Source organism: Bactrocera neohumeralis, chromosome 6 (assembly GCF_024586455.1).
Source record: "Bactrocera neohumeralis isolate Rockhampton chromosome 6, APGP_CSIRO_Bneo_wtdbg2-racon-allhic-juicebox.fasta_v2, whole genome shotgun sequence".
NCBI lineage: Eukaryota > Metazoa > Arthropoda > Insecta > Diptera > Tephritidae > Bactrocera > Bactrocera neohumeralis.
The window spans coordinates 48,640,163-48,712,251 of NC_065923.1; positions in this window are offsets into that span (position 1 = coordinate 48,640,163).

Below are 72,089 nucleotides of genomic sequence, written 5' to 3' on the forward strand. Positions count from 1 at the left end.
CAGCACTTCCACCTTCATTTCAATAATCACTTATTCCCGTTTCGCTGCTTTAGTTGTACGTTAACGGTTTTTTTTTTATTTGGTTCACAATAAGAATCGCACTGCCAGCATTTCATTTCACTGACTTTGGATGCACATAAGCTGCACAACTGTATTCAGACAATGTCATATCTGCATATCTATGTATGTATGTATGTATGTATACATATGTATTATATATATATATATTTGTAAATATATACCTTATATAGATGGTAAGCAAATGAACACCGCTGTCATGCTGTCATGGCTTATTGAATTGTCATTTACCCGCTTATCCATCACTCCGCTAGCAAACCGCCAAACAACCATCGGCACATCCAATCCTTCGGCCTTCTCAGCAATCCCAGCGCGGACCATCGTTGCCGCGCTTCATCAATTTGTCGCAGTCTACTGTTTGTTGGCTGACTAATTGTGCGTTGAAGTGCTGTGACTATATTGATTGTGTTGACTGTCGCTTTAATTGACTCATCTCATTGGAAGACAGAGCTTTTATTAAATCTATGGACAATGCTTCATCGGTTTTTTCGACTTCAAATTGTTTATTAAATTTCATTTATGCGAAAATGAGACGTGTGTCACAAATTTGTAAATATTGTTACAAAAATTGATACATACATATGTATGTACATATGTATATATGCATATGAACCACTTCGATGCAATCGCTTTCTATTCGAGACTTTTTCCACTAACAAACTTATCAAGTCGTATTCAATTCAAGATGGAATGTGGAATCCTCACTGAAGTACAATAATCGCGTGCTATTGTAGCTATATTTGATTATGGGAATGTATAGCATTTCTAACAGTTATTTAATTGAAGATTACTAACTCTCGAAACACGGAAAAAGCTAATTTATATGATCGTTCTAACAACGGACCCTATAAATTTCGAATCACTCTCGAATGGCTTACGAATTTTTATGAGAAAAAAATTAGTGTTCTCTATCGCCAGCCGAAGCTGTTAAAAATATGTCACATGCTAATTTTCATCTTTACTAGGTGTCCAATCTACATATGTATATGCTTCTTAAAAAAGATTTTGTCCTTAGATTAGGTTAGGTAATAGCCTTGACGGCAGCGTTAATCCGGATTAACTGCGCACTTAATCAGATCCAAATTTGTAGGTGACAGACGGCAGCTATGCGAGTTTGAAACTCTCATAAACAGCTCATTGTCCTTTTTATAATATTTTCAATGAAAATTGATAGACCGACCAATTTTTACCAAACCATTTTTTATTACAAAAACATATCAACACATTATTTTTAAAACTGCATCATAACATAGAAGTTTTATTGATATTATATTGAGAATTTGATAAACAGCTGTCAGGGTTACTTGTATTTCATTCACAATAGATGAAAATTGGCCATTTTTAACAATGTTGCCAACGAAAATCTCACAAACTCCCTAAAATTTTGAGAGTTATTTTTGGATTCAGCAACGGAGTTAGCTGTGGTAACTCCTGAATTAATCCCGAAAAATACAATTAATCTGGTTTAACGCTGCCGTCTGTCAATGCTATAAGGTAAACAGACTGGTGTTTGAGTTCATGAATAATCCAACTTGAACAGTTAAGAAGCGCCATACGTTCGTTGTGCTCCCTAGAGCTCTTATGTATATGTAGGTCAAAAAGATCGTCGCATATCGACAAAGGGTCTTAAGTCTGCCACAAATGAGTCGCTGATATCTATTCCAGCCACTTCGCCTGATTTGTAGAAGGCCTGACAATCAAGATGCATTTTCTACTTTTGTCTGGCGAAAGCCTAGATGTTTCTAGTTCATCTTCCTTCATGAGGCTTTAAGAAGTTGCCTCTTCAAAAATATTTAATCTCTCATCGCGACTTCAAGCGAGAACTTCCATCATTGCGGTTAGATTAACCTTGAGAAAGAGCGAATAGTTCGAAACGTACAGGTGCTGGTTGCTGACCAACGCTTGCTGAGCTCGAGCGAGGTCCATAGATCCAACGACAGAACGCAAGAGCAAAAAAATTTAAGCAAGAGTGCTCTTTCTTGCAAGCTCTTCGGCTTGACAGTTTATAGTGATTCCAATGTGAACAGACACCCAGACAAGTCTAATATGGAAGTAGCTTGATGCTTTTATTAATGGGACCAAGCTATTATAGCTCGTCATCAAACTTTTTTAAGGCTTAGCCACTTGTTTCGATTTTTTAACGATTCGGCGATTAATTAATACATATGAACGTCCTTTTTCAATGTCATCCGGCGTGTTGTCCCGATGAGCAGGTAATTCTTATTTATGACAGCAGTGAATTGAAGTTTCTAAAACGTGTCTAACTAACTCGTGTTTAGTTAACTAAATCTTCTGGTAAAAGAGTTATGCAGTTCGTACTTAGCAACATAATAGATGGAGCGTCCTGTAGAGACATACATACATACATACATATGTACCAAATTCGCAGTATTATTGATAATATCCATCACGTTGGCGATTCTTCAAATTAACTAACTGTGAAATCCGTACAAACCTTCGAATTATCTTCACTACAATAAGAGGAAAATCTATGTCCACTATGTTCATCGTAGACCCGAGCGAATTATGTACATAGGGTAAGTGATTACATACACACTTCCTGGGTAAAATCTGAAAATGTTGCAGACAATGTCAAACCAACTGTGTAACTACGGCAAGAATACAAGTTATAGAACATCGAAATGGTTAAAAAATAAGTGCTTGAACAGAGAATCTCAGCATCTCTTGTAGATCGACTGTCAATGCTAGACACCCACCCAAGGACTGAAACGTTTGCAAAAAGGACATCAAGTGAAGATCGCAACAGAGATTTTTACCAACGTGGCTACATTCATCAAATGTATCATTACTGTTGACGAGACAATTCCTCGGGTAAATGATATTTCAAAATCTATTTCGCTAAGTTGGTAGGACTTTCCTTAAATACTATGAAAAAATATGAGCGATCTGTCAGTTTGCTTACAATAGCTGCTTAAGTCAGTACACCACAGTAGTATATTGCGATTTTTACAATGGCTAAAACTATCGATTTATCAAAAACACAAGCCTACGAATGGTACAAAGCCTTCAAAGACGGTCGAGAGATCGTTGAAGACGTGCCTCGTTCTAGACGATCTTCGATCTCTGCAACTTATGAAAATATTAAAAAAGTCAAGGATGTGGCGCTTGAAAATCGTCACGCAAGTGTTAAAGAGATAGCAGAAGAGCTCGACATTTCTCGCGAGTCCGTTCGTATAATTTTGGTAAATATTTTGGGTATGAAACGCGTTCTTGCTCGTTCCGATCAAGCTGAATTTTTTTCAAAAAAAAAGTGATATCCGACTTAAAGAATAATTAAATATTTTGTGTTTTATTTACAATTTCCGGCAGCATATAAGACATTTGACTAATGTTAAGTTAATTGTTAGGCTAGATGGCTGATCCAAGGAACGGTATTGGACTGCAGATGTAGTCCTTTATGATGCTATAGAAAAGTAGAACTCCATTGTTCTATCTTACTAGTTACTGACTATTGTGGAAACTGTGAATATTCGCGACTAGGACGAGAACACGCCGAAGAAAAATATAGTCGAGGCCATCCATTCGTAAATCGAAGATAAAATTATTTTCTTTGTGAACTCGTTGAAAACCATAAAAAGCCATATAGAGGTATTCAAAAGGCAAATATTGGTGTTCCCTATTTTCCTGCACTCATTATACTAGTATGCCAATAAAACCAAAGCTTTCCATAAATGATAGGTTGCCATGTGAATTTTTACCTCACTGTTTACTATGGGAAAAATTACCCAAAAGCCACTTAAAATAACATTATTTTGGCATTTTTTATATTAAAAAATAAAAATGATTTTCATTTTAAGGGGGTACTCTCATGTAAACCCATACATTTTACCACTTTTTAGGAAAATTTTTTTATGCGACAACAAAATTCAATCATTTTAATTTTTTTATATATTTTTATTTGTATTTTGAAATGTACAAAAAAAAAATTTTTTTTTTCGTTTTTTACATTTTTAATATATTTTTTTTTAAATCAAAGTAGTCCCCAACAAAAAAAGTAGTTCACTGGTCATGGTGATAGCGGCTGTTCATGTTGTCTGAAATAAAAAAATCGAATGGATTATTTTTCGGTAGTTCTGCGGCTATCGTCCCTACCAAATATAATCGATTTCATAAAAAAAAATGTCGCACTTCAAAAAAAAAAAAATGACGAAAATCCTGTTTTTTTCGTTAAAAATCGTTTAAAAAATATGAAAATATTTTCGAAAATAAACAATTCTGGAAGGGACGATAACTATAAGTGAGTAGAAGAACATATGTATGTAAATCGGTTGAATACTTTTTTTTAGGACTATGACGGTTTCAGAAAATGATGATTTGAGAAAAATGCGTTTAGAAACGTAGCAGCTGCAGACTTGTCATGGCGCCTGGTAGACAGTCGCTTACGACACGTCGGCGACTATGAGCTGTAACTTATCAAATACTATGAATTTCGGTTTGAATTTTTCAAAGTATGTTTTCAATAGGTTTAACTGTCAAAATATAAAAAAAAACTGATTTTTCGAAGTGATTACATGAGAATACCCCCTTAATGAGATATAAAAAAATTATGTAAAATATTATTCCAACTCAATTTTTTGATTTAAATCAAATTCATTTTAATTACTCTAATAAAATTAAAATTATCAATTTTCGTTTTTGTGCAATTCTCATAAGTACATTGATTGGCAACATTTCGCTATTTTTTGCTGACATATTAGAAATCAAACAAATGCACTTATTTGTAAATTTATGGTTTTAAAAAGTTAATTAAATGTTTATGCTAGAAATCTCTGGCAAAAATAACATTAAATTTAAAATCACAAAATAACACCAAATCTGTCGACACACAAACAAACATATCTACATACAAACATACATATAAGTATGTAAGTGTGTACATTTGTATGTGCGCACACACACTAACTCATAGCGCAAATTGCAGTGCGCTCTACTTAATTTCGCATTTTATTACATCCGCCAAATAAATCTCATAATCTTTAAAATAATATTTATGCAATTAAAATTCCAAATAAATTTTAGCAACACAATAAAGCGGCAAAAAACCAAAGCAACCAATATGCAACAAAAAAGAGCAAACAACAACAATACAAATTCTAAAATGCGTTAAAAGACAAAAGCAACGTTGTTGTTGGGCGCAAAAAAAATTGTAATTGCCAATAAAAAATTAAAAATCACAAAAGCAAAACAAAATCGCAAATGTTTGTTGTGTTGTTGTATGTGCGCAGATACATACATATGTGTGTATGCATGTACATATATGTATATAGTAAATATAACATGCTTATGTTCGTATTTGTATGTGTGTTCGGCAGGCGCTTATGCATAAAAAAGGGGCAAAAAACGCCAATGAAAATATAAACACAAAAATTAGCGAAATTATGCAAACGACAGGGATATTACGCTGATATTTACGATTTCTAGTTTTGACTTACGCCAACAAACACACGCACACAAACACACATTCTAACAAATTTATGTACATATGTATGTACATATGTACATACCATCTGGCTATGGACACTATTTTTAGTTTTATTTTTTTCAAAGGTTGCAGAATAGCTTTGAGTCGAAATATACATACTATGTGTATGTACATTGTATATACATATATGAGTGTGTAAGTACATGGAGGAAGGGCTTAAAAGATGCAAAAAGGCACATATATCAACCAAAAAGATCTAAAAAAAATTCTAATTTGTCTGTTCAACGGCAGTCAAGCCACAAAATAGCTGTTCCAAGCGCACTGCACGTCTTCGCGGGACGAGAGAGGCGACGATAAAATACTTTCGCCGTTCCACTGACTGTGGGTCCTCATAACTAGCATAGACTTCGATTTTTTTTCGACGAAACACTATCAACTCGGAAATATACAACAAAAATTATAGACGTTTTTTGATGTCGCTACAACAACAACAACAAATACACCCACAAGTTGTTGTGCGCTGCAACGCTTGTTCGCCATTTTGTTAATTCCAATTCGCAAACAATTCAGCGTCTTGTCATTTACCATATATCCATGAACACCCACTAAGAAACCGTAAAGAACAACAACATTTCTCATAATCTGGCGCCACGAGGAAAACTCAATATATTAACCGCCCACCCCCAACGGCGCACAGCATGGCGTTTCAGAAGTACCTGTTTTCGCCAAACCAGCTAACATTTTTCCAACACATTTTCACACCTCAGTGCAGAGTCGCAAAAAATATAACAACAACAAAAAGTTTAATAAATTTACATAAAATATGCACACTCCAAATGCAGCAACAAAGCAACTGCTGTGCATATACATACATATCTGTATGTATGCGTATATACATATGTACATATGTATCTCTGTTTGTGTGTCTGTATGACAGTGTGTAGCAAGCGCTTGCTGTGGTGGATACAATGTCTACGAAAATATTTTTGTATCTAACTGGGGCGTGCCAAACTCGCCACAGCAAAGCTCACACACATGCACACACAAACCAGCGCACAGCGGCAAAGTAACGATAACAACAACAATCGCAAAGGTGATACAGCGGGGTGAGCTGCGCAGCATTGAAATGAGCGTAGCGCAACGTTTTCGTAGTGAAAATTATTTAGGCTCCGCCTTCGGGCCAACAAAAGCGTCGTCAACAACACAACGCAACGGCAAAACATCATCAACGGCGGCATCATCAGTATCATCATCATCATCATTATCATCATAAAAACCAACAGCACTGACAGCGTAATACACACACACACACACACACACTCTCGCAAACGTACATCTCACCAATACACATGCAAATATTTTTTGTTAACTCACACATACAAGCAGACACAGTTAACTACAACAACAGCGCTAAAATCACCACCGCAGTCAAACTTGTTTGGCACACCAGGCTGTTGGCTGCGTCAGTAGCGCCCGTGTCGCCTTCGTGCCTTGGCGTGGCAGCAGTGCGTGTAGCTGCTTCCTTGTGCCCTATTGTACCTGTGTATGTATGTGTGCGTGAATGGCTTTAACGCCGAAAAGTAACTACTGCAGCAGTAGGAACGAAGCCAGTAAACACCACCACCACCACCATTCAAAAGGCATCGTCATCAGCACTTTGCCAGTACATATGTATGTACATACTTACATACAAATTTCCAATTGTTGTTGTTGAGTGGTTGCATTGTTGTATTGTGAATTGGCATGGCAATGGCGTCGATGATGGCATTGTTGTTGCATGACAGCTGTTACCACCATTATTATCTCGCTTATTAAAGGTAGTATACAACAACAACAACAGCAAGGCGCGTTGAGAGGCAAGTGCTTGCATATACAAGTAGCTACATGTATGTGGAGGTATACATTAGGTTGGCTCGATGTTTTACGTTGTGAATTGTATCACTTGCGCAGCAATTAATTATTACCGAAATAAAGGCTCGGTTCGTGCGACGCAAATTCGCGAATTTTGTTCACCATGAAGCTCACTTTCGGTTGAATTGATACGTTCGTTGAGGATCCGGCACTCGAAGTGTAATTAAAAAGCCATAAATTCGGTTTGGAAAATAATTTTTATTTATTTTAAAGTACAAAATGTGTGAAAATAATCATAAATTCAGGACCAATTCACTTTTGCTCGATATGACCACCTTTTGCCTCAACTATGGCCTTGAGACGGTCAAAAAACGAATCGCAAGCTGCCCGAATGTGACTTGCCGGTATTTTGGCGCACTCACGGACAATGGCTTTCTTCAGCATCTCGAGACTGGTGTATTTTTTACTTTGGACCTTGCTCTCCAAAATGCCCAGAGAGAATAATCCATTGGATTCGCATCTGGTGAATTCGAGAGCCATTGTGTGGTCGTAATGAAGTTCGGAACGTTGTTTTTCAGCCATTCTTGGTTCACTCGCGCTTTGTGAGACTGTGCTGAGTATTGTTGAAACGTCCATGGTTTGCGACCAAAATGTTTGTTTGTCCACGGCTTCAAAGCAGCCTCCAGAACACTTTCCCGATAATATGTCGCATTTACTTTGACGCCAGGCTCGATGAAAACAATTGGAGAGCGCCCATCTGCGGTGACAGCGGCCCAAACCCTTATTTGTGGCGGAAGCTGCCTCCTGGTGGCCAACCGATGATTTAGATTCTCGTATGAATGGTCAGTCAAGTAAACCCTATCGTTTTGAGGGTTTACGAATTGCTCAATTGGAAAAATTTTTTCGTCAAAAAACACACAAAGCAACTGCTTCGCTCTCTCAAGTCTTACTTGTTGCTGCTTCGGTGTGAGATCATGGGCCTTTTGGAACTTGTAAGGCTTGACCTTGAGCTCATTTTTCAATATACGTCGGATGCTGCGGTCGGATGTTTTCAGTTTTTTAGCCATTTGATTGGCACTTCGTCGTGGATTTCGCTCAAGTCGCTTCTTCACTTTCCGAACCATCTCACGTGACGTTGCAGTCTTTTGATGACCACCTCCATGGCGTTTTGCGATGCTACCAGTATCATTGTAACGAGTGATGGTGCGATAAACAAAAACTTTATTCACATTAAGGTGTTTGAGCTCACGAACAATTGCTGGCTGTGATTCTCCAGCTAAATATAAAGCAATCACAATATTACGTTTGAATTCCATCGCTGATCACTTTTTTTCGTTCACTTTTGTCAAAACGCTTTTGTACACTTGTGAACAATACTCCGAACTGTCATTCAGCAAATTTATAAACAGCTGATTCCAGTGCGACAGCTGCGTGAACGGTCTGAAGTGCCGGACCCTGTAAAATGATCGCATTTGAAGTAATGTTAGACGTTAAGCCATTGTGGGAATGACCTCCGCGGTCGTGCAAATTAACACAATTTTGTGTGTGAGTTTTATTTCTTCTTGAAACCCAATTGTCCAAAAATATACCGTTTATATAAATGATCATTCTATTAAGTTGAGTCCATTTTTTTTATTATAGGGGAATGCATCGAATGCCGGAACGCGGAACTTTAATTCGCTGAACCTAACCTTCGCTTACCACTGCTCAATCGACTGACTGTCGTTAAATTATCGACCGTAAAACTACCGCCGAGTGTGGTTTTTAGTTCTTCCCTTCTATTTGAAAACCGAGGGCAATAATATAATAACTGTTCAGAGTCTTCTTTAAACTCTATACACGTCGAACAGTTCGGACTAATGTCATTGTGGAATCTATCAAGGTAGCTTCTAAAGCATCCCTGTCCACTAAGCATTTGGGTCCGAAGGAAATCCAGGTTCCCATGTCCTCTGTCTATTCACAGGTGGATGTCCGGTTTAAGTCTGTGGTTCCAGCGCCCTTTAGATGAGGATTGCCACTGCTGCTGCTACATTTTGGTGCTTCTGTTCCTCTCCTCTGTCTTTTTCGATAGTATTTTAGGCGCTGATAGCTGATAAAATCGCTAGAGTTCATCCACCTGGATGTCAATGGGCGGCATACTCTTTTCTATCCAGTGCCTATAACCATTTTGGTGCTGCATACAATATTATGGAACTCATTCCCTTGAGTTTTATATAAGATCTTTTTTGCTTAGAAAGTAACCTTAATTAGAGCGTGACAAGGAGACCGAATTTGTCTCGGGAGAGGTTGATCATATCTCCAAACCTTGCTAGGTTGTAACCTCCCAATAATAATTTGGCGTGGCAAGTTGCCTGCTGGCCAGTGCCAGAATGTTCTCCGTGCGGAGCAACTCCTTTATGGTGTGGCACTCTACCGTAATGCTTGGTTCTGGCCACATTATACTGGAAGCTTTCGCAGAGCGGGATAGTTCGTCGGCCAGCTCATTACCTGCTACCCCTTTATGCTATATTAACATAATCAAGCGAATTCCACTATTTTAAGGGAGAGCCTAAATACTTTGATTTAATTTTTGGGCAAATTTAAATCCATAATTATAAGACATTAAAACCTTCTGCAGTAATGAGATGATGTATTGGTTGTGCTGGTGTCGGTAAAAACTAATTGTCCCAATTACTTTTATAAGAGCTAAGAAATTACCAACATTTTTCTGACTGGACTGGAGCGGAAAAAGATTCAAGGTCAGGATGTGCGATAAGTTTTGTATTTTTACATCTACGCCTTTTACTCGGATTCAGAATGCAAAGTAGCAGTCGTTAATGTGGTCTTTTGGTTCTTGCCAGGGATTCTTGGTATTGCCAATTTCATAACTTTTTCTCATATGTAATTCGTGTTTAATGCTTGTATTGATTTTGAACCGGACTTTAAAATATGCGTCGTAGGCCTGGATCAAAGCGGAATTGCCTGCACTTAAGAGTTTACATGTTCCCACGGGAAAAAATCGAATGATGTGATATCACACGACCTTCGTGGCCAATCGACAAACCCAAAACGTGAAATCTCTGCTCACCGAAGTGTTCTTTTAATAAATTGATTGATTGATGTGATGTGTGGGAAGTGGCCTCGTCTTGTTCAAACCAAATGTCGCCGAGATCCCGAGCTTCAATTTCAGGCATCAAATAGTCAAATAGTCGGTTATCATGGCATTTACGTTCTCACCGGCATTATTTTTTGTAGAAATATGGACCGATGATTCCACCAACCACATCAAACCATTTTTTTTTTCTGGATGAAGTGGTAGCTGTTGAATCTCTTCAGGTTGCTCTTGTCCAAAATGCCGCGATTTTGCTTGTTCACATACCAATTGAAATGAGTGTCCTCGCTTAACAAAATTTTGCTCGAAAACGTCGAATCTTTTTGGAACTTTTCAAGAGCCCACAGACCGAAGCGATGTCGCTTGCGATTTCAACTCTTGCATAAGCTATATTTTGTACACTTTCACTTTAAGATCACGACGTAAAATGTGCCAAGTCGTTCCATACGTCAGTCCAAGGTGTTGCGAACGGCGCCGACTCGACTCTCCATGACCTTCGTGTACATTCTCAACTACAGCTACTATATTTTCTTCACTGCGTGCTAGACATAATTCGGTCGAATACAAGTATTATCCAATAATGAATGCTGGGTCTCAAGATGGGTGATGGTGTTGCGATAAGGGTGCTCAGTAGGCCGATTATGTTGACCATAAGTTCAGCGAAACACGTAAAACACATTCTTTACAGAACGTGAATTTTCGTAATAAAGTCGAACGATTTCAAAATGTTGTTCAGGCGTAAGTCTTTCGGTGATGAAATGCCAGGCAATACTGAACGAAAATAACATGATAGCTGAACATGACTCACGTGTGATCTGTCAAAAAAAGATTATTTAAAAAAATGCCTCTACTTGGATCACTCTTTACAAAACATCTATTCGTTGTTTACGACTCGAGTGCCATCTAGGTGTCATCTAGTTTAAACTATTAAAACTCTGGTCGCGCGGTATTTTTGATTGTATTTAAAATGATTATAATTTAGAAAAATTTAAAAATTAGCATTTTTACCATAACTATTACAAAAGCAAACTTTATACTGCAAAAAGATATTATTTTCCGTTTTTGTTCATAATCAACCAGAAAGTCATAAAATAAACTTTAGGTCGAGGAATAAGATTTTTCATTATACAAACTGAACAACCTTAATAGATTACAAATACCATATCTATCTTTACGAATTCTTGCAAATTTGTCAACTGTTGTAAATTGGGTAACAGTTGCAAGTAAGAAAATCATTCACACGGTTCATACCGAAGTAATAGCATTGACAGACCGCAGCGTTAAACCAGATTAATTGCATTTTTCGGGATTAATTCAGGAGTTACCACAGCTAACTCCGTTGCTGAATCCAAAAATAACTCTCAAAATTGTAGGGAGTTTGTGAGATTTTCGTTGGCAACATTGTTAAAAATGGCCAATTTTCATCTATTGTGAATGAAATACAAGCAACCCTGACAGCTGTTTATCAAATTCTCAATATAATATCAATAAAACTTCTATGTTATGATGCAGTTTTAAAAATAATGTGTAGATATGTTTTTGTAATAAAAAATGGTTTGGTAAAAATTGGTCGGCTAACAACTGTAATGTTTATCTTCTATCAATTTTCATTGAAAAAATATTATAAAAAGGACAATGAGCTGTTTATGAGAGTTTCAAACTCGCATAGCTGCCGTCTGTCACCTACAAATTTGGATCTGATTAAGTGCGCAGTTAATCCGGATTAACGCTGCCGTCTGTCAAGGCTATAAGTGAGTATGAACCAATGCTTGAAGCCACCAAATGTAGAATTATATAAGTATATGTATATCTATAATGATAACATACTTACATACATGCCCACTTTAGTATAGGGTAGTCGTTTTGGTTCTGCCAACCGAGTATTCTTGGATTGAGAACGAACATGTATCTTAATGGCAAATGGAAAGGTGCATTATCTTTTAGAGGAAAGGGAATTACAGAGTTCTGGCTGTATAGCAGTAAAACTCGGTTAAGCATACAGTAAACAACTATGCTTTGAACTTCGCCTTGTTAAGTTAATAAGTAATTGCGTTAACACAAGAATAATTTTGGAAAATTATTTCAATATAAACGAAGATTCATATGAGGAGGTCAAACTGTTTCCATTATTTGCATTCCTCAACCTTAAGTTCATAGAACTTTTTCCGAAACTCAAGCATCCGATTGGTTCAGAATGCGTTATGAGTCACTCAGCACAATCCTCGACAGAACTAAATGGAGAAGCTGCCAAAAAATCTGCCATAACTATAAATAACTTCATTTCCGTAGCCTTTCTCATTCGTAAACAAAGCAAATCGAATACTAACGACGAATTGAGAGCTCAACACTAAAACTAACTTTTTGAGAACATAGAAACGTGAGGAGAGTTTAAATATGGGACTAAGTAATTAAGCCGAGAACTAAAATGTGAAGTGCTCAAAAACGCATTGACTTATCGGGTTCCATTTATATAAGGCTTATGTTTCACTAATGGTTTCTGAAAGTTGTAAGATTCCAACGATTAACTCTGCCAGTTCACTATCAGGAACGGTATCTGCAAGTCTTACTTTTTTGAAGGATTTGCATAACTTATACATACATACATACATGCTAAACAACTTTTTAATATTGTATATGAAAAGTATATAAGATATACATAAACAACTTTAGTACTTAGCATCTGTGCTCGATCATGAGCTTTCGAACGGCATCGAATTATCGCCGATGAGTCAGTTGCACTTCTTACGCAACTCTATGCAGATTTTATTCGATTTAAACGCAACTACAACTACAACTATCAGAATCCGATTACACTTCCAATGAAAAGCTGACAAATTGTATATGTAACTGTATATGTATTGTTAATAAGATTGGCGTCGGCGAGCATAAACTTTGTGCGAAGTCAAATGTGTTTTGGGGTTGGACTGTGGGGTGTAGTGTGCATGCGAAGGAAGAAAGGCAAAAGTAAATATTTTGTTTACCAGATGAAATGCCGACACAGCAATGGCGGGCCAAGCGAATCATTGGCGACAGTCGCTAAGACAATGGAGTGATTCGGCGTAGTATTGAAGGGTTGAGCTAAGGAAAAGGATTAAATTACCGCTGTGAGCGTAAACGGGACGATATATGAATACACATACATACATATGTAGATATTTATAAATATAGTAGAAGGTAATCCGAGTGTTGGGAGCGAAGCGTTTGGATATTGTGTGGGGAATACGTCAAAATGTTCATCACCGAGTACATACATACATATATACATACATATGTACATATGTACAAATATCTTTGCATGTGTGCGAAAACGTTGCGTATAATGTTGGGAAATAACAAAAATTAGCATTGAATTCCATAAATATACACAATAAATAAACAATGAGCTAAAATAGAATAAGCTCATCTTACTAACCCAATTCCCATAATTTATTTTTAGCAAAAATAGTAATTCTTTTGGGTTTTGCGTTATTTTTAGATATTTCTCTTTGGTTCTCACGCATTCTCGGATAATATTATTATAAAGGACTTTTGTTTTTATGCCTAAAAACATTCTTGGTCAATATTACAGTTGCTTTTGATATAATTTACGGTTCAATGGGGTATTATTATCAGCCTAACATCAGCCTTTCTTTGTTCACCTTCAACAAGTAACAACGAACTGTCCACCTTTCTCCTCTGCTCTGTCATCTACAGCAAAATCCCTTATACTGTTAAAGCTCATTGAAAAACTCTCACATCCGAGGGTATCATTATCTTGAAAACCTCTACTTTCAAGTATTTCACTATATGACAAGAAAAAACTTTAACTTCGGAAGCTAATATACCCTTCACAGGTGCATTTCTTTTAGTAACTGTGTGTCCAGTTTGTATGGAAGCTATATGTAATCCGATCTGCACTTTTTTTTCGGAAATTATGTTATTACCTTAAGCAGTAATCCATGTCAAATTTCGTCAAGATACAACGTCAAATGCAAAAGTTTTCCATACAAGCCTTTGATTCATATATTACGATATTATCTTAGAAAGTAACCTGTGGCAACTTCTGTGAAAATACCTTGTCAAATGTGAAAGTTTTACATACAATAACTTGATTCCGATCGTTCAGTTTGTATGGCAGCTATATGTTATAGTGGTCCGATATCGGCAGTTCCAAAATTTGCAAAATTTCAAAAGGATATCTTAAAAACTGAGGGACTTTTTCATACATATACATACAGACGGATATGGCTAAATCGACTCAGCTCAACATACTGATCATTTATATATACACGTTATAGGGTCTCCGACACTTCCTTCTGGGTGTTACAAACTTCATGACAAACTTAATATACCCTGTTCAGCGTATAAAAATTGGATATCCAAATTGATATCCTATAAACGAGTACGGAAGGCCTAAGTTCGGATATTGCCGAACATTTCATACTCTTACAACTTGAAAGAATTAAAGCCTGGGTATTACCTTCCGGTATATAAGGCCTGCTAGTTATATATGGTCTAAGGCGAATTTTCACCCGATTTTATTCATTCTAGGTATAAATATGCACCGCTATAAGAAAAGCAGAATCTATTATTTTATTAAAATAACTCACCTATTGGCCGAGAAATCATTATAATAGGTATATGGGGGCTCAGGGAAATATTGACCCGATTGAACCCATTTTTGACATACAGACATACTACTATAAGGAAAGGATTCTCTCCAAATTTCAATTATATGTTACATGTATCTCACACACTGACCGATATTTTCGGTAAAAGGTCAACTATAGGCTCTGGGTTCCACATATTCAGCGCCTAGGAGCTTGAACAGTTTTTGGTGACAAGGTGACATACTTCAAAGGCAAAGTTTTATCTCGTTACATTTATTGCTTCTTGATTTTGAAATAATCAAATGAAATTTAAAATTATGTTATATGGATAGTAGGCGTGGTTATAGCCTGGTTTCGCGCGAATTTGGTATAAATCAGTAAAACTGGCCCCGAGATATGTTATTTTACCCAAAAATGGGTGATTGTCCGATTTTGTTACTGTCTCCTTTAAAGCCCTCCCATCTCGGAAGTAATATTTAATGTCTCCGACGTGATTAGTTATTGATTTATAGCGTTTTTAGTAATTATTATTCGATTTCAACAATTTTAACACTTTCGGTAGGAGTTCTTATAACATTTGTTCTAGGCGAATTCAGTTGTTGTAGCTTTAGTGGTTTAAGAGGTACTTATGTACATTAAACCTATTAGAGAACGAAGCCGCGACCACTTTTTCAAATTTTTTATCCCACAGGCGTCCCATGCTACTGGCGTTTTGTAGGCGTGACAGTGGTCCGATTACGCCTATTTACGAGCTCGTCTTCACTTTTTTGCCAAGAAATACTAATACCAAGATTCAGCAAGATACCTAAACAAGTTGTCGCTTGCACAGACGGATGGAAGGACGGCCAGACAGACAATCAATCGTCTCTTCACCTTGATTATTTATACATACGAGTATAAGGTTATATAAACTTATATCAAAATCGATCATTTTGTGATACAAACAACCGTTAGGTGAACAAAACTATTATACTTTGTAGCAATATATTGCAACAGTATAAAAATAAATAATATATAATGGGTTGTCAAAAAAGTCTTGGGGTATTTTTATTGAATTTTTTTTTTATTGAAATTTAAATGAATTTTTGATGACTCATGCCCAGCTCTTGACCGATGCTACGACTGCTACTATGCCGGTCTCTTTCGACCAATTCAGCGATTTTATCGCAATTTTCGACGACAGGCCTTCCGGAGCGTGGCGCATCTTCGATCACCTCTACACCAGAACGAAAACGTTGAAACCATCGTTGTGCGGTGGAAATGGAAACTGTATCGGGTCCATAAACTGCACAAATTTTATTGGCGGCTTGAAATGCATTTTTGCCTTTATCGTAGTACTCGTAGTACCGTAAAATATGCCGTATTTACTCTTTATTTTGCTCCATGTTTGCGACGCTATAACTCACGAACGACTTAAAAGAAACGACAATCAATCAAACACGTGTTAGCGCGTGAAATGAGCTTTCCAAATAGGTATAGCATGACCCGATGCGACGAATAACATTAGAACTACGCGCTTTCAGCGCCAACTAGCGAAAATACCGCAAGACTTTTTTGACAACAATTATACATAATATATAAATAGCTACATATGTAGATCTCCTGATTGGCGAAGCGCTGTGCAACCATTAGTATTTGTGCTGTCGCAAGACTGTTCTAGAAGAAATTAAATGGCAAGAGTTATAGTGATTCTTGCAATTGCAAACTCCAGAAGCAGTTTGGAAGATATTCTCTAGATACCTCACAGCTTGGCCAATGTATAAATGGGAACTAGGGAAGGTATGTATTGTCCTGATTTCATAAATTTTAGGCAAAAGGATACACTGTTATCAGAAAAGGATTATTTCTGAATTTCATTAAGACATATTACATATTCATCGATAGATGCCGTATAAAGTCAACTGGAAATTCGAAAAAAAAAATTATCAGATATATTAGCACAAGGACATGCTGTCTTCATAATAATATTGCCCTTCCATTTTTGCAAAATATTATTCAGACAACCTCATTAACGTTTGAATTATATACCGGAAAGTGAAAGAATCAGATGAAATTTAAAATTTGGTTATATGGGAAGTAAGGGTGGTCATCCGTTTTCTCCCAATTTCACAGTATATGATAGGAATGCCTGGGTAATCTGAATTTTGATAATTGAATTTTGCCAAGTGGTTCCTGAGATATAGAATTTCACCTACAGGTGGGCGGTGCCACGCCCCTTCCCCAAATTTTATATCTGCATCTATGACGCCTTTCCCTACCAACTTGATTGTGAAATTCAATGCCTGTGGCACATTTTTTCGGAGAGTTATCGCACTTTTTGCAGTTCTATTTGCAATATTGACCTCCTCATTTTGCCAGCGAGAATACCTATAAAAAGTTTCATTACGATATTTCAATTTTTACTCAAGTTACGGCATGCACAGATAGACGAACGGATGGACGAATAGACTATCACCCGGATTTCATCTCGTCTTGTCATTCTGATCATTTATACATGTATAAATATAACTCTTTATCTATCTCGATTAATTTTAGATATTACAAATAAACCTTATGTGAACAGAACCATATAATACTCTGTAGCAACATGTTGTGAGAGTATAAAAACAATTTGCAGCAAAAAGTTCTTATGAAATCCATAATCCTTGGAAATATTTAAATTACCATCCGATTATGTGAATTTATTGTCAACCATTTATACTGCCTCCAAAAAATGTCCAGAAGTTTATTCCTTATATTTAAGTGTGAACACAAGGCAAACCCGTTTTCTCTGCTGCAACCCTACCCGTCTGCCCATACTGTTTGACTACGTCACTGTCATCATAACTTTAATGAGATCTGTATATACCAGTTTAACCCACCATCTTCAGGTGGTTTGCCTTCCAACAGGTGCTACTTCTTAGCAGTTTATTCTGGAGATAGCACTCCACCTTGTGGAGTACCTCTTGATCATTTTGGCGTCGTTCCATATTCTCTTATCTGTTGTACACAGCGTTATATTGCATGATCAACACCTATTGACTGGATACTATTCAGAATAGATTCCGTAGAGACGTTGTTGAATCCTCCAAAAATGTCCAGAAATGCTCCAAGAGCGTATTCCTTATATTCAAGAGCTCTGTTGTTAACTCGGCTATAATCGCGTAAGCGGTGTCTACGCCAATTAAGAAGAAGAGAAGTATGGAGTGCAATCTCTACTGATATGACCTTCGTATATATGTGTGCTGCGCCTTGGATAAGCTTTGCGGCCCTAATATCTGCGTCCAAGAAGGAAGTAAGTTAAGCTTATAGGCCTGGGTTGTTTGTACCTGCTAAAACTAGCATAGCCTCTCTTCATGAGCGTGGCACATAGCTGAGCTTCATGCATTCCCCAAAAATCGCATTTAGCCATGACACGGTTAGACAGAGCGCATTCTGTAGCATTGCGCATTGCCCATTCCATTTTATTTTCCGTAAAGATGTGTTCGTGAACGCTTGCCGCCCTACTCACTTCGTAGCTAGGACTTATCGCGTCCTTGCAGCCTGGAAAGTGCACACTGACTAGATCTTCCAAGTCTTGACAGTTGTTCTTCCACTTTCCGCTACCTTTGCGAATTAGGGTATTTTCAAATCCACTACAAACGTTTCACCAGAAGATTTGCTTTGTCCTGCGCACCAACACCTTGTAGTCAATTAGATGATTACATTTGTCGAGTCAATTAACGTTGCAGAATAAAGGTTTTCACGGCTTGCCGCTTCCAAAACCTAATCCTTTCCGCCAAGACCTTTGGAAGTTGTGTTTGCAATGAGAATATATTTAAAATTTTTCCAGCCAGGCTTATTATATACATATAAGATTTGCACTTTCTACCCCGAAATTGGAACTTTACGGGCTGGGGCTTAGCTCGGAAAGAGCCCTAATAGTGCCAGAGCACTACCTCAAAAAGTAAAATGTTTCATTCTTAAATTTTAGCCATCTTGAAAGAACATCTTGAAACTTCTATGCCTAAAACATTGAACTTCCACCGAAAGGAACCTGGAAATTGAGCTTCCTAAAACTTGCAAATGCCTTTTCCCACTTAATAGGATCTGTCAAAATACATACTTATGAAAATATGTTTCCTTAGGAAACACTTTTACTAGTTTTTTATTGGTTAGAAAGCATGTAAATTTGTTTGAGCAATGCTGCAAGTCTAAAGAATCAATATTTAATTTGCAATTAACTTTACAGCGTACAACAAACACACATATCGAACAAATCGTCATTGAGACTGCTATACGAGTATAGATCTTTGTAGATATAGACATGTATTCCACTGTTTGTTCAACCACCAAAACCTCGACGGCAGCTACAATTTGCCTTAAACAAAAAAAGTTGAATGGCGCAACGCAAGAAAAGTACAAGCAAATCAGCAGAAGGGCAATCCCCTTGGCTCGCAAATGTACCTTCTTCTAAATGTAAGTGTGTTTGTACTAAAATAGGCGGACAGACAACAGTGCGCCAGGCGCTTCAAAGCACACAAGCGTCTACGCGCCCGCTCTTGTCATGCGGGGATTTACGAGAGGCTTTAAACATTCACCACTATGGGCAATTAACAGCGGCGTATGCAAACACAACGTTGATCCTTTACACAAACAAAACCAACGGCAACGACAGCGGCAAACTTGAGCGCGCAGAAGCCAACAATCGGCCCAAACCAAGCAACTGATAAACGCTCACTCGTACGTATACATATGTATGTATGTACTATATATACAAGTATTGAAATGTTTATGAAAATAGAAAGAATAGAAGAATCAAAGTCTCAATCTATGCAAACCCAGTGAACTCCACTTTCAAAGGTGACCTCAGAGACGTGTACAACAAATTTGCCAACAAGTCAAGAAAATGAATTACGAGGAGCACATTTGCCCACACATCTAACCAGTAGCATTCAGCATTAAATATTGCTAGATCTGCTGTCAACGTCATTCTGTCAACTGGAGTATTGGCACTGAGTCTGCATAAGTTATATCAGCACCGTCTTTGTTTGGCTAACAATTTTCGATGCTTTTAGCACGAAACACCTTCGCCATGATTGTTGCATGACAAGACAATGGGCAAATTGCTGCGCCTGGCTGTCTCGAGGAGCGGTAAGCTTATTGTTTGCTCGTGGCTGGAAGCCGAGGTGTTTTTTAAGTTGCTTCTTCAATTGCCAACTTCAATATTTACCTATCGTAGTGACTGCCTGCAGCTTTTATGGTAATGGCCTTGTAAAGTTTTCTTTTTATTCAGCCATTTTGTTAAGCGAATCGGTGTGTGAGGGCGAGCTAGGGAAGCAGCAAAGATCGAAGTTGGCCTGAGTGCGGCAGACGAATTTGTTGTGCTGCTGAGACAATTTGATGATTTCTTTTAATTTGTCGAAAGCCTGCTATTGTCAACGTTGTTCCAAATTAATAATTCGCTAGTTACCGTTCACGCATATTAAGTATTTTGCTGCTCAGTGTTGTGGTATGAATGGAGTTGTCATGTTGTTATAACAACCACCATTTTCTATGTAAGTCATAAACAAGCAGTTAATTGGTTCTTGAGTTTTTGGTAGCAATTACTACGTGTTCAATCAAATGGTTCAAGCCCTAGGTAAATTATCAGTATCAAGAGTCGCATCCCGGGTCTAGTAAACACTATAAGGTTCTAAAAACATCTAGATAAAGACCCCGCTTTTATTCTGTTTCAGGTAGCACAAGCTCCTGAAAACACTCAAAATTATCTCGCGTCGATTCCATCTTGAAAAAAATGATTCCGAAGGTTTACCCAGTAGTCACAATTTTTTTATAATTGCCAATACATATAAGAAATCTTCAAATACACCTTTAAAGGCTTGATCCTTTGTAAAAGCTACTTTTCCTTAATTCGCCGTCCCTAACCTACCTTCTTCTCTCGCTACGAATAATCAATTGAAAATTAATCTCAAACTTGTATTTTAAAAGTACATATATGAGGCAATGGCGGATTTAGAGTGGGGAAATGGGGAAATTTCCCTCCCCAAGGGCTAAATGCTGAAAAAATATAAAGTAACAAAAATTTTAACCAGAAATTTTCCATTTTATTTCAGAAACAAAATTAAAGACTGTCTCCATTTTTGAATATAATAAATAATGCCAGGATATCACTGAAGTTACAAATAGTAGCAACGTATGCAGATTAAATTGTTAATAAATCCAATCAGATCCGTAACTGAAAGCGCTAAATTTGCAGCGACGCGGCTTGATAGAGAACCTGAAATAGATGCTGCATTCAGCTCCATCAGTGATATTGTCGATTGATGCATTCTCCGCGTTTTATCCTCCAAGCTTTCAAACATGGAAAAATTAGTAACTAGAAAAATACAGCGTGATTTTGCGGAAAGAATCGATCGATCTGGCAAGGGCATCAAATGTAATAGATACGTTGCTGGTAACGTTCCGAAATCGAAAACCAAAAGCTGAGGAAGATTTTCGATCCATTTATGCAGACACGAAAAAAATGGCGACAGAACTGAAAGAAATTTTTTGCGCGAGAACTTGCGAAGGATTATAAAGGGTCTCAGTGTACATTCCTCTGTTGGATACAATCGGCGAAGATTTGAAGACGCGCTTTTCTAGAGGCGTATTGGATGGATTTCAACTAATTTTGCTGATTCCAGAAAAAGTATGTGCTTTGAAAACTAAATGAAATGGAAAATCTTATTGACTGTTTGATAGATAGATTCAAAAGCCTTTTGGATAATGATATCTTCATGCGACGTTTGAAGCTCAAGAGTGAACTCGATCAGTGGCAGTTGGGGGCAGAAGCAAAAGTCAAAAGACAACAAGTTACAGATTGGAAACGTTGGAAAACTGCGATGTAGACCTACACCCCATAATCCATTGTTTTTTTTTGGCATATTCTGCACACATCCTGTGAAGAATGCGAGCTCTGAGCAGTCTTTTTCGACACTTCGCCGCATGAAAACGTGGCTGAGGACGAACATGCTTCAAGATAGATTGATCGGCTTGGCGTTGCTGCACACGGATTTAAGCCACTGCAGAAAAAGTTCTCAAAAGATTCTCAAAACTTGGCCCACATCGTTTTGTTTTGTGAAATTTTTCCATTCAATACACGAACTGACTGTAGTATTATACATTGCAATAAAATATGTCACCCGCACGTCTACGATTTATACAAACACTTGTAATGTGCTTTTTTTTTGTTCAATTTAGTAGAATTTGATATTAGAAGGTAGATTTGAAATTTTTATACCATGATATTAAACTGCATAATATGTACTATATTTAATATAATATTCTTAATTTTTGAAGTAAATGTTTATTTTCCATCGTTGCTCGGATTGGCCAAAGCTGGCAATTTCTAGACGATTGCTTACTTCAGAGGACCCATTGTTTACAGTATAGATCCGAATTAAAAGTTTGACCGTAGCTCAAAGTAAACTCACAATCCCACCAAACTCACAACAAACCCTTCCTGACGGTCAAGCCCGACAGTCAAACTTGGCTTGGCCACCGCTTGCCCCGGCTCAACCGTAATACGAATATGTTCGTTTTTACTTGACACTGTCGTAAGTGATCAACTTTTTATCTCCAGAGAAAGAACACGTGTCCGAGCACTTGGACATCTTTACTCACTTCATTTCGGATCACATGGATCATGGAGCAAATTTGTATTGGCTACTAAGCTTTTTACTAATTTATAAGTTTGAACACAGGAATTCTTCTTCTTTTCTTTGGCTTCACAAAGGACTACATTTAGCAGTTCACGTGCGATTTTTGATCAGCCATCTAAACTAACCTAACAATTCGCTTCAGAAATGAATCGACGCCGTTGCTATCAAGCGGCGATTCGCAGATGGAAATCCAGTCTGGGAGGTTTTTTGTGTTAACTCGTGTCGGCACCCATATATCGAGCTTATTTTTATATCCCGCCTTATTCAAATATTACCAAACGATTTTTAATGCCATGTGCAGCTCCTTGGCAATACTCGACGATTTCATGGCACATCTTTGTCATCAAAATTCCCGGAACGGAATCTATGAAACCCAAATGCGCAATTTAGACTCCTACAGTATCCGGAAATAAGCACTAATCATATTTCAGCCGCTTGGCTTTCGCTTTTATCGATGAAAATATGTAGTGTGGCATATTTTCTTTTTGGTGGAGTCCATATTTGATGCATATTCCAACAATACTGAGAAAGGCAATTACTGAATTGTTTGAGAATATTTTTTAGTACTTAATAATATATTTCTAACGCCATATTACTAAATCTAATCGCAACTACAACCCGAGATACAGATTTCTAAAGCCATGTATTGGAAGAAATTACTTTCTTTTTACTTGATCTAATATTTCTAAATTTGAATTTGATTAAATAATGTGGAAATATGGTTCCCGAAAAAGTGATGTTTTCGTAGAGATAACACTGTACTATCCCAACTTCGGTTTTTGACTTAGGCTTGATAAGTCACCGAGTGAGCTCAAACAAACAGGAAAATCAACTCACTATATTTCGGTTCTAATATTAATCGAAATTTGTTTGAAATTTGGAAAGTCAAAATCGTTTTTCGAAATATCAAAGTATAAAAAATACATACATATGTACGTACTTTCATTCACCTTTTCGCGTGATTAAGGCACCAACGACTTTTCAAGAAACCATTTCAATTTTACAACACTTCCTCCGGCAACAGAAGTAGGCGATCATAAAAATCTACAGAACAAACAAGAAATTTGTAAATTCAACAAATCAACTCAAATAAAATGCAATCACTCAAAAATTCTGTGGAAAGAGCATAAAACCCCAAAATGGTTTGTGTACACAAATTTTTATGTAATTAAACAATTTGACTGAATGTGATCTCTAATTTCTACTTACAGCAAGCTACATGCACACACACATAACTCTTGAATGTGTGCGTGTGGGTGTCGAACAACGAAGTCAGCAAATAAAAAAATGGGAATGGCTTGAAAAAATAACGGAACTGAGCGCCATGCATTTGGCTTAGAAAAACAAAACGATGTACATATGTATGTATGGATTTGAGTTGCCAGACTCTTTGAATGTGTGATCATCAGCGAAGCAACCAGCCAGCCGGCCAGACAAGTAGAAGACACGTGAGCAGACAGAGAGACAGACGCTGCAAATGGTCGATGAATAAATGCACCTCAGTTGAAGTTGAAGAATATAGCGCAATTTAATAGTTCTTAGAAAAAATTGTCGACATAACGTCTGCAACGTCTATCTGTGTACGAGAGACGGTGGCAAATAGAGAAATAGAGCGATGTGTTGCCTATGAATGAAGATACAAATTAATCAAGCTTATTGCAGATATGGGCATATACTTACAGTTGCGGTAAAAATAAAGGCATATAACAGCTTTTTGGCACAGTATGTGATCTGAAAGTAATACAATATTAAGAAAATAATGTTAGATGACTGTTTTGTACATTTGTTGTTTTTTATTCTGAAATTCATTATGGCTGGAATTCACTTACTAACAGATTCTCCCATGTTGAGTAGAAAGAGGAAAATTTAGAGGTTATATAAAGGCTGATCCATTTCCAGGTACTTTCTTTTAAAGAAAAAGAAAAGAATTTTAAATTTAAGGGTGAATGTTTATTATCATTCGAAAGAACATTCTTTGGCATTTACTTTTTTAAAATTATCTCTTTCAAATGTGGACGCGGCTACGTCTTAGATGGCCCAACCGTTGAGTCTAATTTTCGATGGCTCGTTCGAGTATTTCGACTGGCAACTGGCAAATGACACGCATGATGTTTTACTTCAAGGCCTGAATCGAAGCGAGATTGTCCGCGTAGACTTAATACTTTACATATTCCCACAGGAAAAAGTCTAACAGTGTGATATTACACGATCTTGGTGGGCAATCAACCGTCCCAACATGTAAAATTATCCGCTTATCGAAGCGTTTTCTCAATAAATCCATTGATTGTTACGATGTGTGGGAAGTGGTGCCGTCTTGTTGAAACCAAATGTCGTCGAGATCAGCTGCTTCAATTTCAGGCTTGAAATAGTCGGTTCTGAAGACGCATAACGGTCACCATTGACGTTTACGTTTTCACCGGCATCATTTTTGAAGAAATATGGACAGATGATTCCACCGGCCCACAAACCACACCGAACCGTTTGTTTTCTCTCTATGAAATGGTGTCTCGTCTATCTCTTGTTTCTTGCTTACATACCTATTTAGCCAGAAATGAGCCTCGTCGCTGAACAAACTTTGTCTCGAAAATACGGATCTTCTTGGAACTTACCAAGAGCCCATAGAGCGAACCGATGTCGCTTGGGAAGGTCGCGCGGCTTCAGTTCCTGCACAAGCTGCGTTTTGTACGCTTTCAATTTAAGATCTCGATGTAAAATGCGCCAAGTCGTTCCACACGTCAGTCCGATTTGCTGCGAACGGCGCCGAATCGACTCTCCACGGTCTTCATATACACTCTCAGCAACGGCTGCTTTATTTTCTTTTCTGCGTGCTAGACGTGTTCTATTCGGTCGAATATTATCCAATAATGAATGCCGGGTCTCAAGATGGGTGATGATGTTGCGAATAGCATGCTCAGTAGGCCGGTGTTGACCAAAAGATTAGCGAAGCGAGCGAAACACATTCTTTACAGAACGTGAATTTTCGTAAAAAAGTTGAGCGTTTTGTAAACGTTGGTGAGACGTAAGCCTTTCCACGATGAAATTGTTTATCGTATAGTTGGACATTTTTGATGTTATACACACTCAGAACGTTTGACATCCGAGCGCTATTTGTGTCGTTTAAATTAATTTGAAATATTCATCTCCGCCCGAAAATGGAATTAAATCACAAACATAGCAGCATAGAAAAGGAGGACATGTCGCAACCATACCACTAGAACAAGGGTAGAGTGGTATAGAACCATTTGTTTACCAGTTGTCTTTCAAGATATCAGGAAAATCTACCGCTGTAGACGGTTCACTCTTTACGAATGCAAGCTCTCACAAATCGACTAAAACAACTGCATTTTTGAACACTTAAAACACCGATTTGATTAGTAATCCACCGTAAAGTCTTGACTTGGCACCGAATGACTTCTTTTTATTCCCGTACGTAAAAAATAAACTAAGAGGTCAACGTTTTTCGACACCTGAAGAGGCGGTTGATGCGTTTAGAACTCATGTTTTTGGGGTACCTCAATCAGAGAATTTGAATATAGCAGATCTTTATGAAGAATATTTGGAAAAAAATATATGTACAGGGTCCGGCACTCGAAGTGAACGCAAAAAAAGTGATCAGCGATGGAATTCAAACATAATAGTGTGATTGCTTTATATTTAGCTGAAAAATCACAGCCAGCAATTGTTCGTGAGCTCAAACACCTTAATGTGAATAAAGTTTTTGTTTATCGCACCATCACTCGTTACAATGATACTGGTAGCATCGCAAAATGCCATGGAGGTGGTCATCAAAAGACTGCAACGTCACGTGAGATGGTTCGGAAAGTGAAGAAGCGACTTGAGCGAAATCCACGACGAAGTGCCAATCAAATAGCTAAAGAACTGAAAATATCCGACCGCAGCATCCGACGCATATTGAAAAATGAGCTCAAGGTCAAGCCTTACAAGTTCCAAAAGGCCCATGATCTCACACCGAAGCAGCAACAAGTAAGACTTGAGAGAGCGAAGCAGTTGCTTCGCTTGGACGAAAGCGGTCAAATTCCGAACATTGTGTTCCCTGACGAAAAAATTTTTCCAATTGAGCAATTTGTAAACTCTCAAAACGATTGGGTTTACTTGACCAACCGTTCATACGAGAATCTAAGTCATCGGTTGGCCACCAGGAGGCAGCACCCGCCACAAATAATGGTTTGGGCCGCTGTCACCGCAGATGGGCGCTCTCCAATTGTTTTCATCGAGCCTGGCGTCAAAGTAAATGCGACATATTATCGAGAAAGTATTCTGGAGGCTGCTTTGAAGCCGTGGGCAAACAAACACTGCGGTCGCAAACCATGGACGTTTCAACAATACTCAGCACCGTCTCACAAAGCGCGAATGAACCAAGAATGGCTGAAAAACAACGTTCCGAACTTCATTACGACCACACAATGGCTCTCGAATTCACCAGATGCGAATTCAATGGATTATTCTCTCTGGGTCATTTTGGAGAGCAAGGTCCGAAGAAAAAAATACACCAGTCTCGAGATGCTGAAGAAAGCCATTGTCCGTGAGTGCGCCAAAATACCGGCAAGTCACATTCGGGCAGCTTGCGATTCGTTTTTGACCGTCTCAAGGCCATTGTTAAGGCAAAAGGTGGTCATATCGAGCAAAAGTGAATTAGTCCTGAATTTATGATTATTTTCACACATTTTGTACTTTAAAATAAATAAAAATAATTTTTCAAACCGAATTTATGGCTTTTTTAATTGGTTTTTTTATTGGTTCGAGTGCCGGACCCTGTACATACATATATACATATGTATATTTTATAGAGCCTCCGACTTTTCCTTCTTAATTACCATATTCAGGGTATAAAAAGTTCGATGAAGACTTTGGAATCGTCCTAACTTATTTTTAAGATTCTTAAAAAAATTTGTGAAATTTTTATTTTTCAAATAAGGATGAGTATAACAGAGGTTACTTCAAAATACTATTGCACCAAGTTTCTGCCTGGCAACCGCCCACACCTTACACTGCAATTATTTTCACCAACACTTCACATTTCCCTATGCAAACGAATGACTGGAGCAAAAGGAATATCATTGCTACTATAAAAATCATTCATGCAAATGCAAACGATCATCAAATGCACACTTTATGGTCAAATATCAACAATGCCATTAACATTTTATATATCCAACAATAACAAGTACAATACAACAGAGCGAACGGTACTCCGCGAACATCGTTAATTTCCTGGGAAAAATAAGTTTCTGCCAAGATTTGAGCAACTTTTCAGACAACATTTGTTGGTCGCAGCCGCCAGGAACGTGTCAAAGACACAAAATGAAACAAAAAGTGTACGGAAGGAGCATCGGTGGATCGCGTAGTTACAGTACAGCCATAAAATGATCAGCACGCACACACACGCTCCAACGAATTTCATTTCACTTTACACTTGATTTGATAATTTACTTCATCACAGTCGGCGTCGTAAGGTAATAAGCGCGCCGAGATTGCATCGACGTCGTTAGCGTCTTCATCAGCGACGCTTCCTGTTTACGCGCTTGATTTATGAGTTATCAGCGCATTGATGAGTCGAACGTTTACGGCAACACTTGTGCGTGTGCTGTGATGCGCTTGTGACGCTTCAAAATGGTCGAAAGAATAAAAAAGCAGAAAATTAAGAAAAAGAAAACACCACTTGAGGTTCCACTACAACTTCAACTCTGCTGCTGTCTAAACCAACTACTTTGTTGTTATTGTACTGTTGAACTGCTTGGGAACTTCTGCACGTACTCGCCTGCTGTTGCTTGGTACAAATGGACGGACATCCAGCCATACATACATACATACTTACATACATGTACATCGATGCAAGGCATGACATATACGGGCACATATTCGTTGCACTCGTTGGATAAATAAACAATTAATTAATTAATTGGAATATGACAGCTGGTGATTGGTGTGTTGATGGCTCTTCTTAATTTTCTCTTGCGTTACATTTTCGTATATGAAGGCATTTACTTTGGTAAAATGCATTTAATGTACATATGTAGGTGTATGTGTAAACTATATGAGTTTGTAATTATGTATTCAATATAAATATGTATTAGTGGTATTCATTTCAATTTGTTCGCTACTGAAGTTGAATTTCTAAAGTAAAAGTATATTAAATATTTATTCATATTCCAAGAAATCGAGAAATCTGTATTGCAAATTTTTAGAGCAAGTTTTGCAGGTAACAATAAAAATTATGGATGTTCGATGTTCTGCAAATATAAACCTGTAATATATGTATGTATTTATACTAAATTTTGTGAAAATATTTCGTCAAATGTAAGAGTTTTCCGTACAAGAGAATGCCATAGCGGTCCAATATTGCCTATTTCGACAAATTAGCATATTCTTGACAAGCAAAGGCCGTGGCCGGCATTTTAGAGCGAGATCTCAAAAGCTGAGGAACTAGTTCGTGTGTATACAGATAGGCAGAAGGACACGACTAGATCGACTCAGCTTCTTACGCTTATTTATATTTTTTTTAGGAACTCCAAGGTTTTTTTCTGGATGTTACAAACTTTGTGGTAAACTTAACAGCGTGGATACGTCTTCTAAGCCGCACGGTTATTGTATGAGCTTTAAGTCTAAAGTGGAGTCTGAAGCGGAATCCGACAATGTCTAGGGTCAACTGGCGGCCAAGAGTACATGTTCAATTGTACGTCTAATTAGATCTTGTTTGCTGGTCCGAAGTGAAGTAAAGTTTTAATAATTGATTCAAGCATGAACTTTTGGCACTCGATCTAGGGAAGCGCACACATGAAGGCCGGAGATGCGGAATAGTTTCTATTTATTTGTATTAGATTTAATCCCTCACTTTTGTAACTGCAATCAGTGAGTTCTTAACCGCATCCTAACTTTCTCTTGAGAGAGATAGAAAGAGAGAGCCAGCTTGGATAAGTGCAATTGATGACGCATTAAAGTTGTCAGCTCTAAGCATAGGCTCCCACTTGAAAACTCCTTTGTTATGAAAGAACCAAAGTTCTTCATTAAGAGACTTCTACGAAACCGAGGCGGATTACGGTGGCGTTTATCCCGAAGCAGAAACTACCTGTGCGCACAAGTCCATTCAAGGTGTATTTGAACTAACTATATATTGCAACAAACTACATACATACTTCGTGATTAAACAGACTTGGCTGTCTGGCTATGGTGGAATCGTGGAAAATTGCAAAGCGACTAAGCTTATGAGAAAGGACAATCTTGTTTTCAGTAGTAACACCTTCTGGTCCATAGCGTAGGGCAAATGTGCGTTATACTACTTGGTTTTAGCAAGGTTGCTCTCCCCTCTGTTACCATATAGAAGTTGTAAAACTTGAGAGACAATGAATATCAAAGTTGTCTGGGGAAAGCGAGGTGGAAATATCTACATACACTCGTCACAGAAACGCCAAAAATATTGTTTTCAATATTCAATGCTGCAAAGCCCTGTCAAGACCATAAAGCACTTCAAGGTTTTCTTACTTTGTACATGTAAACGTTACTAAAGAATTTTAATTTAACATAATTTTTGAGGAAAGTTGTTGTTTACTCCATTAAATTCATGAAAGAAATGAAATGTTGCTATATGTTAAATTAGGCTTAAAAAAGATTTATCTATTAAAAAATATTATCGGTTATTGCCAAAGATCGAAGCAATCTCCGAACAAATTGCTCAGATCGGACCACTATAGCACATATCTGCCACACAAACTGGCCGATCAATTCAAGACACCAAACTCCTTGTGGATCCGCCACTCATGCTTTTAACGGGTGATCGAAGTAGAGTTACTTTTTTGACAGATCACGCGTGAGTCGTGTCAAGCTGTCATGTTATTTTTGTTGAGTATTGTAAGACATTTCATTATGGAAAGACTTATGCCTGACCAACGTCTACAAATCGTTCAACTTTATTACGAAAACTCACGCTCTGTAAAGATTGATTTTCGCAAGCTTCGATCAAATTATGGCATTCCCAAGCGACATCGCCTCGCTCTATAGGCTCTTGAAAAGTTCCAAGAAGATCCGACGTTATCGATCCAAATTTTGTTTATCGTGAAGCCCATTTTTGGCTCAATGGGTATGTAAACAAGCAAACGTTCCTCCTATGGGACGAATACCAACCTTAAGAGTTTCAAGAGCTGCCATTTCATCCAGAAAAAACAACGGGTTTTGGTGGTTTGTGTGTGTTTGTTGGTCGGTGGAATCATCGGACCACATTTCTTCAAAAATGATGCCGGTGAGAACGTAAACGTCAATGGTGACCGTTTCGCGCCATGATAACCGACTATTTGATTCTTGAAATTGAAGCTCGTGATCTAGGCGACATATGGTTTCAACAAGACTGCGTCATCTCCCGCATGTCGCATCAATCAATGGATTTATAGAGAGCCAATAGTTTCATGTTTTGGACCAGTCGATCGGCCACCAACACCGTTAGACTTTTTCCTGTGGAGATATGTAAAGTCTAAAGTCCAGACCGTCTTCGTTTCAGGCCGTGGAGCAAAACATCACGTTTGCCATTCGCCTGTTACCAGTTGAAATGCTCGAACAAGTCATCTAAAATTGGACTCCTCTAAGACGTAGCCGTGGTCAACATTTGAAAGAGATATCTTCACAAAATAAAAGCCAAAGAATGTTATTTCGAATGATAAACTTTTCCCATTAAATTTGAAGTTTCTGTGTTTTTTCTTTAAAAAAAAAAGTAGGGAAAGTAGAGAAATGGCTCACACTTTATATACATATGTACATATGTATGTATATAGATATAAAATTTTGTGCAAAAAAAAATTATATATTGGTCGAAAGTACCAAAAACAACCAAGAGACGTTGCTCTTATAAATGACAAAAAGAAAATTCGAGTAAATAAATATTTAAAACTGTAAAAATAAGTCCCCATGTTGAATGGCTATGTAATGAGTTGTTATCTACCAAAAGCAATAAACCAATGATTGACTGACTGAGGCTCCCACAATACGACAACAACAAACAACTCCAATAACAACAAAGCACATGTGCGTCACAATCGATAAAACTAAAGTAAATTGAGAAAGTGCAACCAAAACTGCTTCCGGAATTAGATATTATCCATGACAGGCGCAGCAACACGACGCCCAACCCAACCATTGGCGTAATTAGTGCAGCGCGTCCGTCCGACAAATCAATCAAACAACCAAAAATCGAATGAAATGCTACAAATTCCGTATTGTCAAAACAACGGCCAACAATTAGTTTACCAAATTACATGCAACAACAAGCAAAAGTATTCAAATAACCAGAGTATCGAACAACAATCAAACGATCAACAACAACAACAGAAACAGCAACAGCTAAACAGCGCACATGTGCATGGTGTTAGTTAGTACTCGCGTCTATTTGTTTTCCATTAACATATGATTACGCTTACGCTTTGTGGCATGAAAAAAGCGGCGAGTGAGTTCCGCATACATTCACCTCTGTCCCACAGCCGTAATTGATCCGTATCCGCGTACATGAGGTTACAATAACATGACATCGCATTCCATAACACGCATAACGGTTTAGCGGCCGCATACTGGCGGCGTTGGGGCAAATCTAAACATGCTCCTGCTGTTCGCCTGCACTCGTGTATTAATGGGCCAAATGGATCATCATCTTTGGGATAAAAATCGCGCATTAAATAGCTGCATCATGTCAGCGCAGCCACAGACACACACGCACGCGTTTAAATGATTTTCAGGAAAACTAAACGTCAGTCGTGCTGTCACTTTCGGAAAATTGCTGCGCGGAGTCCATCTGTGGTGTTTTATTTTATGCTTATTTGGCAGAACTAACTCAAACCTGGCAACAAGCACAACACACACATGGAAAAATATGTAGGTACATACATATATTCATACACACCCACCCCAAATCTGTAACGGCATCTGCATTCCAACTCCAACTAGCCGCGCTGTTATTGCCGTTGTTATTGTTGTATGCTCTGGGAACCGTGTGTTTTATTTCAATTCGGTTGAACTGTTAAATCAACACACCATGGGGAGTACATCTCGTAAATTGTCAGTGATTGCCACTTTCGTGCGATTGCCACCGCTCTCGGCTCCCAGTTACGAGTTCCCAACAGTGTAACCAATCTGCACATTCCAAAGCTTCGGGATCCGTGAAATTTCTCAATGTCATTTCAGAAATGCACAGCAAAGCGGTTCGCAGCCATTTGTCAGTCAAGTATTTCAGAACTCGAACTGGAGCATTTTTCAGTGTCACTCAAGTTGTTAGAAGCGGTATTGTGTTGTAGCTTTCCATATACATATGTATGTATATATGTATATATACAAATACTACTATGACCAAAAAGTAGTAAGACCCTGTTCATAATTTTAAAATTCTTAATTTATTCTTCGAAATCTATGTCGCCCCACTAAAAGTAATCCCCGATAACTCGTTGTGCACCACACCTCGATTATCAAACAAAACTGTCAACATAACCTTGATTTTTGACCTGCTTTGACGTGGTTTTTCGGCTTCGGCTCACCTTTGCCACGATATTCGGCATATTGATCGTCTGTTTCCGGGTCGTAAGCATAGATCCAAGACTCATCGCCATTAATAAAACTTTTGATGACATGCTGGTAGCAGGAGCATTGTTTCACAGACGTTAACGCGTTGCTGCTTTTCGAAAAAATTTAGTTATTTAGGAACCAATCATGCTTTCACTTCTCTTAGGCCCAAAAGATCTTTTTAAATGATATTATTGATTCTTCCAACGATGCCAGGTTATTGGTGTTAATGGCTAATGCTCAAGCACCAATTCATTTATATTATTGACGTGTTGGTCATCAGTTGCTGTTGATGGCCGGCCTGGCCTGGTTCGTCGTCAGCACGTTCTCGACCCTCTTTGAATAATTTGTGCCAATCAAAAACACTTGCTCGCGACAAACACTTATCAGCGAAGGGGTTTTCCAACATTCTGACCGTTTCGGCACCTGGAATTTGATTTCGCGCACTAAATTTAATGGAACTTCTTTGTTGAATAATTTCACTCGTCGTAAAAACCGTCGAATGCATTTTATGTATGTACTTCAGAAAGACATCCGTATACTAAGCACTAATGATTATTTTCATGGAACATTTGGCGCAGATGTCACTGACCGTCATACTCACACAGAAAAAAATATTTTGACGAATAGAATTTTGCGCGAAATTTAAATAAAAAAGTCTTATCACTTACTGCTCACAGTAGTACATAAACATACATGTAAGCCAGACTCGTTAATTGGGACAGAGGATCGCAGTGGGCAACCTGTTGGCAAAATTTTTTGAAGAAGTGGGCGTGCCCTCGCCCTCTAACAAGTTTAATGTATTTATCTCCGAAAGCGCTTAAGCTGCAACAACCAAATTTACTGAGTACAAAAGTTATAAAAACTTTTACCGACAGTGTGAAAATGGATGAAATCGGTTTGATAGTCCCGGTCACTCCCGATACAACGGTACTGTTAAAGACTACTAAAAGCGCGATAAATCAATAACTAAATACGCCAGAGACATATAATATTACCTCCGAGATGGTCCGAGGGGGTTTGTGGCAGCCAGTGTAAAAATTAGACGGTGGGCGTGGCTCCACCCACTTTTTGTTGAAATCCCATATCTTGGGACCCGCCCAACCGATTTCGACAAAATTACTAAATTCTTTTTATATTCCTATATCAGAGTGTGAAAAAGGGCGAAATCAGCCTACAACCACGCCTACTTCCCACATAGCACAATTTTAAATTTCACTTGATTCTTTCTCTTTCCAGCACAAATCAAGAAGTAATCAATATAACGCGACAAAACTTTTCACGAATAATATATTTAGTGAGTGCCACCTTATGACCAAAAGCCCTTAGATACCGAATATTTGAACCCCAGTACCAATAGTTGACTTTTGAACGAAAGATATCGGTCTATGTGTGATATATGTATATAACTGAAATTAAGGGACAATCCTTCTCTTTTAATGGTATGTTTGTATGTCAAAAATGGGTTGAATCGGACCAATACTTCCCTTAGCCCCCATATACTTAATAAAAAAATGTTTGCACTTCCGGGTGACGCATACTAGGTGTGTTCAAAAAGTATCGCGACAGTTTGCTGACAGTTTTCTTCGAATGCAAGGGCGTGGTGCATCATGAGTTCTTGCCGCAGGGAAGAACGGTCAATAAGGAATATTACCTGCAAGTTATACGCAATTTGCGCGAAGCAATCCGCCAGAAACGCCCGGATTTGTGGAAGAACAAAAATTGGCTTTTGCACCCCGATAACGCCCCTGCTCACACATCGTTGCTTGTGCGCGACTTTTTGGCCAAAAACAACACACTAATGATGCCGCAGCCACCATATTCCCCAGATCTGGCCCCCTGTTACTTTTTCTTGTTCCCTAAACCGAAGAGGCCCATGAAAGGACGACGTTACGCTTCTCTTGACGAGATAAAGACGGCATCGAAGGAGGAGCTGAAGAAGATAAAAAAAATGATTTTTTGAAGTGCTTCGAAGATTGGAAAAACCGTTGGCACAAGTGTATAATATCTCATGGGGTTACTTTGAAGGGGACAAAATAGATATTCATGAATAAATAAATAATTTTTGAAAAAACACAAAATTCCCGATACTTTTTGAACACACCTCGTACACTTATATCCGCCAATATGTGAATTATCTCAACGAAAATGAGAGAGCGTGTTTTACTCATAACAGTGTATCTTCTTTCCGTTCTATATATAACACCCGTAAAGATAGGCGGCAGAGCATTTAGGTTTCTATCAGATTACGGACAAGACCCATGTTCTGAAATCCTCTCACATCGACTGCATCCCTATTAACTTAGAACACTGCGCCGGGAAGCCTACTCCTAGAAGCATAATCTCCGCGATTAACTCGGAGGGATATGAGTGTGGGCGGAGTCGCTGGAAAATAGGCGCAATGAGCTTTTCACGGATGAAAGGAGATTGTGTCTCTCCAACCTTCACCTTGAGCTGCGATTCTTTCTAGGGCTCTCAATCAACTCCACACCACTGTAGTGTCTTTCAAACAGAAGTGACAGCCATCTAGGTTACGGTAGATAAACTTCTTCGAAGTGCGACTTCTTTTAGAGAAATATGTAGCCCTTCCGATTCCAAACACTGGACACTGTCCTATTGGCACTCACGCGGGGAGGCTAAAGGTTTTGAAAGACGCAACTTGTCAAAGTTGCAATGAGGAAGATGAGGTGGAAACATGTACAGGTAGAGACTTTCCCCTCCACTGTCTAGTTATCGACTAAGGTTGAAGCATCTCAGTTACCACACTTTCGACGAATTGGCTGGAATTTATAGGTTAGGTTAGGTTAATCTGGTAGGTCAATAGGCTACGCATAGACCAGTTTTGGTCCTTTGCGATACCAGATGGAATTTAGTTGATAGGTCCAAGAGGAGTAGTCAACCTAAGAGGATACCTGCGCTTGACGCGAATTTCAACAGACTCTGGGGTTTCACTATCGATACTTCCTTCAATCATACCGCAAGGACCTCAGATGCTCCATGTCCTATTGTCTCTTCTATCGAGTGTCAATTGGAATTTTATGTACATATGCACTTCCGATACCGTTTTGAATATGACTTTTTCAGTTTTGCACCCATGTTTCTGTCCAGGTCGTCGTATAGACAACGCATGGGTTTCCCAGTGTTAATCACATTTTCGAATGTTAGCTGTACACCATTCTTGGTAATTTCGTCCACTATTTCATTGTCCTCGATGCCTTTGTGACCTGACACCCAGTAGATGTGAAGTTGCTGGCTTCTGGCAACACTTTCCACTGCTGCCCTGCTTCTCAAGACACTTCTGGCCAATATGCGATACGAGGTTACTGCCTTGATTGCTGCTTGGCTGTCTACGTAGATGTTGACTCTGGAATTGCCGGTAGGTACATCAGAGGACAGCTCCGCGGCTTTGGCAATAGCAAAGATCTCAGTTTGAAATATAATGCAGCCTAACTCTGAAAAGTATATTCCCGCACTATCGTTCATTTTCGAGCAATCTATATAGATGTTTAGAATGTTGCGTGTAGCTAACATACCTTTACGCCAGCCATTTTTTTCTATGTTTACTTTGAATATTCTTTCCCAGTTGAAAAGTGTATAATATAGTCGGTGTTTGCCCAACCGCGATTACCCACCGAGCTGTTCGAAGGTATTTTTAATGACTTGTAAACATTTTCAGATAATTCTAGCCATAGATAAAATACGCCGTTATAATGTCCGTCAAAAACATATTACGGATTTCTTTTAAAATGAACGACTTTTCTTAATTTTTTTTCCGTACAATTTCCGTACGCCTCCAAAATACTACTACACCTACATATATTGGTCGAATAACAGAGAGCTTATATTTTAAAATTTAAAAGCATGTGCAATCATTTCTTGTTTTCTTCCATGTAAAATTGAAAAAATAAATAAAAAAAACTCTTTGATTCGTATATTCTGAGAGAGTTGTGTTCTATTTATCGAAGGGAAGCTTTATAAATAAATTTTGTACTTTCTTGTGAACACAAGCAAACCCGTTTTCCTCGAGTTCAACCCCAGAACCCCGCTTGCGAAAAACAATACAAGTATATAGTTAGATATATTCTACATTATTCGATATCATTCAATGTTCTTCATTGTTGTTATTTTATAGCACCTGCTAATAATCTCATAATAAAAAATAGCAAAGGAACAGGTTCATATTTGTAACATAGCAGTCAATCTAAAATTGCCTAGAAATTGCAACGAAATTTTTTCCAAGAATTGTGAAAGCTGTTTGCTCATTTGGGGCGAGATTAAAGCATGGTTTTGCGAATTTTGTTGAAATCTTGACCTATACATACATACATACATACTTATATACGATTGCGTTTGACTCAAACGATTTGCGATGAGAATTTGAACTGCAATAAGAGATCAGTGGATTTTTATTTCTTTCATTTGAAAATCATTTCAGGCTCTCATACAAATTCGATGATTTAAGATACTTACATACATGGGTGCATGTGAGGAATGAAATGTTTTAATGTCAAAATATTCGGGCGAAGGCGCATAGGGAATCCTGAAGAGCATTATAACTGTTACCCTGTGCTGAATACAATTGAAATACTCACAATTAGGCAATTTCGGCAATTGTTGCATTTCTAGGTGAATGCTCTTTTATTTTATGGGAAGAATAAAGATGAATCTACAATCTCGGTGAGGGATTATTGCCTCGCTGCCAAAACAAATCCCCGCTTTGGCTGCAGCACACAATGCGTTCTCTGCACTGTGAACTACCTAATCGTGTGCGAGAGCAGCGTTTCTTTATATCCTGATTTTCATTTTCTCCGGCAATTTGTGCTGGTGGTCGCCTTAGCGCAGTTATGCTCAGTTGCTTCGCTCCATTACAATAGACGCATTTTATATCATGGCAGATGAGCGTAAAACACCGTTTGTGATGCAATCGAGCGCATGCAATACATTTTATATAACTGGAATATGCTTGTGTAACCTTTGGATAAAATTTGCGAATCTTCTTTATATAGTTGCTATTAAGATTATTTCGATATTTTAACGCATTTTAATTCACAGGTGGCGATCTACCGCAGTCTCAGTTGGGTGGTCTGCAATTTACCACCAGAAAATTGTCTTGTCGAACTTATGCATTGTGAATGCTCAGTTGCCGAGCATAATTTGAGGTTATGTTTGAAGGAACACACCACTACCATCAATTTACACGTACACCAATGCACATTATTGCTTATCGTGGCATGGACAATTGCGCTTACCTTCTGTGTCAACATTTGGACAGGATTTATGCACGGGCATATACATACATATGTATATAATGAATATACATACATATATATGTAGATATATGTATGCATATGTGTATGAACATATTTCAATTTTGCCTGACTGCATTCGCACAAGTGTTTGATCACTCCTTTTCGGTAATGTTCTTGACTAAGGCTCTATCTATGAATATGTACGTATACGAGGATGGTCCGATAATGACTTAGCCTCACCTCCCGATAGCTCTATCATCGCAAGAGAAATTTATTGTGGCGTAGTACATTCTAAAGTCCTCTCTCGACGAACAAAGACCAAACTCTGCAAGTCGCTCACCATCCCCGTCCTGATATATGGTGCAGAGGAATAGACGATGACAACGTCTGATGAGTCGACGTTACGAGTTTTCGAGAGAAAGGTTCTGCGGAAGATTTTTCTCTCCGCTGCAACACGGCACTCCTCGTCGTACCAGCTGTTAATTTTCCGAAAACCAATGGTTTCGGTTGCAGCTTGAAATGCCGTCCCACAGTTACCTCATACCGAGTTGCAGGAGTGCAAGTCGAGTAGAAAATCATTCGGCTGTCTGTTGTGATTGCAGCTTCTCGACGTCGAAACTTCCTTGTGTTTGTTGGCGTGCGTTTTTTGCTGCACATAGGCGGGTGCGTACCTTCACAGCAATAAGATAATGGTTCAAAGCGATGTTAAGACCTCGGAGCGTACGCACGTCTAAAATACTTGAGACGTGTCTTCCGTCTATCACAACATGATCGATCTGGTTGGTGGTTTCTCGATCCAGAGACAGCCAGATGGCTTGGTGAATCTTCTTATGCTGGAATCTAGTACTACAGATAACCATATTTCGGGGTGATTTCCTCGTGGAGGCTGATTTTACCGACCGTAGTGCCAAAGTTACGTAGACGATTACTGTTAAAATTTCAGCTAATTCGGACTCGTAGTTTGGTTTTGGCATTTGTTCAGGCTAAAACAATATCCGGTCGGAGATTCCATTCTTGTTTTTCGTAACCATCAAGAGAAATATGTAAGTGCGATGGGTAACCGGAAGACAAGTCTACAGCAGTGTTTGTTGCTGTTGAAGTACAATCTGAAGGGTTTCTGCATCGTTTTCATCGACCACCGATAAACCATGGATTCGCTGCTATACGTCAAAGGCAAAGTCGAAAAATATGATTTCAACCGACGAACTTAGTCCAAATAAGTCCACGACACTTCGATCGGCCGATGAGATGATGACCAACTTTTTCCGGGATTCACGAGATGTGATCCACCACATGAAAAGGGCAAAACCTTTACAGGGCTCTACAATGTCGAATTATTGGTCGATTCGGTGTTGGTTAGTAGAAAAAGTTGTCTTATTTGCCGAAGTAAAATATATTTTTCCATAATACGTTACTCCACCTCCCGTGCTCTAGATTTCGCCGGGAAGAAATCTTAGTTGGATGAGGACTTCTAGAAAACGTATTTTTCGAACGCTTTAAAGAAGCCGGGGGGAGCATCGCTGGGAACCACTTATGAATGAACATTTCTCCAACACTTTCGTTTTTCTTTTCAAGAGTAAGTATCTATTGAACCGCCCTCATACTTGCATGCATATGTAAGGCCAACGTGTGGGCGCAGTTCAAAGGGGCGAATCCAATTTTGTATTAGCATAACAATTGTTAACAACAAACCGCAAACAACGCAAAAACCGCAAACAACCGCATCCAAGCAAACACGCACACACACAGTCAAATGCAATCTTATACTGTTGCGAATACACACACAGAATCATACACACACAGCAGTGCGATATAAAGTCTTATGGTAATCAGTTGCAACCCTATCCAATAACGCTCTGGCAAGCCAAGTACCAACAAAACCGTCAGTGTTGCCTCTTCCTTTGTTCCATATGCTATTGTTATGCAGAGTTTTTGTTGTTGTTGTTTTGTAAATCCTGCCTGCGGCCTGCATTTACATCGATATGCCAGCAACTACTTAATTTTGTAAAAGTACCAATGCCGAAGTGCGTCAATGCGTCAGCCGAACCTCACGTTAGCGCATGTGTATGTATGTGTGTGTGTGAGAAAGTTTGACGTGCGGTGAAAATTACTTCATTTATATGCGTGAAATTTTTGCTTCAAAGGTATTAAAATGTTATCAGCCCAGAGCAAGCGTATTTTTTCGGATATTTGCTTCATTGTTGCGAACTTTAAAGTCAGTCTTGGTAAACAAAGATTTACCTTTTTAAATTCGTCGTTTACAAAAAAATTCAACAGCAAGCAGCTGGTTAAGGTTTTGGAAGTTCTAATTTAATTAATCTTAGGAAGTATGTATGTATATGTACAATACATAAACATTGAATTTAATAAGGTTATGGCTAAGTATTCGTAGAATTTTGAACTTAAATTATTTATGCTTTAAACTTTTTTATTCATTATTACCATTAGCATATTCTAAGAATAATTTTTTTTGTTAACAAATCACATTGTAAGTATAAACTAAAACTTCTCAAACAGGTGGCAAGCCCTCTCAAAAATATCTCCGTCAAAATCTGTCTTCAATCAGTTTACTTTGATGTCTATATTGTATAAATCATTTATTATTTAATTAACAGTATTTAATAATTTATAAGATTCAAACAGGTGGCAACTCTTGTTTTTAACTTTGAGACTCCTTAATCAGTCCTTTTTATACCAGCTGGCAACAACTTCTCATAAAAACGTTCAGGTACTTGGATGCTTTTAGAATGTGACTTCTTAGACTTTGATTCAATTTCAAGTTTGTTTGCTGCTTCAAGTCTTATTTCCGTAAGCGTGTGAGAGATATCTATATTTTGCAACACTATTTAATGGAATTTATTTTTACCGCATGTGAAGAACTTGTTTGATGGGTCAGACGTTCTATACTTCCCTTGAGAGTTCCCTAAATGCCTCAATATGACTCAAGAATAAAATTTCTCTATCTTTCTCCCACTTTCAATATCATTCTTTCCTTTTTAGCAACACAACCAGACCATCATCATCATCATCATATATACTATATACAATCAACTCATCTGTTTACACACAATTCCATTAATAAATTGAGGTGAATTTAGCTGTTACCAAGTGTTTAAATACTAATCGAAATTGAGCACTTAAGACCATGTTTCAGATTCACAAATACCGAAACGATCATGTGGTCATAACATAAATCCAACGGCCAATTGGAAGTGACAAGCGATGTCAAAGCGTATTAATTAGAATACAAATGCTTGAGCACAATTTTCAAATTCCCCCATTTCACTAAATCTACAAGAACTACTTACATACATATGTGTACACCACAGAGAGCATAGTGCTATACGAGAGTATATGGTGAAATATATCCATTTAAAGTCGGAACCTACTTATTCATTTGGCTTAGTGAACGAACTTGACAAGCGACAAGACGTGTTGACAGCGTAACGAGACACGAAGGCACCCGCGTAAGACTAATGGCAGGCGTTTAAGAAGGTAAAGAACTGTTAATGCGGAGGTTTTAAGTAAAATGGAGATTAATTGGAAAATAAGCAAGAGAAGGGGAGCAGTTCACGTGCCTTTGTGTGAGCATTGTCTTTTGGGAGCAGCGGGGATTGAGTTGGCTATTGAGTTACGTAGAAGCATTGAAGATCCATAATAATACGTGGATTTTCAATGAGTGTGTATTTATAATATATGCATATACTATAAGTATATACATACATACATTATATACCTAAAATAATTGTTTTATTGTTTAAAGAATTCAAGAACTACGGAAAAGTGGGAACAAATTTTTTTCACAAAATGAAAAAAAAAAGTTTTTTTGGATCACTTTTTCTGACTATTTCAACCATAGACAAGCCTATAAAGAAGACTTCTATAAATTTCAAGTAAATCGGTCCACTAGAACCTGAGAAATCGTGGGCATCGTTCCGAAAAAGTCAGTTTTGAGAAAAACGCGCTTAAAGTTTCGCGTAAAGTCTTTTGTTAGATTAGTTCCGGCCGAACCAGTTTGGATGCCGGGTCAGAAAAATGCCTATATCTCCGAAAATAATTTGAATTTTGAAAAATCCTCTTATACACATATTCTTGAATAGTTAAACTTTGAAAATATAAAAAAAATTTCGATTTTTTTAAATTTCTAGACCAGAATAGCCCCTTAAAATTACTATAGGAGCAGAGAATAACCGAACCTTGGAAAATTCTTATATTTAGTATATGGAGGAAAAGAAAAGTATTCGTACGATTATATCCATTTTAACCACAAGGATATATTGTTATTAGAAAGAGAGGATATTTGAATTTAATTAATTATTTGTCTGTTTGGTTGGATGGCATCTGTCAAACATATTCAATAATATTAACGTCATTAAACAAATAACAACATATTTCTTCATTGTGTCGAAAATTCCAAATGTTTGTATACCAAGTGACGATTTAGGGAAAGCTTTAACTTTTTTTGTTTCCATTTGAAGAAAAGCTTCGAACAAAGAGCCAACATTAAATTTTGTTTTAAAAGTGGTAAAACTTTTACCGAAACGTTTCAATTGATGAAACAAGTTTATGGCGATTATGATATTCCTACCCCGTAGCAAAGTGCACGAATGGTTTCAACGTTCTCAAAGTGATCGTGAGGACATAAATGACGATCAGCATGTGGGCCAATCAAAATACGTGATCTCCGGAAATTCCATCGAAATTGTGCGTGAATTCATCAAAAATCAGCCGAAATCATCATTGAAATTCATGGAAATAGAATTGACCATCACCAAAACGTCGTTTTATCGCATTTTGACCGAACGAAAGGTGTGTGCACGGTTTGTTCCGCACAAATTGACTGACGACCAAAAATTGCTCAGAATCCAAAATTCGAAGGACGATTATTTGACCAAAATCACATTTTAACCATTAACCACTCCCCGTATTCACCTGATATGGCACCGTGCGACTTCTTCCTTTTCGGAAAAATACATTTGCCCATGAAAGGAGAGCGTTATGCAGACGTAGAGGCCATTCAAAAGGCTTGCACCGGCATACTGACGGCCATACCGGCCAACGAGCTAAAATACCCGTTCGACATGCTTTTGGACCGTGGAAAAAGCTATATTGAAGGTGACTATTTTGAATAAAATAAATGAATTTTGCCGAAAAAACCATTTTTTGTGTTTTTTTTAACGTCCTCCTTACTTTGGAAAACACCTTGTATATACGGTATCTGGAAATTTGAAACTTATGGTTCGAGTTTGGCAAGTTTTAGACGTTACATGTCATGCCCCAAAATTATTCTCTGTGTTGTATCACGATGAAATTTTAAACTGCGATAAATGGGAAGTAGAAACACGTTTCATCTAAAAGTGGGTTGTGCCACGCCCATTTGCAAATTTTGAAATTGACTCCTAAGAAACTCGATTGTACCGTCCTGGGTGTAGGTTTAATATGTCTAATATATTTAGTTAAATGTAATGCACTTTCAATAGTTTTCAACACAACCGTTAAATGGTGAGAGGGCAGAGCAATTATCCGATTTCACCTGTTTTCACTCTGTCGAAGGGGGTGTCAAAAATACTTGTCCTGTGCAAGTTTTGTTGATATACCTTATACCTATTAGGGAATTTGACCACGCCCTTCTTTTTAAGATTTTCAAACCAAAGGTGTCCCTCCGTTAAACGATTCGTTGTACCCAATTGTATCTTATGTCCTAATTCGCGTCTTTATTATGGTGCATTAAAAGTTTCCGATTTCAGCTCGTATCGCCATCCTGATCAAATATATTTATGTATATAAACAGTTACGGATTCAGAGGGTGAAAATGGGGGGGAAGTTTATAGCGCCAACCAACCCCAAGAATCAATCGATCTGGCAAAGGCATAAAGTATAATAGACACGCTACTAGTAACGTTCCGAAATCGAAGACAAAAAGTTAGGGCTACGTGAGAACTTGCAAAGTACACTACAGGGTCTCAGTGTACATTCCTCTGTTGGAAACAATCGGCGGGGCTTTGAAGACGCGCTTTTCTGGAGAAGTATTGAATGGATTTCAACTGAGTTTGCTGCTTCCAGAAAAATTATGTGCTTTGAAAACTAAAAGAAATGGAGAAACTTATTGACTGCTTCAAAAACCTTTTGGATAACGATATCTTCGTGCAGCGTTTGAAGCTCAAGGGTGAACTCGATCACCGGAAGTGCATTGAAGGCGGAAGCAAAAGTCAAAAGACAACAATTTACCGACTACTGCATTGGAAACCTTGAAGAACTGCGATGTAGATAGTTTTCTTCACATATTCTGCACACTTAGTCTTAGTAGTCTTCCTTTAATTATATTATTTATCGTGCTCATGAAACCAATTAATGGTGATAACAAATCTTACGAAGTTCTAGTAAGACCTGCGAGACTCTCATACTCTATATAGAACCATACCGACTATCATATCTGCAAGTGTGCACATACATCTATTTATAACCAAGTCATATCCTTTTGAACACCTTCCACCGAATATTATTTAATTTTCCATAATATTTTTATTGCTTATTCGCATATTTTCCGCCAATGCATCAACTCCCGCCTGCTTAAGCCCACGGCGATTAAACAGACCGCACACCACTTCTCTGAGCGTCGCTTCAAAGCGGCAAAGCGCGAAATTGTTCAATCAAACGCATAAGTGGCGACAAGTACACCAGGGGAACTCAGCCACGCATATGTATACCGGCTTGTCACACACGCAATAGCGGGAACTGGTGTTGTATGCACCATATATACTCGTACATACGTACCATACTTGTATTTATGCACCCGATTGAACGCGTCGTCAAAGTGCCATAAATGTCCGCCGGGTATTTGAATGGAAATTTAATTAAGCACTCATGCTGCCAAATATATCCGTGTCATGTATTCCCCACTGACCAATGGAGCTTGGCATGTGTTTGTCGCCATGTGTGTACCCACGAAATGTGAAAATCCTCCAAGAGAATACGTGATTGGTTTGGAAGAAATTTTATTCGGAAAAATCTGGTATAAACAGAAAAAATCATAACAGAGAAGATATTAAATCCCATTCACTTTTATCTCATGCCATATATGGTACAATGCATATGTGTGTACGTATTTGTATTTTTATTAAAAGTATGTGTGCGTATTTCTATTTTCTGTGAGAAAATTTGCAAATTTCCATAACCGCAAGCTAAATTTGAAGCGTAGCTGCATAAATGGCACGTTTTGTGGGGAAATAAGGACCGTTTACCCTACCTTTTTGATGGGAAATTTATATTTCAAAGAAACCGACATAAGTTGAAATTAGAGAAAATATTAAATTCGTATTGTTTGCCAGTAAACCAATCGACTTCTTCTACGAAAAGATGCGGCGACCAACAGAAGGTTTAACACCCAGATGTGATCTAGTAACTGATGCCCAGAGTATACTAACAGAGTATGTATATTAACAGAGGGAACACTTCTCCAGCCTGCTGAATGGCAGTGAAAGCATAGCACGAGACGGTGAATCTGATTCTCCAATCGATCACGATGGACGTTCCATTGCCGGACTATGAAAGAGTTCGAATAGCAATAACTCTTCTGAAGAACAACAAAGCGACGGGGGCTGATGGATTGCCGTTCGAGCTGTTCAAATATGGCAGCGAAAAACTGATAAAGAGAAATCATAAGCTTCTTTTTAAAATATGGTCGGATGAAAGCATGACCGACGATTGAAATTTAAGTATGCTCTGCCCAATCCCCGAAGCGGGAGACCCCACAATCTGCGCCAACTACCGTGGGATAAGCCTCCTCAACATCGCATATAAGGCTATATCGTATTGTGCGAAAGACTAAAGCCCACCGTTAACAAATCGACCAGATTGCGTCAAATCTTGGAAAAGACCCATAAAAGGAAGATCGACACACACCACCCCTTCGTCGGTTTTAAAGCAACCTTCGACAGCATAAGAAGGAACTGCCTCTATGCCGCTATGTCTGAACTTGGTTGAGCAACACAAAAACATCTGTCAAAATTGGGAAGGACCTCTCCAAGCCGTTCGATATCAAACGAGCTTTTTGACAAGGAGACTTCCTATTGTGTGACCTCCTCAATCTATTTGCGGGAAGAAATAGGATGAGCTGCAGAGCTTAATAGAAAGGTACAATATTCTACAAGAGCCGACATACGCCGATGATATTGATGTCATTGGCCTCAACAACTGCGCCGCTAGTTCTGGTTCTCCAAACTGGATAAGGAAGCGAAGCGTATGGGTTTCGAAATCCAACTTAGAATAAATCTTGCCTACAGGCGCTACTTTGGACTGAGTAGGCAAATAGGAAGTAAAGTCCTCTCTCGACTCTATAACTCACTCATTATTTCCGTCTTGTCATATGGTGCAGAGGTACGGACGATGGCAACATCTGATGAGTCGACATTATGAGTTTTGGAGAGAAAGGTTCTGCAGAAGATTTATGGTCCTTTGTACATTGGCAACGGCGAATACCGCAGTCGATGGAACGATATATACGACGACATTTTACATATTTCAGTGAATTAAGAGATAGTGGCTACGATAGATGGGTCATGTCGTCCGAATGGATGAACACCCTCCAGCTCTGAGAGTATTCGACGCAGTACCCGCCGGAGGAAGCAGAGAAAAACCTATACTCCGTTGGAAGGACCAGGTGGAGAAGGATCTGTCTACACTTGGAATCTCCAATTGCGACAACATCAAACGGAAAGATCGACTGCCGCGCTATTGTAAACTTGGCCACAATGGCGTAAGCGGTGTCTACGCCAATAAAGAAAAAGATATAGTTATTTCTATTGGTTTTAGTTGTACAAACACCGTTAGGTGAACAAAACTGTTATACTCCGTAGAAACATGTTGCGAGATTATGAAAATCTTTGCGGTAGACTCAAAAGTTTAAATTCAGTATCTAATTCAGTTTAACCCTAGTAATTTAACGATACGTCGAAATGACGTACTCATTTATCTTTCGAATGGTATAAAATAGAGTTATCTTTCCAGGGTTAAGGAAATCAATAGCTGCCGATTTTATTAAGCTAAACATAATTAATTTTCGAGTCGCTCCCTCGAAGTGATTATATTAATACCAAATTGATATCAAATTTCAAAATACTTTTTAAAAATATTCAGGCATTTTTCCGTATTTTATATTAATTATTACGGTGACTTAACTTAGGGTGGCATTCTGGCTTTGCTTACCTTACTTGTTGCTTACCTTACATACTATATGTATACCTTTCCAACTGCAAATATATGGAACACATATCTAACTAAAAAGTAACAGTTGTCAGAATTCTCACGTCATAGCGAAAAATTAATCAATAATATCACATGTACACACAAAAGCCTTAATTAACAATGTTAGTGTTAGTAAACAGATATTTCCGTAAAATACCGAATTCTGGTACAGTAAAAAGTTTTTTAATCACTTTTTTTACTTCAAGAATCATATTCAATATAATATCTCGTAATGCACAAAGATAGGTACATGTATAACATATTATGTACTATATACATATATTAGTCATAGAAAAAGTTAGGTACATATTGCGTAATTGAAAAAGTCTTTTCGTATTTCTAATCAAACTTCAATTTATTTTTTTATATTTATAATGAACTTTAATGAACCCAATAGGTACCATTTTGGTCAACCACCTTTTGCCATTTTTCCGCTAGAGACATTATTCCATCAGTGTAAATACGTTTCTGGTTTCTCGGCGAAAAACTGCGACAAGCAATTTTCACAGGCTTGCAGCCAACTTTACTCCATTAAGGGAGTTCTGCATTGACCAAAACAAATGGTAGACCGATGGAGCAAGGCTAGGGCTATATGCTGTGTGTGGTCTAGTATTGTCCTGATGGAAGACGAAGCCCTTTCTGTTGATCAGTTTTGGCCGTTTTTTCCGATTGCTTGCTCCAATCTCATCAGTTGTTGACAGTAAAATGTAGATTCAATCGTTCGACCAGGCTGGAGCAGCTCATAGTGAATGATTCCTTTCCAATCCCACCAAACACTCAGCATAACCTTTTGAGGCGTTAATCCTGGCTTTACGACCATTTTTTGAGCTTTACCACGCTTAGGCCATGAATTTATTCGCACATTATTGTCGTATTTGATCCACTTTTCGTCTTCTGTTACAACTGTTTCGGAAATGGTTCGATTTCATTTCGTTTCAGCAAAGAATCACATTAAATTTTTCACAGACAATTCATGTGGCACCCAAACATCGAGCTTATTTTTGTAGCCAGCCTTTTTTAAATGGTTCAAAATCGTTTGATGATAAATGTTACGTCACTTGGTAATGTCATGGCTGTTTATGTGACGGTCCTGGTCAATCTTTTCCATAATTTCATCGACTTTTTCAACGATTTCAAAATATAGCGAATTTCTTCATTATTTTCACTCATTTTTGAACAGCTGTAACTTTTTTTCAACTTCCCCGTTAAATTCGGGAATTAAGTAAACAATATTACGAAAACTATTATGTATACATATGTACATTTCTATATGGTTTTTTGATAAACTTATTATATGGACTCAAAATAATTTATTCACCATCACCTCTAACAAGCAAGAGCTGTCCGAAGACCCTCGGTTGCCCAACAATGTTGCTTTCTCTATTAAAGTAATTAATGTTATAGCAAATCCAAAGCATTAAAAACTTTGATTTATTCAGATATAAATATTCGTCCGAAGGGTTGTATTTGAATCTTTGACACATGTTTGGTTGACCGTGATCTGAAGTGTGTACGCAAATAACAACACTGCACACAGTTTTATAAAAAAAATTGTTGAAGTTATGGAAGCAATGCTTTGTCACCAATACTTCGTTTATGGCAGACTTCGTGGCGACTGTTGCTTTTTATTCCCGAGTGCAACATTTTAGTAAAGGGAGCTTCTATTATTAATAAAGTACTATATACCCGAAGAAGTAGAAAATATTCTGTTCTATTCTATTCTTTCTGACTAAAGCCTGGTTACCACTAAGTCAAAGTCATTGACGAAGAAATCATATAAAAAAGCACAATTCTGATACAAATGTTTTTTCATAAGGAAAATTTTCTAATATCAGTCTCAATTATCAGTCTTAAACTGGCTTGAAAAATTATATTTAAAGTGCTGTAAAAATTGAGTGACAACCCTCGGACTACATGGTCATACTGTCAGTGAATTTGAAGTAATAGAGACTACACAATTGATAATTTAGTCTTTTATGAAGCGCATTTTTCACCGAAATATTTGAGAGATATTTAGCCGAAATATATACGATGCACCAAGCTTGCGCTGGGTATATGTATTTAGTTCGGTTGCACTCAAACTTAGCGTTCCTTACAACTCTATTCCTACCTCTCTCAAACAGTAGGAGCCTTTCTTTATACATACGCTTGTCTGATCTGCATCCATACTTAATGCCATGTGTATACACTGCTTTTTTATGACGTCATTACATACTCTATATATTTCCGCAACTATACAGTCTACAAATTCGTCGCTTACGCATTATTCTATTGTAGTAAAGTAACTGCGCTCGATTTTCAATCACCTTGGGACAAATTATCATCATCTACAGCCAAACCCTCGTAGCATTTGCCTACCAAGAATTTCTACATAAATTCATATGAAATTGGAATTCCCTCTCCGCGTAGCGGGGTAGGTGTGTCCATGTGTATTTCGAAACCGCCTTGCCGCATGTCAACTCAATGGCACAATCTCAAGTGGTTACTCAAATATCACCATTGCATAAGTGCACTATTTTTAGGCAATTCCTTAAAGAACTCTTAAAAAATTTCAAAATTGTAGAAACCACGTCCGGTCCGCAAAGTATCGATCGTGCCAGACAGCGCGGCGACAATTTTTTCACCCCTCACTTCCTTCGAGCGACAAGTGGCATGCTCTACTTGCATATTATAAATTTGTATACGCCCTAATGCTTCTTCTTCATGTGCTTGTTTGTATGTAATTTGTCGTTTGTTACAATTATTTATGGTTTTCGTAATGAGTTTCTGAGCCAGTTAATCGTTTTTTGGTTGCATGGGTATACATTTGTATGAGGTCAGGCGTGTGTTACTGCGCAAGCGCATCGAATTTTTTAATGTTGCAGCAAAAAGTCAAGAGAGTTTTTTGAAAGTGCCATTAACTATCAATAAATTTGAAACGTATCGACAATTAAGGGGCATAAATGTCAGTTTTGTTAAGTTCTGAAATATGAGGCTTATTAGCACTTTGTTTACAGAATTTTATAATTTTGAATATATTTATGTATACGCAAATGTACTTATATTCATAACAACAAATTTTATAGAAGTTTCAAAATGCATTTGACTCATTAGTCCCTCAACAGGGTATATACATATACAAGTATGTATGTATGTTTGCCGTGAGCGGAAACATCGGAGACCCTATAAAATATATAAAAATAATCAACATGATGATCTGAGTTTAGCCTTGTCCGTCTGACTGTATGTACATATATATACACGAACTAGTCCCTCAGTTTTTATACTCTTGCAACCAGTTGCTACAGAATATTATAGTTTTGTTCGCCTTAGATTAGTTTTATCCAGATAGATGTAGGATTGTGTATATATAAATGATCTGAATGACGAGAAAAGTGGAAATCCGGTTGTCAGTCCGTTTGTCCGTCTGTCCGTCCGTCGGTGCAAGCTTTAATTTGAGTAAAAATTTCCTTAGTACAAAAGAAATTTCTGGCTTATAGATGGGCGTAATCGGACCACTGCCGCGCCCACAAATCGTCAATAACCGAAAACATATAAAGTACCTTAACTAAGCACTAAATTAAGATATAAAACTATAATTTGGTACAGAAGATCGCTGAAGCAAGGAGCATCTGTGGGCAAATTTTTTTGGATCTACATATCTCCTAAACCACTTAAGCTACAATAACCAAAGAAAATGAGAAAGTGGGCAAAATTGGAAAATAGTTACGCCTACTTTCCACATAGCACAATTTTAAATTCCATTTGATTCTTTCACTTTCCAGAACACAAATCAAGAAGTAATTAATATAACGGGATAAAATTTTGTAAAAAAGTATGACCGAAAATTGCTCAAATCCAATCAAAACTGTTCAAGTCTCAGGGTACTGAATATAGAGGAACCCCAGTAATTATAGTTGTCTTTTGACCGAAAATGTCAATGTGTGAGATATATAACTGAAATTAAGGAACAATCCTTCTCTTATAATGGTTTGTCTATACGTCAAAAATGGCATGAATCGGATTAAACCTTCTCTTAGCCACCATACCAAACAGAACTACTCTCGAACAGCTGGTTGATTTTATATCGCATATATCGGCCCATATCTGAGTTATTCCAATGAAAATAAGAGAGCATGTTTTACTCATAACAGTGTATATTTGTGCCTAAAGTAGATAAATTTTAACGAAAATTTGGCCTAGCCCCTATATAACTAATATCAGGATTTTCGAAAATCTGGCTAGCTTTATATATGATTCGTTTTACACCTAAAAATATTTCCCTGACTTTGAGTCTTACAAGTTGCAAGAATATAAAATGTTCGATTGCACCCGAACTTAGCCCATCCTTACTTGTTGAGATATCGATTTGAAATGTTGCATACGACATTTCCTCCTTAAGAAGCTACTAATTTGTCGGAACCGCCGGAACTCTTTTATTTGATGAGATATCTCCACGAAATTTAGGAAGGTTTATTATCCAAGACAGCTGTACAATATTCTCAAAATTTCTTCAGATCGGACCACTATATCATATAGCTACCATACAAACTGTACGATCAAACTCATACCCTTGTATGAACAACTTTTTATTTGACGAAATATCTTCACGAATTTCGGCATGGATTATTGTCCAATGCAACGGTATATTCTCAGTAGAAATTGTTCAGATTGAACTATCAAAATCATATCCTTGTAAGAAAAATTTTTTTATTTGACGAGATATCTTCACAAAATTTGACTTCAGTTGTTGCTAAAAGTAAATGTTTACGCCCCGAAGTCGTAGATAATTTCGTCTATCTTGGAACCAGCATTAACACGAACAACAATGTGAGCCTCGAAACCCAACGCATTGAGAAGTAGAGGACTTTACTTTCGACGAACAAAAACAAAACTCTACGAGTCACTCATTATTCTCGTTCTGCTATATGGTCCTTTGCGCATTGGCAACGGCGAATACCGCAGTCGATGGAACGATGAGCTGTACGAGATATACGACGACATTGACATAGTTCAGCCAATTAATAGACAGCGACTAACCTGGCTAGATCATGTCGTCCGAATGGATGAAAACACTCTAGCTCTGAAAGTATTTGGCACAGTACCCGCCGGGGGAAGCAGAGGAAAAGGGCTAACTTCTCTCCCTTAAAAAGACCAAGTGGAGAAGAACCTCGATACATTTGGAAACTCCAATTGGCGCTAAAGAGCGAAAAGGAAGAATGACAGCCGCGCTGTTGTAAACTCTAACCGCGTAAACGGTGCCTACGCTAATAAAGAAGAAGAATTTTGTAATCTTCGAATAAATTTTCGAGATTGGACCACTATAGCATATAGCTGCCTGTACCATCAAAATCAAGTTCTTGAATGGAATTATTTGCATTTGTGAGGGGTATTCCGGAGAAACTGAAGTTAACAAAATAAATTGCAGCTCTAAATACACTCTTTTCGAACATTTGTGGAGCCCTATAAAAGCTTTACTCATAATTTGCTGGCAATTACTTGTATATACGAGACACGGACCAACCAATCTCAATAGGAAACCATCTTACCGCTGAGAATGTTTTAATGGTCGTAATAAAGAATATACAATATATGTATGTATTTCGAAACTGTGTCACTATTATTTTAGCTGTCTATTATATTTTTGGAACGCGTGCTTACCGCACAATAGAAAATACTCGCATTATATTAAAAAACAGCATTTTCGTTTTTTCACACTACAGAAGTTTTTAACAATAATTATTGCTGCCCGCATGGTCCATACGAACAATGGAAATTTCGGGCAATTTAATCCAAAACAAAGTTACGAAACAATATCAGAGCAGCTAAAAAAATAATGTGGATCATTAAAGATCATCGCACGATCTGCCACCGAACGATTAATATGATTGTATACTATGTGTATGTATTTGTATTTGGGGATGATGTTTCAATTTGTTGGTGGCATTTCACTTAGAGCGCGGGCATTTCCCGGTTGTTGACGCTAATCCGCGCCTGTGGCTTTAAAGGACTTTGTCTCGCGCAGACACAACGGCTTCTTCTAATGCCATCACATCAGTTGAGAGGATCAATGAGGGCATTGCAATTGTTGCGAATTTTCCACAACACCGCACTGTGCAAATATTTTTCCGGATCATGTGTGGCTATTGTTGAAGTGTAGACAAAAATTACGTGAAGCGTTTTAATATCCATTGTTGCACATTTCTTTATCGTTTTTTAATAGGTTGTTCATTTTTATTCTGATTGATTGCAGCTGGAACATTTTAAATGTTTTTGACTGTCTCAGGAGGTGTTATCTATGTATATATGTGAACGTATATATAAATTTTCGAAGACCTATTTTAAAAGCAATTACATATTTATTAAGTTCTTTGTTGTGATATTCATTCCGATTGATCATATTCCATAATTGGAGTTTCAGACTACACAGCCCCCACCAATTATCCCGTAAACCTCTTCTACATATAATAGTTTTCGTAATTTATTAGCACCGCATGTAAATATGCCTGTAAGGACATTGTCCGATTAAAACGCCTACAATTGCGGCACGGTGAACTACTCTGGACTCTACTCTAGGTCAGACGGTTTTCGCAGCCAACTCCTGATTGAGCATTGAGAGGAATTTTGGATATTGAATATATAGAACCGGGAATGCGTTTAGCATCTCAAAATATTTTACTCATGTTCTATAACAAAAATGTAAGCTAAGTTAGGTTAGGTTAAAAGGTCGATCCTAAGAAGGATCTCACTTGGACAGCTTAGAACGTCGGTACTGGATCATAAAAAACGATCGACACACCACCTCTTCGTCGATTTCAAAGCTGCTTTTAACAGTACGAAAAGGAGCTACCTGATGTGTGAATTTGGTATCTCCGCAAAAGTAATACGGCTGTGTAAACTGACGTTGAGCAAAACGAAATGGTACGTCAGGATCGGGAAGGTCCTCTCCGAGCCGTTGGATACCAAACGCGACTCCTTATCGTGCGACTTCTTCAATCTACTTCTGGAGAAAATAGAAATAGAGAAGGTACGTTTTATAAGAGTGAACAACTGCTGGCGTACGCCGATGATATTGATATCACTGGCCTCAAAAACCGCGCCGTTAGTTCTGCTTTTTCCTGAATGGATAAGAAAACGCGAAGCAAATTGGTCTGGTAGTGAACGAGGGTATCAAACAAACAGTCGTCGCATTCGCGACTTGGCTTCCGTAGATAATTTCGTCTATCTTGGAAGCAGTTTTAACAGCAACAACAACGTCAGCCCCAAAAATACAGCTGATAAAACTCTTGCCAACAGGTGCTGCTTCAGACTGAGTAGGCAATTGAGAAGTAAAGTCCTCTCTCGACGAACAAAGACCAAACTCTACAAGTCACTCATCATTCTTGTGATATATGGTGCAGAAGCATCAATGATGACAACATCTGATGAGTCCACATTACGAATTTTCGAGAGAAAGGTTCTGAGAAAGATTTATAGTCCTTTTCGCATTGGCAACGGCGAACACCGCAGTCGATGAAACGATGAGCAGTATGAGATATAGGACGACATCGACATATTTCTGCGAATTAAGAGGCAGCGGCTACGCTGGCTAGGTCATGTCGTATTCGACGCAGTACAGGCCAAGGAAAGTAGAGGAAGAGAAATACCTCCAATACCACCACTCCCTTGGAAAGACTAGATGGAGAAGGACACAGCTGCACTTGGAATGTCAGATTGACTCCCAACAGTGAAAAGCTTAAGCGGTGTCTTCGCCAATAAAGAAGAAGATGAATATCATTTTCGGCTTCTTCTGGTTCGCCGAAGGCAATCTCATCTTGCAAAGGCCGGACAATGGAGGATAAAGTTTCCACCTCACCCTCCTCCATACAACCAGCGTACGACAAGATTCAGCGTCTTAAAATTTTAGCTAATTTTGAATAATTTCATTAAGGAGCATCAAAATATGAGTAAAGATTCTTCATATATTCCTTACTTCCAACATTGCTCATATCATTTGGCAACAATTTAACCACATAAATGTCTTGGTTAAAATCCATATCTCAATCATTGGAATTGATGTGGTTACAAAGTGCCGACATTGCAGATTACACCTCTTTTCTTCCTTAGAATTTTCGCACTTTTTCACAAATGTTTGCAAAAAAACGACAACTGTATATTTATAAAGCTAAAGGGGTGTTTTGAAAAGCCGCATAATGAAGCATTTGACGCCTTCCTTTAGTCTAAATAATTTATCTCGAAGTCTATTTTAATCCAATGGCAGAAACGCTTGTTCCAATTAACCCGGCAAACAGCTCTAGATTTGCTGAAGTATTGAGACTAGTTTACAGTGTGGCAGTTGTGTTACTGTTCGGCTGTTGTGACTGCCAAGACAAAATATGTATGTTGGTTTCCATTTTTTCTTACATCTAAAGAGTAATCCATTTCGAGGTTCCCTATTTTTTTAAATAAAAAATGCAGACACTTCAAATTTAATGGGGATTCTTTATTATCGTTCGAAAAAAATATTCTTTGGCATTTATTTTGTGAAGCTACCTCTTTCAGATGTTGGCCGCCGCTACGTCTCAGATGGTCCATCCGTTGAGTCCAATTGGCCGATGACTTATTTGAGCATTTCGACTCGCAACTGGCGAATGACACGCGTGATGTTTTGCTCCAAGGTCTGAATCGAAGCGCGTTGTCCGCATAGAATTTAGACTTTACATATCCCCACGGAAAAAAGTCTAACGGTGTGGTATCACACGATCTTGCTGGCCAATCGACTGGCCCAAAACGTGAAATTATCTGCTCACCGAAGTATTGTCTTAAGTAATTCATTATTTGATGCGATTGTCGGAAGTTGAAAAAAATGTCGCCGATATCACGGCTTCAATTTCAGGCATGAAATAGTCGGTTTTCATGACGCGATAACGGTCGCCATTGACAGTTACATTCTCACTGGCATCATTTTTGAAGAAATTTGGACCGATGATTCCAGCAGCTCACATAACACACAAAACCGTTGTTTTGTATGATGAAATGACAGCTCTTGAATGTCTTCAGGTTATTCTTCGTCCCAAATGCGACAATTCCGGCCACATTTGCATTGCAGTTCAACGTGATACCGGGTACAAATTAATACCTATTTGTGGTAGAATTGAGATTTTTATTACAAGTCGCAACGATCGCTCGCGTCATTTATCCAAACACAGCAATTCAACGACTTTGACTCACTCGAGTGTTAAATAGCCAGCGATTGTGATTGAGGGCGATAGGTCGAGAGTGTTTGTAATTATGTATATCAACAGCTTGCCTGCAGCAAGCAGTGATCGCTGAAGATCAAAGCAGACTGCGTTAAGGCAACCCCTTCGTGAAATCAGAAAAAGGAGAAAAAGTCGAATTAACACAGTGGCAGTAAATGGCACGCGTGTGCCACCCGCTATAAGCACTCGTCCATATAAACCAATGTACGTTTGTATGTATGTATTTTTTTTTTGCGAAAAATTACATACTCAATTTGCTTAACGGTATAATGCAATCATGCAGCAAGATCGCGACAATCCATATATGAAGTTTATGTGTGCTCCGAACTCCCGTCTGTTTAAGGGGAGAACTCTATATCCATAAATCTATGTTTGCATGGCTGTATGCAGCACAATAGCAGCGCCGACGCATAAACGTTTATAAATATAAATAAGTCTATAAATTTACAACTTCATAGCAGAGCGTGTGGCAGCCAGCAGTCGAATTTATGATTGCCTGGCGTCAATGTGGCAGCAGTGGATCGTACAGATTCATCAGTAGATCAACGATCGAAGACAACCATTACGCGGTGAATTGCTAATACACACACACACACACTACTTGGTAGTTTGAGTTTTGAGCACTGCCTCAACGCTCCGCCGCCACCTTTTGAGAATTCTGCGAATTCATATTTTTTGCTATTTTTCTATCGGCTCCTTTCCGCCTCTTCGTAAATTTTCGTATTTATTCATTGAAAGATTTGCTTTTTTTAAGCAGAAGTGTTCTGTTTTGTTATTCAGTTTTTAGTTTTTATTTATCGATTTGAAGTGTGCCACACGATTTTCACCTTGAAAACGCTTTGAAGCTTAGAAGCGTGCTGGTCCGCAACACCCACTTCGCGCGCCTGCCTTTTGACTTTATGCCGCTAAAGAAGTAAAGTGAATTAATCAAAGGGAAAATCAATAAAAATCATTTTTGTTTTGAAGAAAAATTCGAAAGATCCATAAAAAATTCCACTTAAATTGTGCGTTGTCTTTAAGAGCACAAACACACACGCGTCTACAAATAAAATCACAGCTAGTCACAATCGTTGATACATACTTGTACATATGTATATACTACTTGAAATGAAATTGTGCATTTCTTCTTATTTTATTGCCGAAAAGGCAGCCACTAACCACCAGCTCATTCATGGAAGTGTTTTCAAGCAGGTGCCACCAACAACCACACCGCTATTGAGTTCTGTCTGTATGTATTTCGAAAATATACTTTTCAGAGTACCGATAAATATTGAAAAGTATACATTAATACACATGTATGTATGTTAGTGTGCATGTGTATGTGAGGCGACCGGCCCTTTTTAATGCACCTGCAAACATTTCACACACATTGATTGACAGATTGGCGTTTTCCCACAGCCCACCTTTTCGATTTACGGTAAATTCTCTTGAATGAACGAATTTTTTAATTCAATGAATTCTCTTGGTTGGCGAGTTGAAATTGTTTTGATTGTGCTAAAACGCTATAAACCGGATGTTATTTTTTGTATGTAATATTTATTGGGTAAGAGCATTTTTGAAAATCTTCGACAGAGCTTTTGTTGCCAGTGAAAGGGGTATACTGTTATATAAGTGAACTGTGAATTAAAAATGTCAAACGAAATAGTTTGTATTCCTAAGTTTTAGGTAACGTGGAGACTAATTAAAGAGAAAATGGTAAGAAATAACTGCAGATATAGGCTGCTGCAAGGCACTTTGTCATTGGAATTTAACAGAGTATGCCATAAAATTATGGACGACCACATACATAAGTAAGTTTTTGCGGCCTTCGAACGATTGATTAACAACATTTTTTAATGTTGAATATGTTCATATTTCAACCCCGTGGATATTGATATATAATCACAACATAGCTCATTGGAATTTTTATCCATTCGAAGAGTTTTACCTCTCTGTTTTCGAATGATCCTCTCGCGAGAAAACTAACGGTTTCGCAAATATCTTAACGAGAGCATCGGTACTCTTAAATCTCGTTGATCAGCGCCCCAAAATATACAACTGTGCCCAAAAAATAAGGTGACATTTGAATTTAAACTGCGCGCGTCGAAGCATTTGGAGAATTATTTTTTTTTAGGTTGGTGGTACTGTCAGTCACAGTTATGTCAAATTTCATGTCAAAATATTCATTAGTGTTTGAGATACGTGTCGTTTTGTGAGCTGCTATAAGTGAGTTTTTCGGTTTTTGCGATGTCGAAATTTGTTGAGCAAAGAATTTGCATAAAATTTTGTTTACGGAATCAATTTTCTGCTGCGGATACGTTGAGGATGGTGCAGAAAGCCTTTGGTGATGAGGCTATGTCTAAAAAAAATGTTTACAAGTGGTATAGTGAGTTCCACGCCGGCCGTGAACGTGTCGAAGACGAAGAGCGTCCAGGGCGACCATCAACCTCAACCGACGAAGCTCACGTTCAACAAATCAAAGATTTGGTGTTGAAAAACCGTCAATTAACAATTAGAGACCTTGCTGATGAAGTTGGCATATCGAAAGGCTCAGCCAATACCATTTTGAAGGATGTTTTGGGCCTCAAGCGCGTCAAATCTCGACTGGTACCGAAAACATTGAATTTTTTGGAAAAAAGCGTCGCGTTGAAGTGTGTGAAACGATGCTTTCCGACTACCAAGGTGTCATGAAACGCATTATAACTGGCGATGAGACTTGGATCTATGCTTACGACCCCGAAACAGCCGATCAATCGAGCGAATATCGTGCCAAAAGAGAGCCGAGACCAAAAAAATCGCGCGATAGTCGCTCAAAAATCAAGGTCATGTTGACTGTTTTCTTCGAATATCGTGGTGTTGTGCATTATGAATTCCTTCCAACCGGTCAAACAGTCAAAAAGGAATATTATTTGAACGTTATGCGTCGTTTGCGTAACGCTATCCGCCTAAAAAGGCCGGAATTGTGGAAAGACAATTCTTGGTTTTTACACCACGATAATGCACCATCCCATACTGCCCTCGTAATTCGTGATCATTTCGCCAAAAAATCAACCCATATCGTTCCGCAACCACCGTATTCATCTGATCTGGCACCGTGCGACTTCTGGCTGTTCACCGAGCTCAAAACACCGCTCGGGGGACACCGTTTTTATACGATAGAGGAAATTCAAGCCGCAGCGAAGACGGAACTGAAGGCCATCCCGGAAAGTGACTACAACCAGTGTTTCGAAGATTGGAAAATCCGTTGGCATAAGTACATTGCATCGGGAGGGGATTATTTTGAAGGGGATGAAATTGATTTGGAAGAATAAATAAAGAATTTTCAAAATAAATACAATGTCACCTTATTTTTTGGGCACGTATTTTTGGTACCAATTCGTTTAGGATTCGTTTACCACATTGGTCGGGTTCGAGGCCGATCTAAAACCTCTGCCATACTTTGGAACCGGGTTGAATTTTTCAACCCTACCTGCCTTTAGGTTTCAACCACAGCCACCACGAATCTCCACAAAAGGCCAAACCCAATGATTGGAGAAAACTCCAAAGGCTAACTGCTTCCCATGGTGCCAGGTTAAAGTCTCTGGTAAGACCTTTTGGCTTTTGATATTACCAGTTGAGCGCCGACACCTCAATGACTGGTGACATTTGTCGCTTGATATTCAAATGTCTTTATATTAGGTATTTCATATTATTTCAAGCTGAGTATTATAGCACTATCTCTGACATAGACTATGCTGACATTTCAAGGCAAGCCCAGAAATAAAGACATAGTACATATGGATTTTAGTCGCTTTTTACGACAGGCATACCTTACCACGGGTAACTTCTAACCCCTACCCACAGGGGGAAGTCCTGTAGACAGTCATAACCTCGGAGAGGTCCATCCCGATTCTGATGAAGATTTTGGTATTGCTCAACGTCAGTTTACACAGCCATATTAGTTTTGCGGGGATACCAAATTTTGACATAGCGGCATAGAGGCAGCTCCTTTTCGTACTGTCAAGATCAGCTATGAAATCGGCCAGGAGGTGGTGTGTGTCGATCTTCTTTTCACGGGTCTTTTCCAAGATTTGGCGCATGGTGAATATCTGGTCAGTTATCGATTTTCCAGGCCTAAAGCCACACTGCAAGTAAACAATTGAGAAGTAAAGTCCTCTCACGACGAACAAAGACCAAACTCTATAAATCACGCAGAAGCATGGACGATGACAACATCTGATGAGTCGACGTTACGAGTTTTTGAGAGTAAGATTCTGCGGAAGATTTATGGTTCTTTGCGCATTGGCAACGGCGAATATCGCATTCGATGGAACGAAGAGCTGTATGAGATATACGACGACATTGACATAGTTCAGCGAATTAAGAGGCAGTGACTACGCTGGTTAGGTCATGTCGTCCGAATGGATGAAAACACTCCAGCTCTGAGAGTTTTCGACGCAGTACCCGCCGAGGGAAACTGAGAAAGAGGAAGACCTCCACTTCGTGGAAAAGACCAAGTGGATAAGTACTTGGCTACATTCGGAATCTCCAATTGGCGCCAAACAGCGAAAAGGAAGAACGACTAGCGCCCTGTTGTAAACTCTGCTATAACCGCGTAAGCGGTGACTCCGCTTATAAAGAAGAGAAAACCACACTGATACGGTTCAATCAGTTTGCTCACAATGGACCTTAACCTTTCACACACTACGACCGATAGAACCTTATATGCGCTGGCACATTGTGGGGTCTCCAATTTTTTGTATTGGGCAAAGCACACTTACATTCCAATCGGCGGGCTTGCTTTCGTCCGACCATATTCTACTTGTATAAAGAAGCTGATGCATGCTTCTTATCAGTTCTTCGCCGCCGTATTTGAATAGCTCGGCCGTCAATCCATCGGCCACCGCCGCTTTCTTGCTCTTCAGACGTACTTATAACTGCTATTCGCACTTCTTCATGGTCGGGCAATGGAACGTCCACTCCATCATCATCGATTGGGGAATAGAGTTCATCTCCTGGCGTTATGCATTTACTGCCATGCAGTAGGGAGGAGAATAGTTCCCTCCATTTCCTTGCAAGTTGCGAGAGTATAAAATGTCCGGTTACACACGACTTCCTTCCCTACCCTTTTCTTTGAAAATTACCTACATATAGTACATCCAATAAATCCATATATACATAGTATGTACTATATTATCGCTTATGCCATTCCGTCCTAGCGGTTTCATGAAATATCTGATGAAGATATGAAATTACCGATCATAATCTCTAAAACGGAAATTACCAAAATACCAAAAAGTTGGAAAGTTGAAAGTCAATCCAAGCTAAGCTTAGAAAATCCAAAACACTGCCAATTCAGATAAATTAAAATGCGAAAAATTCCCACTTGTTGGAAAGTCAAAACACATGTTTATGTTCGGACAAAGCGTTTGGCATTTCGCAGCCGATTCTAATAGACACGCAAATGGCATTAAAATATGCACACACAGATCTAAGTCTATGTACATATGTATGTATGTATCAGACAATGAAAATTTAGCAGTCAAATCTTTAAGCTATGAAAATAGAAAAACAGGAGATTTGTTTGCACAAAATGACTTTACAAATAAGATTCCCGCTAAGAATTGAAGTGTTGACCCCGCAGACTGGCACGCACATACCTTCATTTACGCATGTATGTGTATGTACTTGCATAATCCACAGTTTTGCAAATGTGAAAACGATATTAAACCTTGTCGCCGTGTAGACAGGATGCTCGTCAGCGAAGAAAGATGCCTGCGGCGTTAATATTGTTTATCTAAGCGACGCTGATCGACCGCAAGGATCTTCCTTTTAAGGTGTCAATTCATATTTTAATATCGCATAAATATTTAAGCAAAAACATATGTATACATATGAATATCTCTGGCCGCATATGAGTTCCATTTAACCGACATAATGTGTGTATATCCACGACCCGGACACAACGTGACCACTGCTACTGTAGGTGGCTTTATGACCGTCTAATATGTGTCGCCTTGTCCCGCTTAAAAGGATTACCGAATGCCACCAGTACGACGAGGTAAATAAGTACTTACATATGTGTATAAATATCGGTATTTAGTAACGGCATGCATGTGCATGTGTTCGCAAATAATGATTTTTGCAAAAGAAAATGTTCAAAAGAAAGGAATCAATCATTTTTGCCATCATTGTGATGAACTCACGCCTATAGAAACCTGCTAGTCTACTTGGCCGATTTCTAAGTGATAAATAATTAAAATTAATATGTAACTGTCGTGCCGTTAAATAATTCTTGAATATTTAAACGAAACGTTAATAAAATTCACGAAAAATTTACATTATATACGGCATTGACGACAACTACTCGCAACACCATCAAACATCTTGAGAGCCAGCATTCATTATTGGGTAATATTCGAACGAATGGACCACGTCCAGCACGCATTGCAGAAAATATAGCAACCGTAGCTGATAGTGTACACGAAGACCGTAGAGAGTGGATTCAGCGCCGTTCGTATGAAACGACGACGAGTCTATGAACTCTTCAATAGTTCCAAGACGTTTTCTAGACAAATTTTGTTCAGCGTTGAGGCTCATTTCTAGATCAATGAGTATGTCTTCTTCTTCTTAATTGGCGTAGAAACCGCTTAAGCGATTATAGCCGAGTTAACAACAGCGCGCCAGTCGTTTCTTCTTCTCGCTACGTGGCGCCAATTGGATATTCCAAGCGAAGCCAGGTCCTTCTCCACTTGGTCCTTCCAACGGAGTGGAGGTCTTCCTCTTCCTCTGCTTCCCCCGGCGGGTACTGCGTCGAATATTTTCAGAGCTGGAGTGTTTTCGTCCATCCGGACAACATGACCTAGCCAGCGTAGCCGCTGTCTTTTAATTCGCTGAACTATGTCGATGTCGTCGTATATCTCGTACAGCTTATCGTTCCATCGAATGCGGTATTCGCCGTGGCTAACGCGCAAAGGACCATAAATCTTTCGCAGAACTTTTCTCTCGAAAACTCGCAACGTCGACTCATCCGTTGTTGACATCGTCCAAGACTCTGCACCATACAGCAGGACGGGAATTATGAGTGACTTATAGAGTTTGGTTTTTGTTTGTCGAGAGAGGACTTTGCTTCTCAATTGCCTACTCAGTCCGAAGTAGCACCTGTTGGCAAGAGTTATCCTGCGTTGGATTTCTAGGCTGACATTGTTGGTGGTGTTTATGCTGGTTCTACACATGACTCCATCCTCCTCAATGAGTTTGTAAACAAGAAAAATTTCCGCATTTGGAACGAATAGTTGTCATTTCATCCAGATAAATCAATGGTTTGGTGTGGTTTGTGGGTCGGTGGAATCATCCATCCATATTTCTTCAAAAATGATGTCGGTGATAACGTAACCTTAATGGTGACCGTGTCATGATAACCGACTATTTGATGCCTAAAATTTAAGCTCAAGATCTCGGCGACATTGGGTTTCAACAAAACGGCGCCACTTTCAACACATCGGATCAATCAATGGATTTATTGAGAGAACATTTTTGTTTTTTTCGCTATCGTCCGACTTCTTCAATCTACTCTTGGAGAAAATAATTCGAGTAACAAATCGAAATATAGAAGGTACAATCTTCTATAAGAGTATACAGCTGCTGGCTGATATATTGATGATATTGATGTCATTGGCTTCAACAACCCCGCCGTTAGTTATGCTTTACCCAGACTGGATGCGGAAGCGAAGCAAAAGGGTCTGGTAGTGACCAAGGACAATACGAAAATATTTTGTCATCAAATAAACAGTCATAACTTCGAAGTCGTAGATAATTACGTCTATCTTGGAACCAGTGTTGACAGCAACAGCAATGTCAGTCTCGAAATCCATCTCAGAATAACTATTGCCAACAGGTGCTACTTCGGACTGAATAGGCAATTGAGAAGTAAAGTCTTCTCTCGACAAACAAATACCAAATTTTACAAGTCACTTATCATCACCGTCCTGATATATAGTACAGAGGCACGGACGATGACAACATTTGATGAGTCGGCGTTACGAGTTTTGAAGAGAAAGATTCTGCGGAAGATTTATAGTCCTTTGCGCTTTGGCAACGGCGAATACTGCAGTCCGCATTTGAGAGTATTCGACGCTGGGTCCGCCTGGGGAAGTAGAGGAAGAGGAAGACCTCCACTCCGTGGAAAAGACCAGGTAGAGAAGGGCCTAGCTATACTTGGAATCTCCAATTAGCGCCAAACACCGAAAAAGCAAAACGACTGGCGCGTTGTTGTAAACTCGGCTATAACCGATTGCTGATTGTTTATTTAAAATTCTTTCAAGCTATTCATTAGCAGATGAATATAAAACGATCGGCCACAAATTAAGCTTTGTGAGATCACTGTCGATATCGACCGGCAGCATATCCGAAAGGTATCGAAAGAAACCAAAATAACTAGGCTAGTGACTTTGGCCTGCAGGAAACGGTTCATAAAAATTAATCGGAAGATTTATAGCTGTAACAAGACTGTAGCGAACCTACGAGTTTGTAAAATAACTTTGCCACTTGTCTCCTAATTACTGCATTTATTCTAACTTATCCAATGATTAAAACAATGCAAAGTAATTAGCAACACTTTTGGAGTAGACTGTAACTGAATGACCGTTGAAGACTGTCAAAATAGGGGCCAAACAAAAATACTTGAGCAATTTTCATTTTATAGATTTTATTATAACCTTGAAGAGTAGAGCACATTCAAATGCTTTATTGGTTCATATAATAATAGAGCAGCGGATGACGCTATAAAAGTAGCAGCAGAATTTCATTCAATATCTTCTTGCCAGCCAACAATTTAACGCCTTTTCGTTTAATGCCACACACAAGATCGATCTGCGCGAACAATGGCACGATCGTTGGAGGTGAATGATGACGCGGCGAAAATTTATGAACTACCCTATTATCTGTTAAGAACGAAATAAAAACCAAATAAAAATAAACAAATATCTAAGTATTGCCAGTACAGATCAACACACTTGGGTCTCCACGTTTTTGTAAATACGTGCGGGTGTCCCCAAAAGGGACTGCGCCATTGGGTCGATGAAGTGCAGCACATTCAATCCACTTCATGCCGAACAAGTGCATTTAAGTCCACAAATGACGGCAAACGAGTGTCGTCGCGATCACCAGCCACGCCAACAAACTGCACTGCGGCTTAGTCATCGTCAACGACACTGATGATAGTGATATGCGGACCGTTGTAAGAGCCTAAAGCCCTCGGCGGTTGCTAAGGCACTTGTGCGGATGGTTTGCATGAATGAATGAAGAACGTCGAACGCTTGACTGCCTTTAGGTCGCTGAAGTGGGGGATGTGCTGCTGGCACACAGTACAGGGGCAGGGACGCAGTTACGCTGACACGTTGATGACTTGTCCCGCTGACAATTAACGCATTCGTGCTATCAATGCGCATGAATTGGCACAAATTTACCAAATTATTCAATGCTGTCATTATGCGCAATAACAACAACAACACCAACAGCAATAACGACAGCCAGCGTTAAAGAGCACGATCACCAAATGAAGTTGGATCATTTCTGGATATGTTTCTGAAAGGGTACTTTTCCATACACACATACTCGTAGCGAGAACTGTCGCTTTGTTGAACGAAACGTGATTCGGCTTAAATTTTCAGTTAAATAAGTTGCCAACCGAATAGCCCGTAATAATGTGGAGTATTATGGCACTCGTTCGGGCTAAGTGCAAGTGATCCCGTGCGCACACTTCAGAGTGATCAAGCAAATAGGCTCTCACTTGCCACACCAAAGAGACGCAATGGCTGCGTTGACTTGTTAAACAACACATACACATAAACAAATGTTCGAATATAGTGCTCGTTTAAATGAATTTCGACCAATGAAGTGTGGCTATCAACGGGTGGATCCAGTCGCGATCAAGTCTGGGTGTTTTACATAATCTCAATTCCAAATCTGGCAGCTTGGGCTTGAGGTATACGCCGAATTGCTTTACGGTAACGCTCTTGTGTATTCATTCAATTTTATTTTCCCCTCATATTCAAGTGTAGCGGAAGAAGGGTGTTCGCCACTTTGGTCAAGTGTGGCATTATCCGGATTGAGTGATGATGCAGAATTGAATTCAGGCATTCCAAAGGTGCCAGAATTGTTATATTGGCCTTAACAAATATGATGTTATGCAGGTATTTGCTGTCGCGATGACCTGTGTGTTCGCCACCAATGATTGATGGATTCTCGATGTGTCAATGTGTTTGTTAGTGTTCTTAAATAACGTGATAAAAAGATAATTGCTACTGTCGCGAAGACTTTGTCAAGTCTATGCTGTCAAAGAACGTAGTTATTAAAAAATTTATGTAGAAAATAACAATCTTTTACTTAGACCACCGGCATTAATTGGTGAAATTCTACTTGTCAGAAGGCGTGCATTTTATTGAGTCCAACCCGCAATTTTTCTGTAAAAAGGTAATATGAGATAAAATAGCGGATGTTGTCAGGCACAATCAGAAATCTGTTTTTTTTTTTAGGGGTTTTCGGTTTCGATGGGCTTCCTTCTTCGTTATTAAAAATATAATTATGGTACGAGTAGCATGCATTAAGAGACATCAAATTCCCACGGCAGCCAGTTCTACGCACCGGAATTTACTCGCTCCGACCAAGGGCTGTTTTTCTCTAACCCCACAAAAAAATTTGGATTAAATCGCATGATGTTAATTACTTTTCTTGAGATTTGAGTCCCAACGCGAGCTGTGTGGCATGTAGCGCCATCTTGTTGTCAACCAAGTTCAGTTCTTCCATTTTTGGCAACAGGAATTTTTCTGCTGCGTTTGCGCAAAAAGGCTCCATCCTAACTCCACCTCGGTCAGGTGTAATACATGCAATGGATGGAGCCATCTTAAGACCTCACAGGGAGTGGACCTCACAGGGAGTGGACCACGAGTTACGTGGCCCCATGTTGCCTACGCAATACTAGTTCGTGCGCTGCGCTGCCACTCACCCCGAGTAGTCAACAGAGGACCTCCACGGTCCCTAGGAACTCAAACAGGCAACATAGCTCCCACTCTGACGTGCGCTGCCACTCACCCCGAGTGGTCAACAGAGGACCTCCACGGTCCCTAGGAACTCAAACAGGCAACATAGCTCCCCTCTGGCTCACAGTGAGACGCTTATGCTCTCAGTTAAGCAGCATAATGAACTCCTCTCCAAGCAGTTCCTGCTAGGATGTTTCCGTGAAAATCACCCTTGCAGCCATCTGCTTGGAGCGGAACAGCCTCCTAGGAGCATCAAAAGGTCATTCCTTGAATACGTCGACGACGTCGTACAGTACGCCGACCGGACGTCGGACGCAACTGACTTTCGACAGGTAATGACAGCCATTCACAGTGGAGCCATTAACACCTTTATCGACTCCCTTCCCGTTAATGGCGTTCTTGGAGTCAAACCACCACCCATCGCAGACGAAGAGCTCGAGTTGCTTATCCAGAATAGACCCTGACATACACAATATATGTCCTGCATGCAATGAGTCTCCACATGACACTGACCACCTCTTAGCATGCCCTACCGACCCCACTCATCAAACTCTCTTTTCCCTCTAGTCCGACCCCGTCCTGGGCCTACCGTTAGTTGACGTCGATGACAGCACAGATAACCCTTACCATACTAACGGGGATCAAATGTAAGCAGATCTATTTGAAATCAGTCGAAGTATTTGAATCTTTGAATCAAGTCCTCGGGTAGCCCCGTTTAATTTTTGTGTATTTTTAAGTTTGATCTTGAGAAACTACTAATGACCCACATCCCCTCAAGTGATTCCTATTCCACCTTTTTAACGCTGATGAATATGGTTTTCTTCTATACTTTCAAGTAGTTGTTCATATTGGACATTTTCAAAATATTTTCTTTTTTAAGAAAAACCGTGCACAAGATGAATTTTAGAAAAGGTCGCCAGTTTTCTAGCCGCTTATGATTTTAAATGGCATGGAAGTACGCAACATCTTACAGAAGTCCTGTTAAGGATTAGGTAGAATATAATGGTAATAGCAGTCAAAAATAATTGTCATTACTAAAGAAGATAGATTTCGAGTGATTTGACTTTTGTTCATGTTTATTCAGGATTCTGAAATGGAACCGCAATTCCGATAAAAAAAAAAACAGTTCTATCATTCTAAGAGCTGTTAGTAGCAAGTTCATCACCTAAATGTAATAGAAATAAATTGATGCTTGCAGTGCAACCTCTACTGTACCGTCTACTCTTTCACACGCACTAACAAAGCCCTAGCACCAGGAACCTGCTGGATGCTATTGAAGCAATGTGATCTCTATTCTGATATATACACCCAAGGGTCTTAAACCTGATCTACAGATTGCTGTGCAGACTAAAAACAGATGTCCAGGACTGGTCCAGGAGATTCCGGCTCCATATCGCATAACCAGCAGTTGGCATACCCATGATAAACAGGTGCTTTTTGAGTCTGTAATGTCAAGTGTACAATGCTACTTGTAGCCCGAATTTGCCTCTGGAGAGGTTTGTGATACACATCTTTCTCTGTTCACTTTCTCCTCCTTGCGAGGCAGCTCCTTTGTGGTAATGGAGACCAACCGCAATGCAGAGTTTCGGTTCTACCATTTTAGAACACAGCACAGCAGCGAAGTTTCAAGCAATGCCTGACAATCTCAACGATTTGGTGTACTCGTATAAAATGAATATCAATTAGGTGGTTACAGTATAAATATAAGGCCTCCCATATTTTCTATCCATTAACTTTACGTTTTTATTATGACAAAATCGGCACAGCCCAAAATATTTTTAACTTTTCACTTTACTTTAAAAGCCGTTGTTGTTTACACATATTCTGAATATTTTATGAATAACCCTTTGATAATGAAGTCAAGTACCAACGCATTAGTGGTCTGATAATCGGATTTACAAAATCACCTCTTTACATTAATAAGTTCTTAAAGTTTGATTAAAAAGAATGTTTATCCCATGGGAGATCTTCACTAGGTTATAAATGGTTAATTCAGCAGTCCGTTTTGGGTTTCTAAACCCAATGGTAGAGCCTCTTAATCCAACAGATATCAGACCTTCGAATGTCGAATGGATTTGCAATACTTGAAATCGCCCAGCAACCCAACAGTTTGATAATTTGCCAAAAGTTTTATTTCAAAGTGGACATTTTCCTTTTATGTAGCGAGAATATAAAGTACGCAATTTTTACATAGCACTATGATGGATAGGAAATGATGATGATCGAAGGGAGTTAGCGTTACTAATTTCTTATGAAAGTATGAATTCCTATAGAGAGAACTATCAACTACATTAATCATAACCTTGGGTATTGCAACTACGGTGTATTATACCTTTGTGAATTATAAATACAGGAAATCTCCTATAAGCGGACACTGATGGGACCAGCCTTTCTGTCCGGTTAATATTTTTGTTGGTGTTGTATGGGTACGTATTTGTCGGTAAGCCCAGAAAACGTTCTGTTTCGACGGGGTCGGACTAAAGAGAGAAGGGTGTATCTGTATTTGTAGGGTTAGCAGGGCATGCAAAGAGGTGGCTATTGTCATGTGGACATGCGTTTTATATGTCGGAGTCTATCCTAGGTAAGCAGGAGTTTAACCTGTTACAGTATCCAGAAGTATCCAAAAATGGGGGGACTCCAAGTACGCCGTTCACCAATAGACGGTCGGTGAAGGTTGTTAATGGCTCCACTGTAAATGGCGGTCACTGCATGTTTGATGTTTATTGCGTCTGAAGTCCGGTCGTCGTATTATTTTATGTCGTCGACGTAGTTGAGGAAGAACATCTTTAGGCTCCTATAAAGCGGTGCCGCTCCAAGCAGGTGACTGCAGGGATAATTTTTGCGAAAGCAACCCAGCAGAAACCGCTTGGAGAGGAGTTCATTATGCTCCTTAACTGGGAGACAACAAAAGGCATTCTGTCGTATTCCAGAGTGCAATGTTATGACATGTTTGCCGCTTCCTCGTCTGAGTTTCACTGCATCCAGTCGGCCATATTGGTGCGGCGTTGTTGAGGACCGACCGATCGATTGCTTGGTATGTTGCCAACAACGTTACTTTGTTTTCCCCCATTTGCTGCCGGCTAGCGAATGAAGGATTTTGTTGCTGTCGTGTGAGAAGTGAAAGAGCACAGGCAACAATCTTTTGGTTATTGACAGTCGGAATCTTACGCCAACGATTGGAATATTAATGTCAAGTCTGTATTCTTTCGTTCAGTTTGTGAATATGGTCGCTGTGGATTTAGTGGGGGGAGTGTTAAGTTTCGTGCAACGAGGAATCGAGAAAGGTCGGAGAGATAGCCGTTTTCGTTTGAATACAAGCCATCGATTCCATTGCCCGACGTCATTATCGTGCAATCATCAGCATTCGAGATGTGGAAATTAAAGAGTAACGGAAGAGGCCACCACGCTGCGGTACCCCTTGTTTAATTCTTCTCACTTTGGAGTTTTTACCTCGAAATAGTACAGACGATTGACGACCGCTCAGGTAGTTTATAATGCACCTCTTTTTCGGTGTACCCAAGTAGCATTGTGTGATTAACTGTGTCAAAGGCTTTTGACAAGTGCAACGCTACGTGGATCGTCCTCTCGCAGAGTGGTTTGTGGTTAGGGCCATGAACTACTTGGACTTCCCTTTGTTGGCGGGTTTCAGCAGTGGGTTCACTTTTCCGATTTTCCACACATCGAGTATTTGAAGAGTGGTCAGCGACAGGTTGAGAACCGTGGTGAGTAGCTCACTCCCGTCGAGCTTAGATGCTTTAGCATCAGCACGTTAACACCATCAGGGCCAATGGATCTAGATGATTTTGCCTTGTTGATGACACTCTGAACCTCCTCATTGGTGAAGGTAAGTGGTGCGCAGTCTTTTGAGATTTGCGCAGCCGTCGGGTAACACATCGTTTGGCTTTGTATACCGAAGGGTTCCGTGTAAATTTCCGGAATTGAATTTCAACTCGGTCGTCATGTCTCTTCGGATTAGACAAGGCCTTGACAGTAGGTCAAAGCTTACTCACAACGGTGGAGAGGCTGCAGGACTTCAGTAGCTCTATCCATTTTGTTTATTTCGGATATCTCATCCCGTTTAGATAAGTAAGGTAAGTCTATAATTTTAACGATAACAC